This window comes from Aegilops tauschii, chromosome 4 (genome assembly GCF_002575655.3).
Source record: "Aegilops tauschii subsp. strangulata cultivar AL8/78 chromosome 4, Aet v6.0, whole genome shotgun sequence".
Taxonomy (NCBI): Eukaryota; Viridiplantae; Streptophyta; class Magnoliopsida; order Poales; family Poaceae; genus Aegilops; species Aegilops tauschii.
Genome location: NC_053038.3, coordinates 218,204,860 through 218,276,948, shown reverse-complemented (window position 1 = coordinate 218,276,948; position 72,089 = coordinate 218,204,860). Strand labels below are relative to the sequence as shown.

General features: G+C 47.4%; 1 long non-coding RNA gene across 10 annotated transcripts; it reads right to left on the bottom strand.

Annotated features, from left to right (window-relative positions):
- Positions 1 to 35,315: 35,315 nt before the first annotated feature.
- LOC109762817 (uncharacterized) lies at positions 35,316 to 52,039 on the bottom strand. Of its 10 annotated transcripts, none has more exons than XR_012181854.1 (5): positions 50,969 to 52,039; positions 49,991 to 50,172; positions 49,498 to 49,837; positions 36,532 to 48,693; positions 35,316 to 35,563 (listed from the first exon to the last, which is right to left on the bottom strand). It is a non-coding gene; the product is annotated as an uncharacterized lncRNA (long non-coding RNA). The 10 variants fall into 10 exon arrangements; XR_012181853.1 differs by having other exon boundaries at positions 36,532 to 48,176; positions 48,488 to 48,693; positions 49,498 to 49,564; positions 49,762 to 52,038; XR_002232780.4 differs by having other exon boundaries at positions 49,498 to 49,564; positions 49,762 to 49,837; positions 49,991 to 52,038.
- Between the last annotated feature and the right edge of the window lie 20,050 nt (positions 52,040 to 72,089).

Below are 72,089 nucleotides of genomic sequence, written 5' to 3'. Positions count from 1 at the left end.
GCGACGTAGCCGCCCCGCGCCGCCTCTCGCCGGAGCCGCCGCCCACCTCGCCGTTGACCGCCGCCGGCTGGACCCCATTTAACCGATAAAAACTGCCCCGACCGGTAAAACCCTAGTTCGGTTTTTATTTCGGTTCTTTTCGGTTAGTTAGGTCGGTTTTCTTTTTAGTTAGATTTATTTAATGGACGTTCATTAGTTAGGGTTCGGTAGTGAACGACTTCGTTCGATTAGCGTTCGGTAGCGAACGTTCTATATTTAGATTTTTATTTTTCTGTTATTTTACGTCACGGACCTATCTGCGATTAAAGTTTTTACAGATTAGCCCTTAGTCTTCAAACCTTCGCTACTTTTTACTCGCTTGTCCAAATCCAACGAAACCAACGCTCACTTCTTCGCTATGACCCCCTCTATCTAGTAAGACAACTTAAACATATTTTTGAAAATTTAAAATTTGTTTTCAAACAGATTTGTATTTGAATGTTCTTTTGATCGTAACTTGAGTTTTGTAGCTCCGTTTGAGTTGATTCTTTTTGCAAATCGAAGCTCTTGACCTAAACTTTCTGATAAGGCCAAATTCATATAATTTTGGTACTATTAGAAATTGTTTTATGTTGCAAGAGTTATTTGCTTGGTTTTGATGTTTTTCGAATTGTCTTCTTCGTTCTTTCCGATCTTTTGAGCGATTGCTTATGTGTGGTTACTATTGCTTGCTTATGATAGATTGACCGGAGTGTGACGAGTAGAACTATCAAGAGTTTTGAGTGCGAATCATCTTCATCAACAGTACAGGCAAGTTCACACTTTGATCATTCCCCTTTCATACCCAGTTTTTATGCATTAGTTTCACCCTCAAACATTGCATGGTTAGGAATTGATAACATGTGGGTATTGGGAAGTAGTTGATGAGGTAGGAACCTATTGCCCTGCATTCAAAGCTTGGGAGTTACTCTTATGTTATGCTTATATTGCCATGCTATGCTCGTAGACGTGGATTGGGTTTGAGTGTATTCACGACAAATGTGAGTATTGTTAATTAATGGTTAACTTAAGGTGGCAACTTTAATACACATTTGGGTGGATTGAGGCACCTGGGGAATCCAGTGTTGCCTGTATTTTTGGAAATCCCGGGGTACCGTGTGATTCTCCTATGGACTGCCACCCAGGCTCAAAGGGATCATAAGATTATTCATGCTAGAAACTTCCGTGTGCAGCCACATGCCATTATGGGCTCTGGCATAGTTGAGTAAGTTGTGGGAAACCTTTCTATGATGGGCTAGCAGATGTAGGGGATTGTAGGTGTACAGGCCTATCTATCGGTTAAGGGGACCTCTTCGGAAAGATTGTGTCTCGGTCATCCATTTCTCAAACATTATGTAGTGCGAGAAATCCAACGGAGGAGATCGAGTCTTGAGGGGAAAAGTGCACAAACCTCTGCAGAGTGTACAAACTAATCATGGTTAGTCGTGTCCCCGGTTATGGACATCTTGAGTATCTTGTTCTTGGATTATCATGTTGATCTCATCACTCTATAAAAATTTGTTGGGTTGTTAAAGATTACTTTTAATTGGGATTGAGATGGGGTTTACCATTCTCACTGTTTTTCAACAAACTTTGTAGTTAAATAAAATATATTCCTTTGCAGTAGGGAAAAATTGGCTTTCCGCAAAACATATTAACCATACAGCCTCCACCAGCCATATATGCATGTAGTGATAGCCATTATTCAGCATTGCTCTACAGTGTGAATTTGCCAGTACATTCAATGTACTGACCCTTTGTGGCTGCAACGTCTCATGTTGCGGGATTTCTTACGATGAGTAAGTGATACGTTAGGGTTACGATTTCTACACTCAACTTTGCCGTTGGTGTTGATGGGAATCCACAACCTTGTTGTTACTTCCGCTATATGGATTGAGGTAATAGTATTTTACGTTACTTTATACATGTGATTTACCTCTGTTATAAATCCTCGAGTACTGTGTGTGTCAGCATACCGATCCGGGGATGACACTTAAGCACAGAGACTTGACCGTCTGAGGTCGGGTCGCTACAAATTTACCTGGGCTCTGACCATTCATGATATTTAGCTCCTTCGCTAGTCCACCTAAGGAGGCATGGGTCGATGGAGAGGTTGCGGCCTGGTTTCGCTCCATTGGGCCTGCTCCCCAGATTAGGCAGGTCTCGACATTTATGGAGCTGGTCAAGGATCTTTTTCCAAACTTCCAGCCGAGACCGTTACTTGCCTCCTTGCATTCCACTTCACTTACCAACTCTGCTCCATCCTCTGCTGCTGCCTCGACAAGCTCGCCTTCACAGTCCTCGTCGCCGGTGAGGGCATTGGTCTCTCCCTCGCCACATTCTTCCTCGATGGCCAACATCCCCATCGACCCGCTTCCGTTTGTGCCGCATGGGTTGCATATACAAAAAAATCCAAGGAAGGACGGGGGTTTCCAGAGCAATCCTTCCTCATCACCCAAGAAGACACGAAGATTGGGAGATTGCCTCCATCCATCCGCATCCCAATGAGGTATTTTTTTCCCAATGTACGAGAGGTTTTGGAGGAGTTTCTGCAAGGAGTTTAACAAGTAGGGTTTAGAGAAATCCAGCCGTGTCCTTTTAGAGAGGCATACGTCTAGTTCATGGATGTTCGTGATTGAGATAGACTCATTAGGCAGAGCCCACATCCTTTTGGAGATGTTTTTATTTCATTTACCAAACACAATGAGGGCAGAAACTGGCGCAGGGTGCATTTCAACAGGACTTGCTGGTTATTGTTTGTTGGTGTCCCATTCAATTTCTGCAATACTGAAGACATTGCTGCGGCTATCTCCAAATGGGACAGAATTATAAGCTAGGAGAGAGAAGATGCATTGAAAGGGAAAATCCTGGTTAAGGCTAGAGTGACAAAGCTTATTGACATTCCGAAAAGCATTAGGTGGTATAAAGGGAAAAGCTTTGAAGAAGAATCATGGACTAGCTCAGTTGAGGTACTTTTAGAAGAGATGTTGGGTGGTGTACCTGCTGATGAGGACCCTATTCCACCTGATGGTGTGGACCCACACCCTGTTCCTCAACATGCTAATGATTTCCCAGGATTTCAGCATCTTCCAGTGCAAAATATCCATGCTCAAAATGAAGACTAGGATGATTGGGAGGAGCAGGATGAGCAAGAGCAGCACTGGGCATTCCCTCAACCCAATCCAATTCAACCTGAACAACAACAAGCTAAAATTCCTTTACTGCAAGATGATGGGCCTCCTAACAGCAGCATAACTACAACTGTATCTCTGTCAGACGCAATTTTCTCACAAACTCACTCTGCTAGTGAAGGGATGAATCAGGGGGTGCAAATTCAACCAATGGGCATGGGCCTACTTAACATTGCTATGGCCTATCATTCAGAGGAAGGGGAGGAAGCTCCAGCTGCCAGTGAATAATGTAGAAAATTTGTTGCAACAGAATGGGGCTGGTCAGTTACCAGATGCAGGGGCGGAAGCTGGTTCAGAGCAAAATCAACAAGTCACAGATTTGACACTATTACCAAAGGAAGGGGGAGGCACTTCTGCTGGGGGCACTACAACTCAAGTGATGTGCAATGAAGCAGATGATGGCCCTGAAACTACTGCCAATAACATGGATACAGTGCCAACTAATGACACAGAAGCTCTTGCATTGACTGCTACTAAAGAGACACATGCAGCACAACCTCAGACTATTTCTCCAACAAATAAAGGAAAACAAGATGTTCCAATCCCTCAGGTGGGAACATCTTTTGTCTTCAACAAGAAAGGTACAAATTTTATCCCTTATGTCCCATGCTGGCAAGCTGACTCTCCTCAACTCCACAGTTACCTCGCTTCTTATTTATGCAATGTGCACGTTACAATTCCCCCCCCCCCCCAAAGCTCATTGAACTTCTGGACAAGATTAGGCGCAGATACTTATGGATCAAGAAGACTGAGCAAGGAGATAAGTGTAACTCTTTGGCTGCCTGGGACATGGTTTGCAAACCTAGAAATAAGGGAGGACTTGGAGTTCTCAATCTTCGAATACAGAATGAAGCATTGCTTTTGAAATTCCTGCATAAATTCTACAACAAGATGGATATCCCTTGGGTCCAACTCTCATGGGATTCGTACTACGCCCAAAAAATTCCACATGCTTGTGAACCGGTTGGCTCATTCTGGTGGAAGGACGTACTCAAGCTCACTCCTAAGTTTAGAGGGATTTCCCAAGTCAATATTGTGTGTGGAACCACGGCTCTGTTTTGGAAAGATTTGTGGGCGGGGCAAGTCATTCAAGACTCCCATCCTCATGCTTTCTCCCACTCATTGGACGAACATGTTTCTGTCAAAGACTTCTTGGGGATCACGTCGTTGGGGGAAACGTTTCACCTACCCTTGACCCCTCAAGCGCTTGTGGAGGTCAGAGACATGCAAACAATTGTGTCTGAACTACAGCCCTCCACGACGGCCTCGGACATTTGGCACTACACGTGGGGCAAGACCATCTATAAATCAACTGATTACTATAGATTTTTCTTCAAAGACGTCCAGGTTCACCAAGTGTTCTGCTGGGTCTGGAAATCAAAATGCACGATGAAGTTGAAGGTTTTTGCCTGGCTACTCTTCCATGACAGGCTCAATACGAGGAACATGCTGAAAAGAAGGCACTATAACATAGGAGATGACCACAATTGCCTCTTATGTGGAATGAATATCGAGGAAACGGTGGAACACATGAACTTCAATTGTTCTTTCAGCAAGCTATGCTGGGATAAGGTTGGGATTAATTGGGAACCTTTCCAGGGTCGCTTGCAAGCTGTTGAGGCTCAAAAAAAGGTCATCCCACTCCCATGTTCTTGGAGAAATTCATTGTGGCAGCCTAGAGCATTTGGAAGGAGAGAAATAACAAACACTTTAGAGCAATAACACCATCCTTCAACTCCTGGCTGGACAGATTCAAGAAAGACTTCGGGCTTCTTCAACATAGAGTCAAAGAGGAGCATAGGCCCTTTGTGCTGAACTTTGTACACTCCCTATAGTTGTTGCTCTCTGTCTCATTTTGTTCACTTGTCACAAAGTTGACAAGTTGCACTTTGACTCTCCCCCCATGTAAATACCCATTGTACAGTGTGCCCATTATTTTAATATATTAACACAGTAGGAGCCTTTCCTACTGTTCATGGTCAAAAAAAGAAAGGTACAGATGGACCCCACAATATGCCAGGTTCCCCTAATATGTTTGATTTTCATACCATTACTGAATATCATGCTTTGGAAGTCATTGATGGTTCTCATTTAATTTCTGAAGAGGGATTGGACTTATGGATACAACACTTTGCACCGCCAACTCAGGGAGATACAAACACTTTTAAAATTGACATTCCAGTAAGTTGGTTCAACTTCATAATTCATCTTCTATTGACCCCTGATAAGTTTGGTTGGACAATGCATTTACTGAAATCTGATTTGTGGAAATTGTTAATTGCAAATCGTGAATGTCTAGAAACTATACTATTTCATATACCTGATGGATGCTCTACCTCTCAGGCCCCCACTTGTAAGGAGATAATGTTGGGTGTAGGTAAAGAGAATGAAGGAATTAGCCCTGCTGCGCACTCATCAAGTGGGGCTGGCAGCCCCTTAAACCAAAGGTCCCCCAACAAAGTAATTCTGCTGCCACTAGGAGAAGCAACCTCCAAGAAAAGAAGGGAGAAAGAGCCTCTGGTACAAACTGAGGTAAGAAGGAGTGACATAATTAAGAAAGATAATAATGGTTATAGAAGGAAATCATGTGATACTAAATCTTGCCTGCCCTGTAATGCTATACCACCAGTTATTCGAAATAAACTGGTAAAAAATCTGACTAAATCTTTTTATAAGGTGGTTGAGGATGGACTTCAAGAGAAACTATCCAAGAGGCCCAAGAACAAGGGACAAGAGGATGTAGCCAAGGTCTCCAAGGCCACAGGATCTGCAAATCAACCCAACATAGCTTAATGATTAGCTTGCTCCATAGCTACAGTCACTGCAGCAGAATATTACATTGCTCTAGTTTGGAGGCTGCTTGTCTTTTGTATGATGGGATTGTTAATTTCAGACTATGTAAGATGATGCATTATGGCCCTGAGAGGCACCTTTTGTATGATGCTACCTTGCTCATTATGTATGACTCCTGGATCTGGTATCTCTGTGAGATTGATGACACTTATCTAGCCGAGAAAGTTTTACTTTCATCCTGTATGATGCTGTTGGAATGGTTAGATTTGCTGCTCTCTTACTGGTGGATATTTCTCCTTGTGATTATGAAAAATGTAGATTATATTTCTTCACAAAAATCACAGCTTGGGAGACATACCAAGGGATGGTCCTTGGTACTTCAAATAAGAAAAACAAGAGGTTACAACGAATAACAACAGATATTGGAATATACTAAACTAGAATATCAGAGGTATAAATGCTCCAGATAAGTGGCTGGCTATTAGGCAAAAAGTGGAAGAAAGTGCTGCTGGGATTATGTGTATTCAGGAAACAAATAGGAGAGACTTTTGATCTTGCATATATTCAAAAAAATTGTCCTCGGGGATTTAATAAATTTGAATATCTACCATCCATTTGGGCAGCTGGAGGCATGGAATGGTGCTCTATTCAGAGGTGAAAAGATTTTTCAGAACAAATTTTCACTCTCTTTACAGTTCACTTGCAACACTACCTCCAAGAACTGGATTCTCACAAACATCTATGGGCCTTGAAACCATGAAGACAAGGTTGAATTTATAGACTAGTTTAGTAATATACAAATGCCAAATGATGTGGACTGGATAATCATGGGAGATTTTAACTTCATCAGATCACCTGAGGACAGGAATAGACCTGGAGGAGATGTCAATGAGATTCTTTTGTTAAATGAAGCTATAAGTAATCTTGGGCTGATTGAACTTCCACTAAAAGTTAGACAATTTAGTTGGAGCAATATGCAGGAAAACCCGGTACTTGAGAAGTTAGACTGGTTTTTTACTTCTGCAGCTTGGCTGACAAGTTACCCAGACACCACTGCTCTTCCTTTAGCAAAGCCAATTTCTGACCATCTTCCATGTATGATCAAAATTGGCACAAATATTCCCAAATCCAGGGTGTTTAGATTTGAAAATTATTGGCTAAAACAAAGCTCATTCAAGCAAGTGGTCCTGGCAGCTTGGAGTATACCTATGGGATACACTAATACTGCAAAAAGATCAATACCAAATTTAAAAATCTAAGAAGAGCAGTGGGCTAAAAGCTTGTCTTGTCTGAAAAAGCAGATTGAGGATCTAAATGCTTGCATATTATTTTGGATTTTGATTGAGGAGTATAAGGATCAATTAGTGTTTGAAGGTAATTGTAGATCTTTGCTCAAGGAGTTTTTGCTGACAACTCTCAACAATCAGAAGATTTATTGTAAGCAAAGAGGTAAAATTAAAGGTGTTAAATTTGGGGATGAAAACACTAAATTCTTCCACACCAAGGCTTCCATTAATCACATACATAATAAAATTGCAATGTTACTGAATGAGGATCACAGATCATGAAGGTAAAGTTGCCATTCTTTGGGAAGCATTCAAAAAAAGACTGGGACAATCAAATGTACATACAATGCACTTTGATTTAAATGACCTGTATGAGCATACAGTAGATCCTCAAGTGTTTCAAGACTTGGAAAAACCATTTACATAGGAGGAAATTCATGATGTGGTAAAAAAATCTTCCAACAGATAAATCTCCATGTCATGATGGTTTTAATAATGAGTTCATCAAAGCTTGCTGGGATATTATTAAAGAGGATGTCACTGAACTCATCATGGCTTTCCATCCTCGTAATGTAAACCTGGAAAGTATCAACACATCATTCAATACTCTGATACCAAAAAACTAAGTGCCACTATCACCAAATGACTTTAGGCAAATTTCTCTGCTCAATGGAGTGCTTAAGATAATTACAAAGCTGCAGGCAAATAGACTGCAAAGATTTATTCTAAAGATGGTGCACATCAACCAATATGGCTTTCTCAAAAACAGAGTGATACAAGACTGCCTAGGATGGGCATATGAGTATATTCATCAATGTCACAAGTCAAAGGAAGAGATGCTAATAATTAAACTGGATTGTGAAAAGGATTTTAACACAATTGAACATCAAGCAATCATTGATATTTTTAGAGCGAAGGGCTTTGGAGAAAAATGGATTTCATGGAACTATTTTCCTATGCTTCTTCAGCTGTGATTTTAAATGGAGTGCCTGGGAAAAATTTCTACATCAGAAGAGGAGTGAGATAGGGAGATCCTTATTCTCCTTTAATATTTGTACTGGCTGCTGATTTACTACAATCTATTATCAACGAAGCCATGAGACTCAATCTTATAACTTCTCCACTGCAAGTAAACTCATGCCCTGATTTCCTAGTAGTACAGTATGTAGATGACACTCTGGTTATAATGCAAGAATATGCTAGGAAAATAGATATGCCTCAAAGCACTCTTAAACACTTTTGCATCAGCAACTGGAGTCAAGGTCAATTATGGAAAATCAATCATGGTTCTTGTTAATATTGCTGAAGACAGAATTGAGCTTTTTACAAACACACTAAAATGTGCTAGAGGACAGTTCCCTTTTACTTATCCACGAATCCCATTGGGAATATACAAACCAACTGTGGAACAGTGTCTTCCTCTTGTCAACAGGATTGCAAAGAGATTGGCTTGTATATCTACTTTCATGACTCAAGCAAGAAGGTTGTTGCTGGTTAAATCAGTACTCACATCACTCTTAGTATTCTTCATGTGCCGTTTAGACATTCCCATTAACATTAAGAAACAGATTATAAAGTAATTAAGGCATTGCCTTTGGAGAAGCCCTGACATGGAAGATAGAAGACCAGCATTAGTGTCTTGGCACACAGTATGTAGATCTAAAAGTCCAGGGGGATTGGGAGTCATGGACATTTACACACAGAACAAAACTCTTCTTATGAAAAACCTACACAAGTTCTTCAACATACATGATATACCTTGGGTCAATTTAATTTGGGATACTTACTACAATGATGGGCAACTTCCGGGATAAAAAATGATAGGCTCTTTTTGGTGGAAATCTAATCTGGCTCTCATTGATCAGTTCAAAGCAATTACCAGATGCAATGTGGGAGATGGTAAAAGTGCATTCTTCTGGGATGATCTGTGGCATCAAGCAATCCTCAAACATAAATTCCATCACCTGCATTCCTTTCCCAGGAATCCACAAATAAATGTACAGCATGTGGTTAGCACTGAATATCTTCAAGACCTGTTCTATTTACCACTGACAACAGAAGCATATGAAGAATTTTTGGAAATGGAGGATATATGCATCTCTCTGAGATAATCTGAATACTTTGACTCACTGCACACATGGAGTTACGACTCACTGCACACATGGAGTTACATCTGGGGAAATGAATTCTACTGCTCCATAAAAAGCATACAATGTTCTGATTGGACACAAGCAAACCCCACCACACTTTAATTGGATTTGGAAGAGCTCATGTCAGCCCAAACATAAGGTTTTCTTCTGGATGCTGTTACATGACAGAGTTAACACAAGGAACTTGCCTAGGAGAAAGAGTTTTGAGCTAGAAGCATATAATTGTGCAGGAAGGGATTGTCAACAGGAAGAAACACTGCATCATCTTTTCTGGGGATGCCCATTAGCCAGGCAAGGGATTTTATCTGCCCAACAAGAACACCCAACTTATCAGTGCTAGAAGCGTTTCAAGATCTGAAAGATAAGCTCAATTACCCTTTCTATATGGAGATCATTATCCTAGGATCATGGGCCATTTAGATAACTAGAAATAAAAATTTCTTTGAAAATATAGCACCTTCATTTCAAGGCTGGAAATTCATCTTTCTGGAGGAACTAAAACTACTCAGATATAGGATGAAGCAGAAGCATGAGAGGCAGTTCTCTATTTGGTTTGATGCCATGCTGTAATCTATTTTATTTTGTTGTTTTCTTTTTGATTTTAGATTTTCCCTTAGTTTTTTTCTTAGTTTTCTCTTTTTTCTTTGTCCTTCTGTTTTTGTTTTTTTTGTTCTAGGGCTTACCCCTAGCCTTTAAGACTACTACTGTTAGTTTGCTTTATTTATTAATAAAAGTTGCAATGGGGTTTTTACCCTACTGTTTATAGTCAAAAAATATATATCTATTGGATGAGGCACAAGTTGGAAACTTTTGAAAAGTTCAAAGAGTTTCAGAAAGAGGTTGTGAATCAGCTCAGCAAGGCTATTAAGCTTCTACGATCTGATCGTGGAGGTGCGTACATGAGCCAGGAGTTTGATAATCATCTGAAAAAGCCGAGGTATAGTACCTCAGCTCATACCTCCGGGTACACCATAGAGAAATGGTGTGTCCGAATGGAGGAATCGTACCTTGTTAGACATGGTTCGATCTATGATGAGAAAATCGGATTTACCTGGTCATTCTGGGCATACACTCTAGAAACTGCAGCTTTTACACTCAACAAAGTACCATCTAAATCCGTAGACAAGATGACACATGAGATGTTGACTGGGAAGAGTCCCAAGTTGTCTTTTCTAAACATTTGGGCTTGGGAACCATTTGTCAAGCGACTTATGTCGGACAAGCTTACACTCATGTCGGATAAGTGCATATTCGTGGGATATCCGAGGGAAACCTTGGGATATAGCTTCTACAACCGCGAAGAGAACAAAGTGTTTGTTGCTTGGAACGGGGTCTTCGTTGAGAAACAGTTTCTCGGGTGGGAAGCCTGTGGGAGGCAGGTGCAGCTCGAAGAAATTCGAAAGTCATTTGGGGATAACTCGGCTGATGATGTGATCATACCGTAATCTGTCAGGGAACCCGTAGTGTAAGCGGCACCCGAACCATGGAGGTCGGAAAGATTGCATAGTGTGTGCAATGTTTTGTTGCTAGAGAGCGACAAGCCAGCCACGTATGCGGAAGCGATGGTGAGTCTAGATTCCGAGGCATGGCTAGAGGCCATGAGACCCGAGTTAAAGTCCATGGATGTGAATCAAGTCCGAGACTTGGTTGATCCGCCGCCTGGCGTCATAGCCATTGGTTGCAAATGGGTCTTTAATAATAAAACCGATGTGGATGGAAATGTTCAGATCCACAAAGCTCGGCTTGTCGCTAAAGGTTATGGACAAGTTCAAAGAATTGACTACGACGAGACTTACTCACCGGTAGCGATGCTAAAGACGGTGAGGATCGTACTAGCTATAGCTGCATATTTTGATTACGAGATACATCTGATGGATGTCAAAATGGCTTTACTTCACGTAAATTTAACCGAGGACATGTATATGATATAGCCCGAGGGTTTTGTCGACCCGAGTAGGCTAGTAAGGTATGCAAGCTCAAGAGATCCATTTATGGGTTGAAGCAAGCATCTCGGAGCTGGAATATTCATTTTGATGAGATCGTTACTAGTCTTGGTTTCATCAAAAGTGAAGAGGATGCTTGTTTATACAAGCAGTTGAGTGGGAGCTTGATAGTGTTTTTGATCTTGTATGTGGATGACATACTACTAATCAGAAATGATGTTTCGATGCTGAACTCGGTCGAGGATTCATTGAATGTCAAGTTTTCAATGAAGGACCTCGGTGAAGCGTTTACATATTGGGCATTAAGGTCTAAAGAGATAGAGCGAGGAGGTTGCTCGGCTTGAGCCAAAGCACGTACATAGATAAAGTGTTGAAGCGGTCCAACATAAGTGAGGCCAAGAAAGGGCTCTTGCCTATCTCGCATGGTATAGGACTAAGCGAGACTCATAGTCCTTCGACATCTGATGAGCGAAGCCGGATGAGTCGGATTACGTATGCCTCAGCAATAGGATCCATCATGTATGCCATGATATGTACACAGCCTAATGTTTCTTTTGCAATAAGCCTAACAAGTAGATACCAGGCAAACCCAGGTGAGAATCACTGGGCGGCGGTAAAGACTATTCTGAAGTACCTGAAAAGGACTAAAGAGACGTTCCTAGTTTATGGAGGTTAGGAGGAGCTCTGCATAAAGGGTTACTCTGATGCTAGTTTACAAACCGATAGAGATGATTGTCGATCACATTCTGTATTCGTGTACATCATGAACGAAGGAGCAGTGAGCTAGACGAGTTCCAAGCAAGATACGGTGGCCGATTCTACCACAGAAGCCGAATACATTGCAGCTTGTGAAGCTCCAAAGGAAGGTGTTTGGATGCAGAACTTTCTGGATGATCTTGGTATTTTCCCAGCCTCGTTAAAACTGTGGGTTGTGATAATTATGGTGCCATCGTGCAAGCCAGGGAGCCGAGGAATCACCACAAGACCAGACACATAGATCGGAAATATCACCTAATACGAAATATTGTAGAGAATGGTGATATAGAATTATGCAAAATTCACACGGATGCAAATGTTGCAGATCCACTGACTAAGCCGCTTCCACAAGCCAAGCATGAGGGGCACGTTAGAGCTATGGGCATACGATGTCTATTTGATTGACTCTAGTGCAAGTGGGAGACTGTTGCAGACATGCCCTAGGGGCAATTATGTATGATGATATTTCCTATGTGTTTATGAATAACGATAGTCCTTGGTCATTATCAATGATGTGTAATACTAAGTACGTGACCTTTTTGTGGGACTATGCACTGTATGATGACTGTCCTAAAAGGTCCCTATTCGAAAGGGCTATGTGGACACGGAGCCGACTAGACTAGCATATGACACGGTGGATGGCAGCCATGGAGCATTGGATGCTTACCGGATAATATGGACTCAAAAGGATCTGGTCGGATTCGACGTAGTCAGATCCGAGTCGAGATAAGGTCCGAGTCGAATAGACGCGGCGATATGTCATCTGTGAGTCTCTAGAACAACATACGCTCTATGTCATAAGATCTGAGCTAGCACATGTACTCGGGATGGTGATAGACCTGCTTTGGGCCGACCAAATGCTACTCCATGACTGGGTAGTTTTTTTGCGGGGTACTCCATGACTGGGTAGTTACAAAGGTAAATTTCGGGCTTGTCCAGACCCATGTTGCGAGACATGGTCGAGCAAGATGGGATTTTCCCCTCCGACCAGGAGAGATATATTCTGGGCCCCTCGTGTGATCCGACCAAGATAAGCATGGCCATGCGACATGGATTATGAGATAATACGGTTTGTGGTCGGCATCACTAGAACAAGAAAGAGGTTGGGCAAGGACAAGGATGGCAGACTCGCCTTGAGCCTGACAACATATATCTTGTGGCAAAGGGAATAGATGTGTGACACGTTGTACTAGTTCGCCTAACCAGCTTCATCGGACACTTGGAGTCGGCACGCTTTGCTAGAGGCCGCTACCGACTAGACGAGCCGAATGTGATGTGACTCGCGACCAAGTGAACGAGAAAGGGGTCGCGCGCTTAAAGGAAGGAACATGTGAGGCTGGACAAGACTCCACGAGTCGGATGTAATCCTACTCGGACTCGGATCCAGGCCAAACAGACTTTGGGCTTTAGGGTCCATGCGAGGCCCAAGTGTTGAGCCCGCGATGGATGCCTATATAGAGTGGAGGTGCGGCACACTCATTCGGTTGATCGCTTGGGCGTTGTCACTAGGTGTTGCATGTGTTGTGAATAGCCACCTCCACTCATCGACGATAGTGCAATCAGAACTAGCAGTCCGGCGCATGGTGTTCCTCCTGCACGCCCGGACACCGTTAGAGGCGGTGCGCTTGCACTGCTGCAGCGAGCGTGTATGCGGGATCTGACGACCGGGTGTTCGAGGGAGATTGGACAAGGAGGAGACAAATACGGAGAAGCGCTTCCCCAACTCTTCTTCCACTGCATGGCACTACGCGTCTAGTGGTAACAATCTGTGATCCATCTCCCGTAGCATGATGTTGGTTGTTCTACGTGTAGGAAAATTTTAATTTGCAGTCGACGCACCCTACCGTAGATCCCAACAAGAAGGAGGTTGGGGTGGATCTTCTTGTTGTATGTCGGTGCAACAGACCCTGGGTCCGTTGCCCAGACTATGCACAGGCCCAAGAACGAGATTACAACACCAAGGTCAGACCAAAGCACAAGGGATCAGTTCTTTGAAGGACCAAAATGCAGATCAAGAAGACCAATACTAGCCAGAGAGACAAGATACCACTAAGGGAAGAACCTCCCTTGCCGGGCAGGCGAGCCTGGCAAGAACGGAGATGCCCCAGAAGCAAGTCTCCAGATCGTCCCGGCAGGCCTACCGGGGATCGCGGAGGCAAACCACTCCACCACACCACCTCATAGCGACGCACGTCGTCGATCAGTGCGGTGTCAAGCTCCTAAGTGACTATGTGGTTGCTCCCTGCCACATGGCAGCCACTTCCTACAAAAATACCTCCAAGCAACACTCGTCCTAAGACGTGTCAAGCAAGCAGGTGCGAAGCTGGCAAAATAGCCCGGCAGGGCCTACCGGGCAAGTTGTGATGTGACCCTATGCGGCGCATTTAATGCGCTCTGTCGGCCTCAGAGTTAGGAATAATAGCACTTATCGGCGTTCTGGGAACCGGCGTACCCAGACTTGCCTGCCCGCGGCCAGTCGCGTGGCTCCATCTGCGGCCTGGTATGGCTCATCTTCAGCACCAGCAACATAAGACCCTCACGAGGGGCCAAGCCTCATGAGGCGGACGACGTCAAGACCTCTAGAAGGAGCGGCCTCCTCACGCTGGCTCCGGAGGAGCGGAGATTTCCATGCAAGCCCTCACCTCGTGAGGTTCGGATGATGCAAGCCATGATGACCGAGGCCAGGCGGGTGCCAGCAAGTTTACTCTTTGGTGCTAAGGAGGCAAGCACAGGCACGGAGTCCCGAGGAATCAACAAAAGGTTTCCATTTCCATGCTACAAGACCAAGGCCGCCAGGACGGCAGGACGGAGGTCATTGTCGGTGTCAAAACCGGTGGATCTCGGGTAGGGGGTCCCGAACTGTGCGTCTGAAGATCGAAGGTAACAGGAGACGGGGGACACGATGTTAACCCAGGTTTGGGCCCTCTTTATGGAGGTCATACCCTACTTCCTGCTTGATTGAATTTGATGAGTATAGGGGTTACAAGAGTTGATCTACCTCGAGATTGTAATGGCTAAACCCTAGATGTCTAGCCTGTATGATTTGTGATTGCCTCTACGGACTAAACCCTCCGGTTTATATAGACATCAGAGGGGCCTAGGGTTGTACAGAGTCAGTTTACAGAGAAAGGAAACTACACATCGGATCGCCAAACTTGCCGTCTATGCAAAGGAGAGTCCCATCTGGACACGGGGAAAGGCCTTCTATCTTCTATCTTCACGGCCCATTAGTCCGGCCCATGTCACATAGCCTGACCATCCGAGGACCCCTTAATCCAGGAATGCCTTAGTAGCCCCTGAACTAGCCTTCAATGACGATGTAGTATCCGGCTTTATGTCTTCGGCTTTGCAAGGCGGGTTCTCCATTATACTTTGGATTGACGATAGTTTGGCTCCTCATTAAATATCATATTCTATTGATTCTTTGCTGCCATCGCCTCGGCTTCCACATGTCAAGCGAATGCGAACGGTCTAGGTATTTTTTACAAATAACCCCTTGACCATGCAGGGAAGGAGTATATTTAAGGAGATTAGATCTCAGATGCCATTCCACACCATGCGGAAATCCTTAAAACTTGCTCTTCCTCACGTCCCCAGGGCCCTCAAAAAGGCGAATGGGAAAGCTGCTCGGTGTCCACACCCATCTAAATAAACTTCAGTCGTAGGGATATCTTCCTCCCGCGGATCTAGTCTCCGTTCGAGCTCGATTAACTTCCCTCAATGGCGAAGCCCTGACGGAGAATTTCCCCAATCCTTCTAAAGAGGAGCGGGTGTGCTTTGTTTCCTTTCTTTTGAGGGGCGTAGGATTCCCTATCCACCCTTTCCTCAGAGGTCTCCTGGAGTATTACGGCCTCCAACTGCACAATCTGACGCCAGGCTCCATCCTGCATATCGCGGGCTTCATTGCTCTTTGCGAGCTGTTCCTAGGCTGGGAGGCTCATTTCAAGCTATGGCAAAAAAAACTCTGCCTCGTCCCCTGCTACCAAAAGGGATCTATATTCGAGGTGGGCGGCGCCGAAGTATGGTGCATAGCCGGGAGAGGATACCTGTCCGGCACTTCGAAGAAGGCATCTGAAGAGTGGCCCTCGGAATGGTTTTATATTGCAGACGTCGTTCTTCCGGACCCAATCCGGCGTGGTCTTCCCTAATTCTCCAGTGCTCCTTTAAACAAGCGCACCAGCTGGCGTCCCCGAAGCCTTGAGGAAGAAGATAGTGTGGAGGTTACGAGGTTAGCAAGCAAGATCAGAGTACTTGCCCACTCCGGGCTGTCTATAATCGAGGTAATGGCGATTTCAATAACGCGATGCGTTCAGCCGCTCCAATCTAGAGGTTTTTCTTTGTGGAATTACAATGGGGATGACGATGCATCCCGTTGCCTACGCAAGGGTCCAGACAATTTTGCCGCCCTGGCCACCATTTTAGCTGACGTTTACAAAGGGGAGAAGGAAGACTTCACTCGCTTGAAATGTCCGGAAGGTTTTTCCATGTATAATCCCATCGACTGGGTGAGTTTTTCTATTATTGGCCTCACTCAATCTTTTTCCTGAGTTATGCTAGTCGAATTTAATCCGGCTACCTTTAACAGGAGTGGAGAAAGGTCGTCGAGAGGGTATACAGCCCCGCTCCGCAGCCAGAGGACCATGTTCGAGACCTGGATCCCGGATATGAAGAAGATCTGGATATATTTATAGAACTTAAGGAGGGGGTCTTTTATCAGGCGAGCTACGACGGCACGGAAGTGGCCATTATAGCCGATTACCTTGGTCTTCTCCCCTCCTCCCAGGTAAGTACCCAGGAGACGTCCCCTCCAAAAGAGTTTTCCCATCGTGCCTCACCCACCGCACTGTCTCATGCTCCGAAGGGGCGGCGCTCGTCTCGCCGAGCTGTATCAGAGGCATCCTCTAAGAAGGCGACGCCTGCGCGGGGCGAGTCTTTGAAAAGAAGGGCAAATGGTGATACTACCAGGCCCCCACCTTCACCAAAGAGGTATAGTTTTTAACATGTACTCGGCGGATAAACCGAATTGTGACGTTTTCCGCTGGGCCATTTTTTAGGAAGAGCATATGCCGGACTGTATCTGAGGGCCTCGCCGACCATGCATCGACCAATCCGGCCCTGGACCCTGCCACAAGGACTAGGGTTGATACGGGCACAATGCCGGATTGTCATCTCCAAGAGGATTCGGATAATGTATCCGTCACCAATTCTGAAGTGGAGAGCGCAATGAATCATCGGCGGCGGAAAGAGGCCATGCGCGACCCAAGTTACACCGAAGAGGCGTTCAACGCCCTCAGCTCTGTGGATGCATATATCCGGGCTGCTCGGGATGGACTTGCCGGAGCCACCCACCAGCTTTCAAAGGATATGCGGGTAAGAAACTTTGAGTAGATTCAATAATCATATGCCAGTAGCCCCCGAGACTTGAAGCAGTTGGCCCAACTGATTTAAGGCTCGTTATATCATCAAGTACTCACAGCGAAAAATAACACGCTGTCCAACGAGCTTGAAGAATGTCGGATCAAGCTAACTGTTGTCACCGCCGAACTGGAAAATTTGAAGAAATCCAAGAAGGCACCTGATGGTAAGCACAATAGTGTCCAGAAAATATAATTCTGCACCAACAATGATTTTTGAATATGCATTGTTTTGTTTACAACTGCATGATCGACAGATCGGTTGGAGGAGATGTTGAAGGCGGCTCAGGCGGACAAACAATATGCCGAAGGGCAAGAAGCCGCTGGTCAATGTGTATTAACACAGACCATTAATGAGAAGAACAAGCTACAGGATGCAAACATCAAGCAAGCCGAAGAGCTAAAGGACGTACGAGCCCAACTATCGGATGCCTTGAAGGAGAACAGAAAGCTGAAAGGCGGCATATTCAGTATGTCCTTTAACCTAACTTTCATACGGTCCCCTGATGGAAAGTTTTACGAGATTGTTCCTGTAGGTGTGTTAACTGGGCGGCCCGAGGGGTAAGTGTCCGGATTTCAAGACGACTTGCTGCAAGAGCTATCCAAAGTGCGCAAGCGAGCTCGGAAAGCAATGAGGAACATGGCTAAGGCTTTATGGCCATCCGATTCCCCTCCAGGAATGATGGAGGAGCTCGTGAATTTATTCAAGGGAGCTCGTCTTCGTTTTGAACTATGGAAGGCATTAGCATGTCGAGAAGGTGCACGAGAAGCCTAGGCCATGGTGAAAATGCGGTATACCGGACTTGATCCGAATCATATGGCCCGGGTCGGACCTCGGGGACCAGACGGACAAGAAATTCCGGTTAGCTTGGTGTACGACCAAGTGAAGACAGCCACCAAATTTTCACAACAGGACCGTAAACTAGACAGCCTGATAGATGGAATAGATAAAGAGTAGGCGTGTGATTCATGTAACAATATACTTTATCATCAAACTTATCTCCGGCCGAATTGTAAATGATTTTCATGGCAGACCTTCCACTTCGACCTCCGAAACCCAGAGGGTTGGAGTGTTTCCAAATACCATACATGTGGGAAACACCAAGTATGTTCAGAAACTAGGCAGTCCGGTCATAGTTGCTTGAACAGACAAGTTGTATTCGGGGAGTTATGTTATATTAGTTTTTAACGTAAGAAACATCTTCCAGGGAGAATAGTTCCGTTAAGGGTTCCTTTCCCTGGGTCAGCATGCGAATTTCTGCACACCTAAGCTTTGAATAATAAGCATATGAAACTTGGTCCATTGGGGGTTTATAATGGCACGAAGGCACTTCGGCGTTTGTCTGCCGACCAATTATTCTCTGAAGAATGCTAGCTTTCGGCTTCACCTGTCTGAGGTACATGCCCGGATAATCCGGTTGTAGCAATCACAGAGGTGCTCCCTTTATGCCCTAGCCGAACAATCGGGAACGTAGGGCATAAGCACAGGAGCCAGCCAACCCAGCTTGGCAAAAACTTAAGTCATAGAGGTGCATATAATGGCAAAGAAAGACATATATGAGCAAATGGCACATATATATGGTGAGCTCTAGGCTTAGTAGAATAATAAGCTTCTTTTTGGAGAAGCCCCCAGTCGTGGTGGGTGTGTACATTTAAAGATGTGTGCCCCTCAAGTGTTCGGCTGACCCGAACATATTCTGGGGATTGTATAAAAACGAAAAAAGAAAAGAAAAAAATTGAAACGGAGAAAAAGGAACGAAATAAAAAGGAGGATGTCCGGACTTATGCATAGAATCGTCGGAGCCGGGCAGCGTTCCAAGGATTCGGCTCAAGGAGATTATTCGATGCATTGCGAAGGCGGTAGGCTCCTCCAGTGAGAACTTCATATATAATGAAGGGACCTTCCCACTTAGGTTTGAGCTTCTCTTTTTCTCCTCTGGGAGGCGTAAAACAAGCTCGCCGACATTATACATCTTTGCCCGCACTTCTCTGCTTTGGTATCTCCGAGCCTGTTGTTGGTAGAACGCGGAACGGGCTTTTACGACATCGTGCTCCTCCTCCAGGCCGTCTAGATCGTCCTGCCGATCGAGCTCGGCTTCTCTCTCTTCGTACATGCGCACTCGAGGTGAGCCATGAATAATGTCACAGGGCAGGACAGCCTCTGCGCCATACACCATGAAGAAGGGTGTGCATCCGGTCGTGCGATTGGGCGTGGTTTGCAGCCCCCAGAGTACGGAGTCGAGCTCCTCGATCCAGTGTTTATTCGACTCCTTTAGGGATCTCACTAGTCTGGGTTTAATGCCACTCATTATCAGGCCAATGGCCTGTTCAACCTGGCCGTTTGTTTGAGGGTGATATACGGAGGCGTAATCGAGCTTAATGCCCAGATTAGCACACCAAGTTTTCACCTCGCCGACTGTAAAGTTAGAGCCGTTGTCAGTAATAATGCTGTGTGGGACACCATAACTGTGTACGACACCGGATATAAAGTCTATCACTGGTCCGGCTTCAGCCATTTTAACTGGTTTGGCCTCTATCCACTTAGTGAATTTATCGACCATAACCAGCAAGTATTTCTTCTTATGGCTTCCCCCTTTAAGGGGTCCGACCATGTCCAGCCCCCAGACCGCGAAGGGTCGAGTAATGGGGATTGTTCGTAGGGCAGTGGGCGGCATATGGCTTTGATTGGCAAAAAGCTGGCATCCAACACAGCGCTGTACGAGGTCTTGTTCATCTGCTCGGGCCATGGGCCAAAAGAAACCTGTACAGAAGGCCTTACTTACAAGGGCTCGAGCTGCAGCATGATGGCCACCAAGACCAGCATGTATTTCGGCCAAGAGCTCCCGTCCCTCCTCTTCAGAGATACATCTTTGAAGGACTCCGGTAGTACTTTTCTTGTAGAGTTCTCCTTCATGAACTTTGTAGCCTTTGGAACGTCGAACTATGTGACGGGCCTCGTTCTGGTCATCAGGGAGCTCCTGCCTATTAAGGTAGGATAAGAAGGGTTTGGTCCATGGGGCGATTACCGCCATGATTACATGGGCAGAAGGCGTTGGTTCGGTGCCCGAGCCCCCGATGATATTCGAATCGTGATCGGCGTCCGAGGGTGTGATCGGCACCGGACTGGTATTTCCGCTCTCGTCCTGCGATACCATGCATGGCTTGAAAGGTCTTTCCACGAAGGTGTTAGGCAGTACAGGGTCACGTTTAGCGCCCATTTGAGCAAGGATGTCTGCTGTTTGATTACTGTCTCGGGCCACATGATGAAACTTGAGCCCGTCAACCCGATGTGATATTTTGAGTACGGCATTGCGGTAAGCCGCCCTCTTTGGATCTTTTGCGTGGAACTCTCGTTTATTTTGGATATTGCGAGGTTCGAATCCCCGCGCACCTCGAGGCATTGTATGCCCATAGAAACAGCCATCCGGAGACCATGCAGCAGTGCCTCAGATTCGGCTACGTTATGGGAGTCCGTATACATGATTTGCAATACATAACGGACTGTGTCCCCTGTAGGGGATGTTAGGATGACACCGGCCCCCAATCCGGCTAACATTTTGGAGCCGTCGAAATACATCACCCAGTTGGCGTATGTGCCGTACTCTTTAGGGAGTTCGGCTTCTGTCCACTCGGCGACAAATTCGGCCAACACCTGAGATTTAATAGCTTGGCGTGGCTTGTACATTATTTCAAATGGTAAGAGCTCGATAGACCATTTTGCAATGCGGCCAGTGGCGTCTCGATTGTTTATGATGTCATTGAGTGGTACCTCGGAGGCCATCGTGATCGAGCACTCTTGAAAGTAGTGCCGCAGCTTCCGAGATGCCATGAAAACCGCATATGCTATCTTTTGATAGTGCGGGTGTCGGGATTTGCATGGTGTGAGAACCGCTGATACATAGTATACTGGTTTTTGGAGCGGGAATTTATGTCCCTCTTCCTCTCATTTGATGACGAGTACAGCGCTCACCACCTGGTGAGTTGCAGATATGTACAGTAGCATAGGTTCGCCGATGTTAGGTGCGGCAAGGATTGGGTTGTTTGCTAACAGAGTTTTTATTTCTTCCAACCCGGCTGTTGCCGTGTCCGTCCACTCAAGGCTGCAGGCAATAGAGCGGCAGCGCCTTCTCTCCCAATCTGGAGATAAAGCGGCTCAAGGCTGCCAAGCACCCAACTAGTTTTTGGACCTGCTTTAGGTCTATTGGTGTTGCCAACTATGACAAGGCTCGGATTTTTGCCGGATTTGCTTCGATTCCTCTATTAGAAACAATGAACCTGAGCAGCTTTCCGGCCGGAACGACGAAGACGCATTTTTCCAGATTGAGCCATATGTCATATGTTCCGAGGTTGTCGAATGTAAGGCGTAAGTCGTCCACCAATGATTCCACATGTTTAGTTTTGATGACTAGATCATCTACATATGCCTCCACCGTCTTGCCAATTTGTTTTTCCAGGCATGTTTGAATCATGCGTTGGTAAGTGGCACAGGTGTTTTTTAGTCCGAAAGGCATAGTGTTGAAGCAGAAAGGCCCATACGGAGTAATGAATGCCGTTGGCGGCCTGATCGGATTCCTTCATCTTAATCTGATGGTATCTGGAGTATGCATCGAGGAAACACAGTGAATCGTGTCCTGCAGTTGCATCAATGATTTGATCAATGCGGGGCAGTGGGAAGGGGTCCTTAGGGTAGGTATTGTTGAGGTCTTTGAAATCGACACAAAGGCGCCAGGATTTGTCCTTCTTTGGCACCATGACCAGGTTTGCTAGCCAATACGGGTGTTTGATCTCTCTGATGAAGCCGGCTTCAAGTACTTTGGTTAGCTCCTCTCCCATAGCTTATCACTTCGGTTCGGAAAATCACTGCAGCGTTTGCTTGACTGGCTTGAACCCCTTTATTATGTTGAGGTTGTGTTCGGCCAGTCTGCGTGGGATTCCTGGCATATCCGAAGGATTCCAAGCAAAGATGTCCCAATTCTCGTGTAGGAATGCTCTTAGAGCGGCGTCGACCGTCGGATCTAGCTGTGCTCCAATGGTTGCTGTTTTATTAGGATCCGTCGGGTGAACTTGAAATTTGACTATTTCGTCTGCTGGCTTGAAAGAAGTGGACTTAGGCCTCTTATCGAGAATTACATCATCTCTGTCCACTGTGGAGCGTAGAGTGGTGAGCTCCTCGGCCGCGAGGGCCTCGGATAGTGCCTCGAGGGCCAGGGATGTGGTTTTCTTTTCGGCGTGGAGTGCTATGTTCGGATCACTGGTGATAGTGATAACTCCGTTGGGCTCGGGCATTTTGAAAGTGTGTGAATGCGTCTCGCCCCAACAGGGCGTGATATCCGTTGTTGAAAGGTGCCACGTGGAAGATTAATTCTTCGGACCTGTAGTTCTCCGGTGTGCCGAATACCACATCGAGTTCAATTTTCCCTGAACATCGCACTTCTCGACTGGGGATAATGCCTCGAAAGGTTGTACTGCTCTGCTCGATGCGGCTCTTGTCTATTTGCATTTTTTCGAGTGTGTCCTTGTAGATGAGGTTCAGTCTGCCGCCACCATCCATGAGCACTTTAGTGAGCCGAAAGCCGTCCACAATTGGGTTTAGGACCAAAGCGGCTGGTGCTCGGACTGATCGGGCCCTTGGTTCGTCATTAGCGTTGAATGTTATCGCCGTATGGTTCCAAGGATTTATTGCGGCTACTTGGTTGACTTCGGCAAGGTCACGGAGTGCCCTTTTACGCCGATTGTTTGAAGAAAAGGTCTCGAAGACCATAAAGACATTGAGATCGTCGTCCTTCGGAGAGTATTTCTCTGAGGTCGTATTGGTGAGGATAGCCTCACCGCTCCTGCCACTTGCCGGAGACCCAACATGCCCGAAGGCTGTGTGTTGGTTCAGAATTTGGCGTCGTGTGTATCTGACAGAGCTTGTCGAGCCATTCCTCTAGGACAGTTATGTGTCCCGTTAAGGGCTTAATTTTCTTGTCCGTAGGGTGATGATCAGGTGCCCCGTGAGGGTGCATCCTTTTTGCCCGTCTGGTGGGTGGCTTAAAGGCCGGCGGTTCCCACCGAGCTGTCTGGGCTTTCCAGGCGCTTTTCGTTGCGCAATACTTCTGTACTATGTGTGCCAAATCTGCAAAGTGCAGTATGCGGCGTCGGTTGAGGGCATTGAGGATCCCCTCATTCGTACAGTTGCGGCAAAATACAGAAACCGCATCGCCATCGCAGCAATCTTTAATCTTGTTTTTAACAAGGAGGAATCTCGCCCAAAAGTGATGGACTGTTTCCTGAGGTTCCTGCCGCACATACATTAGGTCGCATATGTCCGGGGGGCCAGAATTGCTTGGGGGGTATTGCTTGTGGTGGATGGGTGGGCTTAAATCCGAACCCTAACCCGCTGTGGGATCCGGAAATTGAAGAATTTCCGAGGTCACTGGCCCAGGATCCGGAGTGTCCTGGGGGTTTTTAGGTCAACGCCTGGTTGTATGTTCGGTGGACAGAGGGTCTATTCCTGAAGATGGGTATCCGGCTCGCAGGGCTCGGAGATCCGAACATAGCTTGTTCTCAGCATAGGGGGAGTATATTTGGCTTGTTCCTCCACAATCGCTACCAGATGGATGATCGGTGGGGACCTGATTTCCCTCTGGTCGGGTTTAAGCCAGATCCGATCATAGTCTGTTGCGACCCCCAGGCCGGCGATGCGATCTAGCAGTTCGTTCAAAGACACGATATCTGCCGGATCCATCTTATCAGAGTGTTCGAGGCCAATGCGGAGATGATTTTTTGTAGTTTGGGGGACCGACTTTGGCTAAATGGCCGAGCGGGCGCCCATGGTAAAACTGCCGAGCTGGAGGATCTGCCCAGGAGCTAGGGCCCTTCCAGAGGTGATTTTGTCATTGACGACAAGGCGAGCCATCAATCCTTCTATCGACGACACAGAGGAACTCTTAATGAAAGCACCAATATCGGTGTCAAAACCGGCGTATCTCGGGTAGGGGGTCCCGAATTATGCATTTGAAGATCGAAGGTAACAGGAGACGGGGGACACGATGTTTAGGTTCGGGCCCTCTTAATGGAGGTAATACCCTACTTCCTGCTTGATTGACTTTGACGAGTATAGAGGTTACAAGAGTTGATCTACCTCGAGATCGTAATGGCTAAACCATAGATGTCTAGCCTGTATGATTTGTGATTGCCTCTACGGACTAAACCCTCCGGTTTATATAGACACCAGAGGGGGCTAGGGTTGTACAGAGTCGGTTTACAGAGAAAGGAAACTACACATATGATCGCCAAATTTGCCGTCTACGCAAAGGAGAGTCCTATCCGGACACGGGGGAAGACCTTCTATCTTGTATCTTCACGGCCCATCAGTCCGGCCCATGTCACATAGCCCGACCATCCGAGGACCCCTTAATCCAGGACTCCCTCAGTCATCGCCGAGCCCACCACGGCGTCACAACCTGAAGCATTGCAGGCGAAGACCACCTTTTGTCAGGATAAGATGTACCAGTTGTCTCCCCTCAAATTTGGCCGTTGTGGGATCCCTTCCCGCCTTCATTTGGGAAGAGGACCAGGGCCACTATAAATTGAGCCTATCCACCAACATAGAGGAGGCCCCCTGGGGATTGGATCCATTCCATCCTCACACCCACCAGCTCACCCAAGAACATGCCTCGTGAGGTTGTTCTTCCACTGTACTAGTTCATCCTCAGCCCACCTCGAGGCTAATCCACCACAAAGCAGGAGTAGGGCTTTACACCGCAAGGTGGCCCAAACCTGGGTAAACTGTTGTGTCTCGTTTCCTTCCAGTTCATCGAGCTAGGCTGTTGGATCGATGAGTTGGCAGACTGGGGAGGTTGAGTTCTTCGCACACACACCCCAGAGTTCGAATATATCCAGGGTCTGCGGAGCCCGGAATTCGACATTTAGCGCGCCAGGTAGGGGTGCGTCGGAGCCTCTCTTCCTCCGGTCGGTCCGCCCCCATTTCGCCATCCCCATGGCAGATGCTTGTCGAGTTCGTGCTGAGCGCCGGGCCGCCCGCGTCGCCCAGACGGTGCCGGCAGGCGACGGCGCTCCCTGTCATTCTCCGTCGCTCGCGGCCAACGCCGCCACCGGCCCCATGGCCCACGAGCAGCAGGCTTCATCGATGCAGCCTTCTGTGCGGCGTGATGGGCGCACCGCCACCCTGTCACTGACTCCGGCGGCCGCTTCGTCTTCTCATGCTTGTCGCGGGTCGGCGAACGCACAGGCTGCGTTGCTCATGGCACACGAGCTCCTGCGCTATCTCCCGACCGACGACCTCTACGAGGACTGGCTGGACCGCATCGCAGAGCTCGTCAGAGCCGCAGGGGAGGCCCTTGCACCGTCCCGCTCGCTGTAACCTCCACCGCCTCTTGTGGGCGACATAGCTCACGGTGCGCCTCCTCCACCCTCCAGGCAAGACGTCGTCCCCGAGCCAAGGCGCGGGGCTCCATGGGGCGACCCACCACGCAGGGTGCCGGCACGCGACGAGGAGGGCTGCAAGGTGGTGCAGCGGCCCCAAGGAGAGGCACGCGCGCTCCCAGCACCGCCACGCCAAGACCGCGCGACGCCCGAGGTGGTTGTGCACGAGCGCCAAGATCAGGCTCCACCTCCACGGTGGGCTCCCGTGACCATGGCAGGATGCCGTGCGTTCGCCCCGGAGCTGCGCCGCGTCGTCTGGCCAAGGAAGTTCAAGCCCGACCTGCCTCCGCGCTACGACGGCACCCGCGAACCTGCCGAGTTCCTGCAGCTCTATCAGTTGAGCATCAAGGCGGCCAACGGCGATGAGAAGGTCATGGCGAACTAGTTCCCCATGGACCTCAAGGATGGCGTGCGCTCGTGGCTCCTGAACCTCCCCGCGAGATCGATCTCCTCCTGGGCGGCGACCTGGGCGCATCAAGCAGCAGCCAGGAGAGACCTTGCAAAAATACATCAGCACTTCAACAGCGTTCTCCTCAAGATTCCCAAGGTATCGGACAAGGCCGTCATTTCGGCTTTCACTGATGGCGTCCGGGACGTCAAGATGAAGGAAGAGCTCACCATACAAGAGGACCTATGCACGGCTCTGGAGATGTTCAACATGGCTACCAAGTGCGCAAGAGCTGAGGAAGGTCACCTCTCCCTCCTAGAGCTTCCGTAGGCTGACCCAGAAGACAAGAAAACCAAGGCCAAGGACGTGAAGCGCAAGGGGCCAGCTGTGCTTGTAGCCGAACCTGAGATGAAGCGCGACTGCGACCACCCGGAGTCATCCAAGGGTAGCGCCCATTCTTCGTCTTCCACAACGTGCACGACCACAACACCAATGACTGCCAGGAGCTCTGGGCCATCCATGACGGGCGCTTCGGTTGTCACCCCGAGCGCAACGATCGAGGCTACGGTCGTGGAGGAGGCCGAGGTGGAGGACGCTGGGACAACCGCGACCCCCGCCAGGACTGGCGCGATCAGCCTCATGAGGACCGCTGGAGGGATCAGCCTCGTGAGGACTGTCCTCAAGGCAACGCTAGCCTTCCTTCGCTGCCGCCGCCACCAAGACGGAATGATGACCACCACCAAGATGATGGGGCTGGGGGCTTCCAAGAGCTTTGTGCCATCGCTTGCATCCTCGGCGGCGCTCAGGCCCCAGCCTTCCATTGCATCTTCAAGCAGTTTGCTCGCGAGGTGAACGGGGCCCTCCCCAAGCTCGAGGCAACACGTCCGCTCAGGTAGTCCAAGTACACCATCACCTTCGACTCTTCTGACCTGCTTAAGTGCGCGACCACTGCTGGCGCCCTCCTAATGCTCTGGTCGCCTACCATCAGCAACGTCCTCGTCACCAAGACACTCATCGATGGTGGCGCGGGGCTCAATGTTCTCTTCGTCGAGACGTTCGACAGGCTCCAGGTGTCGTACGAGCAGCTTCAGCCTACCAAGCCTTTCTCAGGAGTGACCGACAGCTGCACCACCCCGATAGGGCAGATCCGCCTCCCTGTCACTTTCGGCAAGCGCGACAACTACCGCACTGAGCTCATTGACTTCGACGTCGCCCACATTCGCCTCCCATAAAATTCCATCCTTGGGTATCCGGCTCTGGCCAAGTTCATGGCTGCGGCTCACCATGGCTACAACATCATCAAGATGCCGCGAAACTGCGGTATCATCACGGTCGCTTGTGACAAGAAGGACGCAGTGTGCTCCCTTGAGCGCGCCTACCAGGCTGCGGCAATCGAGAACCCGGATGATGAGGGTGTTGTCTATCCTCCTGAGGCCGTCCCCAAGAAGAAGGAGCTGCTCCACCTAGGACCTCAGGAGGATGGGGCGGCCGATGGCCCTGCCTCGGGACCTACGCCCACTAACGGGGCGCCTTCCCCTCTCGCATAGGAAGGCGCGCACAGCGCCCCTCTCAGGCTGGGCTCGGGGGCTCTCCTCTGGAGGGCCTCAGACCTGGCCAACGTCACGAGGGCGGTGGTCGGACACCATGTGGAGGCGTGCTTCAACGTGCGCTTCCACGAGGAGGGCACAAGGCGCGAGGCGCCAGGTTCTCAGGAGTTCATCAGCAAGGCGGTCAAGGAACTGCAGGAGGCGCAAGCTATGCGTGGTGAGCACCGTCGCCCACCCCCCGGTGCAGCTGCTGCCCCTGATGAGGGCAGCGAGCTGCGCGTCCGCATCAACATCCCAGGGCTCAACAGGGCCGCGTCTCAGGAGCTCTTGTGGCCGTCCCACGTTGTCCAGTGCGAGGGCCACCCTCACAGCTACGTTCGCATGCCTTTCGGTTTGCTGAACAGGGCTGTCGCACACCAGCGCCACATGCGGGGAGTGCTGGCGGCTCATGAGGCCAGACACTAGGATATCCTGTCGGAGATGGCGATGGATCCTCGCGAGCCCCCCGGGCCTCCAGAGCCTCGCGAGGTTCAAGACCTGGGTGACCCGTGAGGAGCGACTTCTGCAGCACGTGTCTTCACCTACTTCAACACTTCTTCGGCAACGATGCGAGGTGACATCTTTTGGGGGCGCCCCTTGGGTTGCATTATCATCAAGCCGTATGGGTCCGTCCCTGCGGCATGTATCATTCTTTGCATCTATCAGAACTGGCTTTATCTCTCCTATGAGTTGTTGTATGATTATCACATGTCTGTCTGGTGCTTCCTCGCCATGAACGTCGTACGCCCTTGCAAACCCACCCATGACCGCTTCATGATTAAGGACTGGCACGTCTGTGCTCGGGTCCGTCCCTGTAGCGTCGATAAACCCAAGTGGCTGAGCTCTAGCTCGCAGGCCAGCTCCCGTGCATGTCACCTCCCATGGTCCTTGGTGCCTTGTTCTCGCATGAGCTAATCGTGGGTGGATGAGTTAGGGCGCGCGACTCGGTGCCTCGCCGTGGTGGAAGCCGTGCGCCCGTTGTCTTTCTTCAAGACTTCTGCATGAGAAGACTGGGCACGGCGTCTGTGCTCGGGTCCATCCCTGCAGCGTCGACAAACCCAGCGGCTGAGCTCTGTCTGGCGGGCCGGTCCCATTCACGTCACCTCCTGGGGTCGTTGGTGTTTGGCCTTCTCATGCTATAACCTCAGGAGATTCACTCGGCTCAGGATGCCTAACCATCTCGCAGGACCATCACAAGTGTTCCGAATCACATTCAGGCGCAACCCGCCTTGAGGTAGGGCCTCGTGAGTCCCGCGATGGCTCACGAGTGCCCATACACACCTCCTCCAGCCCTGCCGTGCAAGCCACGTGTCAGGACGGGGCTGTCCACGCCCCGGAGTCTCCCCTCAGAGGGAGCTCCCACACACATACCAGTGGAAGCCCCATGCTCCGCGCTGGCGGATGACACGATCAAGGAGCGGCTATGCCCGTGCAAGCGCAGAAGCACCATGCTCCGCGCTGGTGAATAAACAACTGAGGGCAACCTCGCGGTTGCAGACCTCAGGAGAGCCGCCACGCTCGCTGATCAGCCTCACCGCACCGCTCTTCCCTCGGGAGAGTTGCGCGAGGGGGCTGGGCACGGGGGCTACGCTCAGGTCACGCCTGACGTACGCCACCTTGCCAGGTCCCTCGGACCTGGTCTTCACGCGCCCCTCCCGAGCGAGGGCTCGGCGAGGAAAGGTATGGAGGTTTGTTCGTACGTCAAGGGGGACCCCTGGGGCCTATCTGGTCACGTAGACCCTCACCCTTGGTCTCGTCCTGGTGATCCGGACGCCCCAACGGTGGCTGAGGTATGCGCAGGGCCGGGCCCTCCCGACGCAGAAAGCTAAAACCTACTCCCGCATCTTCTTCCCGAGGGATGTTCGTATGGCAAGGGGGTCTCCTGAGCATCGCGACTCAGGAGCCTCATTGGTCACGTAGCCCCTCACCCCTTAGTCTCATCCTGGTGATCCGAACGACCCAATAGCGGCTAAGGTATGCGCGGGGCCGGGCCCTGCCGACACAAAACACTAAAGCAAATGGGAGGGAAATCGCAGAGCCCCAGCAAATTAGTACAAAACATATTGTCTCTTAAAGCTCAAAGCATAAAGTTCTGACGCCTCCACGAGGCATGACAACTGTTGCAGGACTAAAACAAGGGGAAGTGCCGCCTTCGAGCCTCTTCCTCAGTCTTGAGCACCGCCGTCGCCCGCCTGGGGAGGCCCGCCATCGACAACGTCGCCACCGTCCTTGCCGTCACCCGTGGTCGCGGGGTCGACACACAGGAACTTCTGCAGCAGGGCCTCCCCCTGTTCTCCCACTGCCTTGGTAGCAGCATCGTGGAGCTCAGGATCCATGGGTTCGAGCAGCGCACCAAGGTCGAAGCTGGGGTCCCGAACATGGAGGTGGCTGAAGATGCGTGTCGCGGCCGAGGTAAAAAGCGTGCGGCCCTCTCCCTCCACCATGGGGCCCACTCCGACGATGCTCTCCAGCGCCGTGGCAAGCTTGCGGAGCAGCCCGGCGGGGCCTTCCCCCCGGAGTGGCCATTGGCTTCTCGTACCATGCCCCGTAGAGGTCCTGCAGTGCCTTGCGGGACCTCAGCTTGAGGGAGACAAAGGCATCACGCCCCACGGCGACTGCCTCTTCAGCCGGCGGGAGGAGATTCTCCCTGGTCTCCAGCCGAGCTTCGTCCTTGGAGACGAGCTTGGGGTGGGAAGCTTGGGCCGCCTCCACCTCCTCCTTCAGCTTCTCTAGGCGACCGCGCTCCGTGGCCCGTTCCTCGGCTCCCTGCTCCAGCTCAGCGTCACGGTCGGCGATGCAGCCTCCCGAGCCTTCAGCTTCTCCTCCTGCTCCTCGAGCTGATGGGCGCGGGCGGCTGCTCGTCACGGAGGGCCTTCAGCTCGTCCTCCGCCGCGCTGCAGCGCTTTTCGGCGGCTGCTTCACCGGCTAGCGCCACATCCCGGGTAGCTGCCGCTACGCTGGCCACCTTCCTGCCCTCCTCGACGGCAGCCTCGGCCTGGCCTCAGGCCGCCCTGACAGACGAATCTGCCTGGAGCCACCCCGAGACCAGCTCCAGGCGCCCCATCACCCTGCGCCGGCCGGCACACCTAAGATCGGCCCGGAGCCGGTCCAGCACGGAGACGTCCTCTGTAATGCCCCGGACACACCAGCCGGTGGTCGTTACTCCTGGCGGGATCTAGGCTGGCCCCATAGATCAATACTAGTCTTTTCTGCGCACTTTGTCCTCACTCATGCGCACCCGGGACCAACTTCCTGGCCGGTCACCCATCATGAAACTAATCCAAGCTGAGCAAGCTTAACTTTGGAGTTATGTCCGAATGGGCTCCCTGAAAATAAGGAATTCCTTATTGATATGAGTAGTCTATCATCCCTATTAAGCAAGGCTATCACATACACCCCCACTCAGAGGAACCGACGTCCTCGTCGGGCCACAGGAACGTTCCCTCTTGGCACATACGTCTGTGCATCCAGTCCGGTACATGCGCCATGCTATGTGCCAATATCACAAACGTCGTGAAAAACATGACCGCGCACCTGTCCACAAATATCTGTGTAACTGCGAGGGTCGGCTCTGATACCAACTTGTAATGCCCCGGACACACCCGCCGGTGGTCGTTACTCCTGGCGGCATCTAGACTGGCCCGACAGATCAATACTAGTCTTTTCTGCGCACTTTGTCCTCACTCATGCGCACCCGGGACCAACTTTCCGGTCGGTCACCCATCCTGAACTACTCCAAGTTGTGCACGCTTAACTTTGGAGTTTTGTCTGAATGGGCTCCCGAAAGAGAAGGAATTCCTTATTGATATGTGTAGTCTATCATCCCTATTAAGCCAAGCTATCACCGCCTCCTCCAGAGCGCCGGTCATGGCAGAAGAACCATGGCCCGCTGGCGTGATGGCTTGGGGAGGAGACGACATTGGCGCCTGGGCCGACGAAGCTAGGGCGCCAAGGACGGCAGGGGGCTCCGGAGCCCTCGGATCCTCAGTAGGCGCGCTGAAGACGAGCGCCTGCGGAGTCGGCTCTGACGCCCCGAGTTCGATGCGCCAGGTGTATTCCAGTCATTCGCCGTCGTTGCCATGTCATTTGCTCGCGTGTTGCACTTTGGCATGCCATCATGTGCATTTCATCTGCCTGTTTTCCAAAACTTGCATCCGTCCGGGTCTCCCAGTTCTCTCCGTTGTCTGTTCTGAGCCCAGCTACTCTCACACGCACCCGTCGCACCTCCCAGATCATGTTTCGTGAGCGGGATAAAAATATTCTTGGAATGGATTGAAAGTTGGCGTGTGGACTTGTTATAGTGTAGGTGGACCGCTTGCCAAATTTCATCGCAATCGGAGTCCATTTGATGCCCCAACGGATAACTACAGCGGCACTATAGCCGGTCTATTCGTCGGACGTTTTCGGTATCCGGAAACCCGTGTCGGGCCGCACTTCTTCTCTCTCTTCTCAGCCCAAGGCCTCCTACACAGCACACTAAACCAGCCCACTAATATGAAGAAATCTATTTTGTCATGTACATGGATACTTACCTCATGCAAAAATAGGTATTGCCTGGAAGATGATATCATAGAGGAAACAGAGCCAGAAGCCCACTTGCAAGGAACAATTCAAGAACAATGCTCTATAACAGAAAGACACTAAGAGAAATAACTAAAACTGCATATGAATCTAAAAAACAGGTATTTATGATTAACTTTTAAATTCTTTTTTCATATGTTTTATGTGCTAATTTAACCTACGATGGACAGGAAAAGTTCTATACTGCAGAAGCAACCATTAAGTCAATTGATACATCAGATGAGTGGTACTACATAGGATGCGGCAAATGTAACAAAAAACTACAAAAAGAAGGGAATCACTTCTACTGTCCAAAATGTGAGAAAGAACCTGAGAAGACATGTCCAAGGTAAATTTGATAATATCTCATGTTTTAGGTAGTAATTTATCCTCCACTAACCACATGTGTCATTTTGTTACTAGGTACAAACTTAAGCTAGAGATATGTGATCATACTGCAACAACAACTTGCACCATGTTTAAGACAGAAGCAAAAAAACTGATTAAGCAATCTGCAAGATTCTTGATAGATAGGGATGACTGTGATATCCATGAGCAGGCAGAAAAATTTCAGAAAATATATGGGCAGGGATTGATTTTACAGTTCAGACTGAATGACTATAATTTTAAGTACGGTTACCAAGATTACACTGTTCATAGAATTATTTTTATACTCTGAAGAAGATTCATCAGTACAACATGCTAATGTTGAACAGGTATTGTCTATTTGTACTATGATGCTCCATAACATTTTGTATATGTGCATGCCATATTTTACAATGAATGTTTATGGAAACTAACTCAATTTGTCATGTTTTTGTAGAACACTACGAAGGGCACTAAAAAGGCTAGGACTAGGAACACATGTCGCGTTGTACATTCTGATGAAGAATCAGAAGAGGATAGCCAGGAGAAAGATGAATGCAAATTCAAGGAATCTAGCCCCAAAAGAAAGCGTACAATAAGCATTATTGAAGACGGAGATTCCGAAAAAGATGGAACTGAGAATTATTCAAAGACTAGCATAAGGCTTACTAGTGTTGATAAGGGATCTAAGAAGAAAGGAATTCGGAATGATAACCATGTAAGTTTCTTGGTGCATTTTCATGTTCTTTCATAGTTTGTTGTACACCTCTCTAATTGGTATAAATGTTTCGCAGGAGCAAGTGAACAAATTATCACTTTCAAAAACTATAAAGCAAGAATCAGAGGATGATGAACTCACTATTGACCAGAGTAAAAGGAGTAGGAGACGGAGCACAGGTCGTGCTGCAAATCTTGACGGTGAATCAAAAGCTGAAGGTGCTCAGGAAATAAACAAATCCAAATCCATGGAATCAAGCCCCAAGAGGAAGCGTGTTGTAACACGCCAATGCGCCAGTGTTGATAACAAACCAGTAAACAATCACCATGAAGAAAAAACAGAAAAGGAAGGTAATCAGGAGCACAATGATTCAAGGCCTAGGACAAGGCTTAGTTCTGTCGATAAAAAATCACTGTGCAAAGGCATTTAGAAGTCTGGTGTATTAAGGACTCAAAAGACAAGTCGCTAATTAGTGGAGATCCATTAGTTTAGGATTTAGTACAATAGATGGGAGCATCACATTTGTGTTTTATATGAACTTCGTCATTGTTTAAGATATTTATAATAAACATAAAGGCATACCTTTGTGTTAGTAAGTTATTATTCTCTCTATTATTCAGAAGTAAATGTTTGGTGAAATTCTGAATAGTCTAAAACAATTCAATCTTAGTTATCTTAGTTTCTTGCTATATGAAGAAAGCATGACAGCTAAAAGAACAATTCGGCGGTTCATGGTTGAGTCCATATTTAATTCTGTTGTAGCATTTGATCGCCAGCATCAGGAACTGATTTCTCTCCGTAAGTGCATCCCTTTTAATTAGAAACAACAATGGAGTTTCTCCATCCTGTTCGCCAAATTTGTACCAGGTGCCAACTCTGGTAGGAATTGATCAGGGTGCTCTCCTCATATGTGCTAGCCTCCCCAAGCTAGCCGGTGGAGGAATTGATCAGCTACCTTTTTTACATGGATCAGATAGCTTTTTGGTACGACTAACCTCCCTGCAGAATCAATCAATTTGTTTGCTTTGCTAGCTTGGTTGGGCTCACACGTTTACAGAGGAGGTCCTGAGTGCAAATTCAGTGATTTCCTGAAGTCAGTTTTTAGCTTGACCTATGTTGCGTACATAGAGATTTCCCATACACTAAGCCTGGGGCATAACCAATTCTACCTGTCACCCTAGCGTACATAGAGATTTCTCATACACTAAGCCTGGGGCATAACCCATTCTACCTGTCGCCCTAACTGTGACGTACATGCTCCAGTCCGCACTGCATTCCGTATTGCCATCTAGCCCTATCATGCGTGGCCGACCATGACTCAAGTTTAGATTGGAATTAAATATTGGTTTTTCCATGAAGACATGTAGATAAGCACGAGTTCTGGATGGTTAAACACACGGATAGAAATTTGAATGAAATACATAGACTATACGTGTATGGAACGGAGACGTGCATATATAAGACATCCAGCGCTAAGACTAACTGCTCAGATCTAAACGTATGCGTGACAAAATCTACACATGAACTCTTATCCTCTTATCTCTCTTTTGGTAGAATATAGTATCAAGTCAATTCGTCGACATCGCCGCCGATCACATCCTTCATCCCGGCAAGACATCACCTCTGATCTCATCCTTCATCACGTACAGGCGATAATTAATCCTTACACGGCAAGCAGTAAGGAGCGGATAGGTTGTGTGCCAGTACTTGCAGGTATTCATTACCAACTTCCACTATTATATGCATCAACTTCGTAATCTCATCAAATATGCTTTGTTAATTGCAACTACAGAGAAAATGATGAACAAACATCAAAATTAGTTTGCCAATTACAAACCATATAGTATGTCCTCTGCTTAAAAGGTAATAACACATGTACATGATCTACAATTCTTTGTAGGAGAACAGGAATATTTCCAGGAAACTGATTGATCCAGACAACATCCTTCAAAAGAATGTGGTACCTGACATATGTACATTAAACTTATCATCAGCAACTCAGAATTTCCGGACAAGTAAAATAAGGTGCTTACAAGATGTGCTCAGTATCATGTACTGCTTACATACTTTGTCATAACCCCGATGAGGAATAAAATTCTAAGAAAGTTAAATGATTGATTTCAACTATCAATATGATACTAGCCCATCCAAGTGCACGGGTCAACTATCAAAATACTTGATACTCTTTGCATGTTGTTGTTCTTGGACAAAATGCTTACATTTTTCCCTCATATTTTTCAGGATTAACTACCTGCAATCAGCATGCGTCGAACTCGCAATGGACTCGACAAAAACAACAATAGGTATTCGTTACCACAATACAAAACAAATTATATACCCATTAATTTACATAGATTATTAAAATGGCACCAAAATCTAATGTAGCAATGAAAGACCTGACAAAGCAACCTCCAAACTTGCCAGTCTACAATCTAATGATAATCAACCAGACATCATTAGAGCAGCAATGAAGGATGCTACACGGAAAAGGAAAGAAATACTTCAGCAGAAAAGGAACCAGGTGCTTATAAGATGTCCTCACTAGCGTGTACTTAATTTTTTTTGTGATGTTCCCAGTGAGGAATAGATTTCAGTTTCTACAGTCAAGGTTAAATATCCAGTGAGAAATATCACATGGGGTAGATGCCAGATCTTTGGCTCCAGAAAGGAAATACGGTTAACTTACATATACTTAATTCTATCTGCATGTTGTTGCTCTCAAACAAAGCGTTACAATTTTTTCCCTCATTTCAGGATTCACTAGCTGCACTCAACTTGCGTCGAAGTAACGGTGGACCAAATCAAAACAGCAGAAGGTATTCATTACCCCAATACCAAAAAATAATTATATAGCCATTAATTTACTTGGATTATTCAAATGATACCAAAATATAATGCAGCAATATATTGGGTGATCAAACAATACAAATACCTGAGCAAGGAACCTCGCAGCTTGCGACACTAGAATCTAATGATAGTCAATCAGATATTATCAGAGAAGCAAGGAAGGAAGCTAGACGAAAAAGGAAAGAGATACTCCAGCTGAAAAGGGATAGCAAACGAATAAGGACAGAAAAGGACAATAATGGCTGTGAAGTATCAAATATAGCAAAGGATGTCACTCAAGTTTCAAATTTGGGAAAACCAAATTGCGTTTGTGAATTTTGCAATGCCATTATGTGGCATGGAGGGAGAAGCACAAACACACGTAACATCACAGTTCCAAAATTTGGTCTCTGCTGCAAGGAAGGGAAAATTAAATTACCACCACTGAAACAAGCTGCGTTGTATCTCCGACAGCTACTACGTTACAATGAAAGAGGAGAGTCATCCAATTTTCGCCAGAACATCAGGTTGTACAACTCCATGTTCGCGTTCACTTCAATGGGAGGAAAGGTTGACTATGAAATTAATAAGCAGACACCTGGACCATATGTTCTCCGTTGGAATGGCCAAAACTACCATCAGATTGGCACTTTACTTCCTAAAGATGACGTGACGAAACCAAAATTTGCCCAATTGTACATACATGACACAGAAAATGAAGTGCGTAACAGGATTACTGCATCAACTTCAATGGAGAGTAAGACAAAGCTAGATGAAAACATTGTGAAAGGTCTACTAGAGATGCTAGATAAGCACAATGTTTTAGTCAAATCGTTTCGTATGGCAAGGGACAGGTTCGAAAACTGAGATATTAAAGATGTAAGACTAAGATTGATCAGCAAAAGGTCGAAAGATGGACGGCAATACAACCTCCCATCTGCCTCAGAAGTCGCATCACTAATTATCGGGGAACAAGATGGAGAAAATAATGAATTTGATATAATAATTGAGACCAAAGACAGAATGTTACAGAGGATATCAGAGTTGCACCCAAGCTATATGTCAATGCAATACCCCTTGCTTTTTCCATATGGAGAAGATGGGTTCAGACCAGAAATAGAGTGTCAAAAAAAGAGAGGCGACAAAGGTAAGAGAAAGTATGTAACAATGCTGGAGTTTTATGCGTATCGCATCCAACAACGTCTTAACCAAGCAACAGTCTTGCAAATGAGTGGACGTTTGTTCCTACAGTTCTTAGTTGATCCAGCAACGTGCATTGAACAATGGAGACTAAATTGGTACAGGACAAACCAAGGTAAGCTGAGGACAGAACTGTACAGAGGACTGCATGATGCAATAGAAAATGGAGATACGCGAACTGAACAAGTTGGCCAAAGAATCATACTACCCTCAACATATAATGGTAGCCCTAGAAATAAGCAGCAAAACTACCAAGATGCCATGGCGATTTGTCGTTGGGCTGGCTATCCTGATCTCTTCATCACTTTTACATGCAATCCAAAATGGCCGGAAATACAGGATATGCTGGATCTGACTCCAGGCCAGAAACCTGAAGATCGTCCAGACATTGTTGCCAGAGTATTCATGTTAAAACTGAAGGAACTTATGAATGACATAAAGAACGAGAAGTGTTTCGGACAAACAATTGCGAGTAAGTTTACCAACCAACTACAGATTTACTATTGCCTACATGATTGTCCTAAATAATTTCTTCTCAAATTTCTTTACTTTCATGCAGTTGTCTACACGATAGAGTTCCAAAAAAGAGGCCTCCCTCATGCACATATACTGGTGTTTCTACATCCAGATGATAAAGATCCCAGCCCTTCCCAGATCGACAAAATCATATCAGCCGAAATTCCTGACAAGAATAGTGATCCCGATGGGTATGAAGCAGTGCAAAATTACATGATACATGGTCCCTGTGGTCAAGCGTGTTACGAAAGAAACTTAATATTATTAGGAGGCCAAAGGCAACATATATACAAGTACATGAGGATGCCAAAAGGCTAGAATGCAAAAGACCAAAAGTCATCACTAATATAACTCTAACACCCCCCTCAAACTCATGGTGGATCCACAACACTGAGTTTGGAGAGGTGAAATCTATGGTGTGCTCTAGTCCGTGCCTTCGTGAAGAAGTCAGCTAGCTGTAACTCGGAAGGTACATACTGAAGAGCAATAACATGATCCTGCATAGCAGCGCGCACGTAGGAAGCATCAACACCAATATGCTTGGTAAGCTCATGCTTCATGGGGTCCCGTGCAATGTCGATAGCACCTGTACTGTCGAACAAGAGAGTGGTAGGTGTAGTAACAGAAACACCAAAATCCTCCAGTAGCCATCGTAACCAAGTCACCTCTGCCGTCAGAAGAGCCATAGCTCTCAACTCGGCCTCAGCACTCGAACGGGAAACTGCAGTCTGTTTCTTCGTCTTCCAGGAAATGAGAGAACCACCAAGAAAAGCACAGTAAGCAGAAAGTGAACAGCGATCCGAAGGATCACTAGCCCACGTAGCATCTGAATAGGCCTGAAGCTGTAATGAGCTAGAACGGGGGAAAAAGAGACGATGAGAGATCGTGCCACGAAGATATCGTAGAACATGAAGGTGACTATAGTGAACTGAAGTGGGAGCGGAAACAAACTGGCTCAAAATATGGACAGGATATGAGATATCCGGACGAGTGACGGCAAGATAGACAAGACTTCCAACAAGATGACGGTAACGCGTCGGATCAGACAGGAGCTCGCCATCAGAAGCGCGAAGGTTAACATTGAGCTCCATAGGAGTGCGCTCATCACTAAGAGCCGCACGAGCAAGAATATCCTGAATATACTTTTCTTGGGAAATAGAAAAGCCATCAGAGGTGGAGGAAACCACAATCCCAAGAAAGTAACATAGAGGACCAAGATCAGACATAAGAAACTGTTCATTGAGACGGGCCTTAACAAAGGCAATGTACTCAGAATCATCGCCGGTGATGATCATGTCATCAACATATAGAAGAAGAAGAGTGCGACCACGAGCAGAAAGGTGGACAAACAGCGCTGGATCATGAGCGTTGGGCGAAAAACCAGCTGCAGTGACCACAGAGGCAAAACGCTCAAACCAAGCACGGGGGGCTTGCTTAAGGCCATATAGAGAGCGACGAAGACGGCAAACCATGCCATCAGGAACTGAATACCCGGTGGTAGCTGCATATAAACTTCCTCACGCAACTCACCATTAAGAAAAGCATTCTTAACATCAAGCTGAGACACAGACCAATGGCGAACAGAGGCCACGGCAAGAAGTGTGCGAACAGTAGTCATATGGGCCACAGGAGCAAAAGTCTCATCGTAATCACGACCATGCTCCTGCTGAAAGCCACGAGCCACAAGACGAGCTTTATAACGCTCAAGAGAACCATCAGAGCGAGTCTTAATCCTATAGACCCACTTACAAGTGATGGGACGAACACAGGGAGGAAGAGAAACCAGGTCCCACGTGCCATTGCGCTCAAGGGCAGCAATCTCCTCTGCCATCGCAAACTGCCATTCAGGATGAACAATAGCATCTCGATAAGAAGTCGGCTCAAGAACGGTGGAAATACCATAGTGAGAAGGAGAATAATGGTCAGGGGGCGGACAAGGCCGAGAACGAAGACCATAAGTCGGGTGAGAGGAGGAAGATGACACATTAGAAGTAGAGGGCACATCTGTAGACTTATCCACAACACGTGAATGGCGAGTATAATGAAAAGGAAATGAGGGAAGAGGTTGAATCACTGAAGGTGGAGACGGGGAATGTATCAGTGATGAAGGTGGAGAAGGGGAATGTATCGGCGATGAAGGTGGAGAAGGGGAAGGTATCGGTGATGAAGGTGGAGAAGGGGAAGGTATCGACGATGAAGGTGGAGAGTCATGCGATGAGGGAGGAGAAGAAAACGTAGGAGAGGACATGGTCGGATCTGCAACAGCAGGACGAGGAGTAGGAATACTGGGCACAAAGGGTGGTGTATCTAGAAATGTAAGAAAAGAGATGTCCTCCGTAGAAAAAGCGGAGCGGGATGGACGTGGGTAGAAGGGACGAGATTCATCAAAGGTCACATCCCGGGAAATACGCATCCGGCGACCGACAGGATCCCAACACCGATAGCCCTTATGCTCATCACTGTATCCAAGAAAGACACACTCAACAGACTGAGCGGTCAGCTTGGTGCGTTCACGAGGGACAAGCAAAACATAGTAAACGCAACCAAATGAACGGAGCGCCGAATAATCAGGAGAACGACCAAAAAGATGCTCGAGAGGAATACCACCCTGTAGAGCAGCAGAAGGTTGAATGTTGATGAGATAGGTGGAAGTGGTAACAGCCTCGGCCCAGAAGTGAGCCGGAAGAGATTCAGCAATCATCATTGCACGCGCCATCTCAAGAAGGTGACGATGCTTGCGCTCAGCCACACCATTCTGAGCATGAGCACCAGGGCAAGAGAACTGAGTAAGAGTACCCTGCTCAGCAAGAAATCCTCGCAGTGCATGGGAGATATACTCACCAGCTGAATCTGCGCGAAAAACACGAATAGGAGTGGAAAACTGGGTATGAACCATGGAGGCAAATTTTTTATATATAGGTAAGACCTCACTACAACTCCGCCTATGTCTTCTAGGCATAGCCGGTCCCAAGCCCGGGTAAAGGAGGAGGGTTGTGATAGGCTTGACGAGCCAACGTAAAAACTTGCTAGTCCCATAGGTATGAAACCCATTTGAGCAAGAGTAGTACTAGGATGGGTGACCTCCTGGGAAATCCTCGTGAAAGGGTTTCATATCTAAGGGTTGTGATAGGCTTAGCGAGCCAACGTAAAAACTAGCCAGTCTTTTGGGTATGAAACCCATTTGGGCGAGAGTAATACTAGGATGGGTGACCTCCTGGGAAGTCCTCGTGAAAGGGTTTCATATCTAGCCTACCCCAACTTGTTTGGGATAAAAGGCTTTGTAAGTAAGTAAGTAAGTAGGTAAGACCTCACTACGAGAAGACATGAAATAGATCCAAGTGTATCGAGAAAAATCATCTATAAAGATAATATAGTAGCGATGACCCCCTTTCAAAGCGAAGGGAGCCGGACCCCAAACATCAGAGTGAATGAGATCAAAAGGACGCTCGGACACCGACTCACTGTGAGGGTAGGGTAGCTGAATATGCTTACCAAGCCGACAACCCAGACAATCCAACGAAGCGTTACCAGAGACAGACCCCAGAACACCGCGATGAACCAAAGATGAGAGACGAGAACCGCATAAATGGCCAAGACGATGATGCCACTGCTGAAAAGAGCTGGTAGATGCAGCTACAGGGGGTGCGAGACTGGCGGTGGTCGCAACGGGGGGAAGACGAAGCCAGTCAAGCTCCCAGAGACCATCAGAGCATCGAGGGCCAGCACTAAGCAGAGCGCCCGTGCGATGATCCTGAATAGAACATGAATCAAAGTCGAGAATGACCCTACAACTAGAGTCAACAATCTGACCACCAGATATGAGCTGCATGGTAAGTCGAGGAACATGAGCGACAGAGGGAACATGAAATGAAGAAGTGCTAAGAGTGCCTCGACTAGCTACAGGGAGGGGAGTGCCATCAGCTGTAAGAACACGAACATGAGACTCCACAGGTTGAAAAGAGGTCAACGTGGAGGAATCATAAGTCATATGAAAAGACGCTCCAGTATCAAGAATCCATGGGGATGTACCTGAATGAGTGGAAGGTGGTTTCTCAGTGCCAGAAGAGTTAGCCACAGAACCTGTAGAAACCGTCGGTGAAGAATCCCAAGCATCAAGCATGCATTTCGGCTGTGCAATCTCATGTGCAGACAGGGACACGGCCGAAAAGGTCGAGGTAAAAACACTTGCCGATGATGAGCAATCGCCTCCACCCGTGGAAGCTGCGTGCAGAGTCGACCGGGAGTACCGAGTCGACGTAGAGCCACATGAGAAAGCCACTGAGGGTGTCGACATAGAGCGGTCACTACCAAACGCGGAAGCCGCGAGAGGAGTCGACGTAGAGCGACAATCACCAGGTGCGGAAGTCGTGGGAAGAGTCGACGTAGAGCGTCCACTGCCGTGCACGGAAGCCGCAAGAGGAGTCGACGTATAGCGACCAACACAGCATGTTGAAGACTCTGAAGGGGACAACATCGCAGACGGACATGCACCAAGCACCGAGCGATGGCGCATGTGCGAGACTGGATCAATATAGGGAACGCCTTCGAAAGTCTGTGGATGGCGACGAAGACGCATGCCCGACCGAAACATCATGCCAGTTTCTTTTTCTTCCTTTTTTTTGTGACAACAACGAAAAGATCAGGCAACAGCCGAAGAATCAGGCCTCAGGCCAACAGCCGAGTCCCAAAGGCAGCACCCCAGGCCAAAAACAAAGCAGACCAACTGCGGCGACTCGATTCAATCCAGCAGACGAACAACCGAGGCGGAGCAGTTGACCTCCGATAGCTGCTGCCTCTGCTTGATCTGGAGAGCTCTCGATCTGGAGCGGATGGATGCCCGGACACGAAACAACAGCAGCTATGAACGCATGCGCGACCACTCGAGCTCCCGCGGACAGCAGTGGAAGGCAGCAGGGGCGTGGACGAGGCCTATCTCCGATGGCGCCGCGGAAGGCAGTAGCGGCGCGGAGGAGGCCAGCGGCCGACGGCGCCGCGGAAGGCAGCAGGGGCGCGGACGAGGCCAGCGGCCGGTAGCCGCGGAGGAAGACAAATGGCTAGCGGCGAATACAAGCGGCCAGCGGCTCGATCGATCTGGACACACTCCGATAGGATCCAACACAGCGATGGATCAGCTAATTGGACGTCAAGCGCATGTAGCTGGAGATGGACGTACGCAAAAGCAAAATCACAGCCGGCAGGAAAGAGAGCAACGGCGGCCGTGCAGAAGATTGGATCGGGAGTAGCACGAGTTGCGACGTGCGAAAAAAATACCTAGAGCTCTAATACCATGTTACGAAAGCAACTTAATATTATTAGGAGGCCAAAGGCAACATATATACAAGTACATGAGGATGCCAAAAGGCTAGAATGCAAGACCAAAAGTCATCACTAATATAACTCTAACAAAGCACACCCAAAATCACCATGCATGGTCGATAAAAGTTGTGCCAAACATTTCCCCAAGAGTTTTTGCACTGAAACTACAATAGATGAAGATAACTATCCAGTATATAGATGTCAGGACCCCGATTCCAAGTCACATCGATCTAGCCGGTAACACCTCATATCACTTTGCGGCCTCACGCACGGTATTCCCATGGGTGTCGCCTTACCATGGCCCGGGACCGTTTGCGCCTTTTGGCTCACGTATATGATAGTGTCGCTAGCATCCATATGACAGAGAACCCGGGCCGACATGACTAGTCGTGAACCCAAAGTGGCACTAACTTATGGGGACAGGCATACATGAATCAACATCGAGCATGTCGGTCAGCAGCGTGCAAATCCGGGCTGTAGCACTGGGCTAACAGGACTCCGGTGAACCGGGCTGTAGCAGGCTAGGCAGGACTCCGGATGTCACCGCGTGACATTTCCCCGAAGGGACAGACACAGGAACGAAGTGAATCACATGCCGGCCAGTCAAGTGTTCCGGAGCAGTAGTGCTGGGCTAGCAGGACTCCGGTGAACCGGGCTGTAGCGAACTACTATGGCTCATGGAAGCACAAGACTACATTTCCCCATAAAAGAGGCTACCAAGGATAAACAACTAGGTTGTCGGATCCCACACATACCAAGCATTTCAATCATACACACAATATGCTCGATATGTGTAAATACAACATGGCATCACAGCATAACTCTACGACTCAAGTATTTATTCATTAGGCTCCGAGGAGCCAAGATATTATAAACATGGGTCTCATGACCCAACATTCAGAGCATACAAGTCAAAGCACATGCGGAAGCTTAACATGTCTGAGTACAGACATCTACAAATGAAAAAGGCTGAGAAGCCTGACTATCTACCAGATCCTGCCGAGGGCACAAGATCGTAGTTGAGGTATCAAGCTAAACGTCGAAGTCCACACGGAACTACTAGCGAGAATGTCGTCTCTCTGCAAAACATAAAATAGGCAAACGTGAGTACAAATGTACCCAGCAAGACTTACATCAGAACTAGCTACATATGCATCAGTATCAACAAAGGGGGTGGTGGAGTTTGACTTCAACAAGCCAGCTTTGACTCAGTGGCTATCCTAAACTATGACTGCAAGTAACTCTTTTGAGGTGGCGCACACGAGTCCACATATTCACCATATCGCTCCTGTCTCCCTACGAGAAGGCCATCCATAGCACTCACGCTTATCTTGCGAGTTTTAGAGTATCCACTTTCACTTGTCTATGAACTGTATAGGCAACCAAGTAGTCCTTTACCGCGGACGCGGCTATTCGAATAGATGATGTTAACCCTGCAGGGGTGTACTTCTTCACACACGCTCTCACCACTTATCGCCATTTACACGACATGTACTCGGCAACCTTCAAGCGGAAGCCCAGCGAGGGTGTCGGCCACGGCCTACCTAAACACTCAAGCTTCTAGTCAAGGTTTATCGCCTATTCAGGTTCCATCCGCAGGGAGTCCGGCCGAGGTTTCCACATACGGCCCCGAACGATGTGTACAGGGTTCCGAGACACCAAACGGGTGCCCGGCATGCCCGGCCACGTGCCTACCGCATCACAGCCCACCCCTCGGGTCAGCGCTGCGCACGGCCTCCAGCATACTACAAACACCAGAAACTACTTGCAACTCCTGGACTGAGGACAAGGGTGGATAAGAAGCCGAGAGGGTCCATTGGTTTCGGGCCCAATGCATGGTAGTAGCTGAATCTTAAATCACACATACAGGTCTCAGTGCTTAAGGACGGTTCCAATGAAACAACCCACCATGTACTCCTACATGGCCTCTCATCGATACCTTTACCAAATCGTGTTCACACACTTAGCTCACACCCAGTAGGACATGTTCATCACCATTCCAATTCATCCCCGATGAATCAGACCTGACTCAACTCTAAGCAGTAGCAGGCATGACAAACAAGCATGAATGAGTAGGCACATCAGGGCTCAAACAACTCCTACCCATGCTAGTGGGTTTCATCTATTTACTGTGGCAATGACAGGTCATGCAGAGGAAAAGGGGTTCAGCTACCGCAGCATGTAACAGTTGAATCGATGTTGTCCTAATGCAGTAAAAGAGAGCAGGAGCGAGATAGTGGGATTGTATCGGAATGAGCAAGGGGGTTTTGCTTGCCTGGCACTTCTGAAGATGATATAGCTCTTCATCGGTGTCATCGAACTCATCATCGGAACATACGTCTACCGAGGGGGAACAACCACCGGCAAACACAGAAAGAACACAATCAATGCAATGCACAATATGATGCATGATCATGACATGTCAATATGCTGTGATTTGAGCTAATGCAGCTAAGAACAGAAGGGTTTGTGTTGATTTGAACCAAAGGTTCAAATTCAAATTCAAACTAAGAACTTATAAAGTGCATTATCATGTTTTGATCTAAACAGCAAGGTTAAGTTGTTTAAGCATGCATGAAACCAGTACAGATGGGTAGATTGGATTTTTCTGATTATTTTTCATATATAAATCTTTTCATTTGGAGTTACAGATTAATTTCTATGATTTTTTGAAGTTTATAGCATTTTCTGGAATTTCCTGAATAAACTTAAATCCAGAAAATGCTTTACTGCGTCAGCATTGCGCAAGGCTGATGTCAGCAGGTCAACTGGGACGGTCCAGGTCAAACCTGACCAGTGGGTCCCGCACGTTAGTGTAATAGGGCAGGGACAGAGGCTGACCAGTGGGTCCAGGTCAACGTTGACGCGGCATGGTCAAAATGACATGTGGGGCCGACTATATTAACCTAAACTAAACAGGGAATAAATCTCGGGGTTAATTTAGGTGTGGGGCCCATAGTCAGTGAGAGAGGGGGTTAGTTAGCTGGGTCACTAGTGGCTAATGACAGCGCCACGTTAGCGTCACCGGAGTTACGCCGGCGGCGACCAAAAACGCGGCGGAGGCACACTAGAGGGGCTCGGGTTTCGCCTACGGTGCACCGTTCGGTGCGCCCTTTGGCCCTACGGAGAGCTGGCGCGATGGCGCGTCGGATGGTGGTGGTCTCCGGGCCTGGGGTGGCCGGAGTCAACGGCGGCGAGCTCGGTTGCGGCCGCCGGAGTTCGGGCGCGAGCGGGGACGCGGTTGCGGTGGCCGTGGCGATGTGCGTTTAGCACCTACGACGTCTACGTGGTGCGGTGAGTTCGATGGGCGCATGCCCAGGACCAAATGGTCACCGGAGCATCACCGGAGATGAGCGCGGGCGGCGGCGCGTTCGGTTGCAGGCGAGGCGACGGCTATGGCGCATGAGGGAAAAACGGAGAGGGGGAGCAGGAGCAGGGGCTCACGGTGGGTGCGACGAGCTGCTCAGCGGGCTCGGGGGAGGTCAGAAGCGAGCGGGGCGGCGGAGGCGATCTCGTCGTCAGGAGGTCGAAGACGAGCTCGATGAAGACGTTCGGGGGCCTCCGACGGGGCGTGGCTCGGTGAGGCAGTCGAGGAAGAAGTGGCGGAGCTTCTGGGCGCGTCGGCGAGGCGTGGGGGAGGCGGTGGCCGCGGTGGTGGCGAGCGGCGGCGACGAACCCGTTCGGGTAGGTGAGAGAGAGAGGTCCAGGGGAGGGGATGAGCACGGGGGAGAGCGGGAGGGGGTCGAGGGGAGCGCGTGGCTTCTCCGGGGACGTCCAGGGAGAAGCGGCAAGCAGGAGGTGGCCGGGGTGCGTGGTCGCGCGCTCCTCCTGGCGCGGTGGAGACGACGACTGGCAGCGCCAGTCAGCTGGGCCGGTGCAGATGGGTCGCCAGGTAAGTGGCCCAGGTAGGTTCTCTCTCTCTCTCTCTCTCTCTCTCTGGTTTTCCTATTTATTAATGTTTTCTATTTTCTGCAATTGGTTTTGATTTGATTTAAAACATCAAATCATTTTTTGAACTTTCTGTAAATTGTTATGTGAGCTCAGGAACTAGTCCAATGTCACAGGTAACTTACAAAGATATTTGAACTTTATTTCTTATATAACAGAAATAAATTCAACTCAAATATGTCATTGATTTAAGTCAAAGGCCCAAAATAAATATTTCTGTGATTCCAAAAATATTGGTTTGAATTTTACCTCTTACCAATATTTTCACAGAGTAACAGGAACATTTCTTTGGACTCATTTGATGGGAATTAAATGTTGATTATTTTTAAAAGGTTTCTGAGGCTTTGAAAATTCCCTCAATTCAAATTTTCAGAATTTAGACATGATGAACATGCAAGGACAAGCAAAGGATAAACTAGGGTTGTGACAATAGAAGACGAGATGATGGCAATACTGTGGACAAAAACGGAGTGAAGCTAGACAATAGATTTGTTGTGCCATACAATAGAAACATACTGGTCAAGTATCAAGCCCACATAAATGTTGAATGGTGCAATAGATCAAGGTCTATAAAGTATTTATTCAAATACATCCACAAAGAAGAAGATCGAACAACTGTATTAATAGAAACAGAAGAGCAACAAGGAGAAACAAGAGGTGGCAAATTAACAAACAGGGACGACGAAATCAAGAGATACATTGATGCTCGGTACATATCTGGATGTGAAGCCGCATAGCGCATATTTCAGTTTCCTCTTCAGTATAGAGAGCCTGCGGTTGAAAGGTTACAATTTCACCTAGAAAATGAACATGTTGTGGTATTCCCAGACTCTATGGATTTAGATAAAATCATATCTCGGCCTAACATAGAAAAGACAATGTTCACAGAATGGATGACAGCCAACCAATTGCATGAGGAAGCTCACAGTTTGACGTATGCACAGTTTCCAACCAAATGGACTTGGCATGCAAAAGAGAAAGAATGGAGGAAAAGACGTGGTGGTAAAAAAAACCATAGGCAGGATTTACTATGCACAACCAACAAGCGGTGAAAAATACTACTTGAGAATGCTTCTAAATACCGTGGAAGGATGCAGATCCTATGAAGATATCCGAACAGTTGATGGGGTTGTACATCCAACATACAAATCTGCATGTTATGCTCTTGGGCTACTTAATGACGACAAGGAGTGGAATGACTGCATCAAGGAAGCATCCCATTTGGCCTTTGCTCCTCAAATGCACCAACTTTTCTGCACAATACTTTTATTTTGCGAGGTGACTGATCCTGCAAAGTTGTGGCAAACAAACTGGGAGTTACTATCTGAGGACAAGAATACTCAATTTTCAGGCCCTATAACTCAACTCAGCGCAAATAAAGAGCCTCCTCTTGGCAGAGATCAAACATCTATTGGCTAAAGGTGGTAAGTCCCTCAAAGATTTTCCAGGAATGCCACTACCAGATAGTTCGATTCTTCAAGATATAAATAATAGATTAGTAAATGAGGAACTAAACTACGATAAAGATTCTTTAATAATAGAGCACACAGAGTTACTACAAAAGCTAAATCAAGATCAGAGGATGGCTTTTGATGTTATAACAGAATCAGTTAGCAGCAGTTGTGGAAAACTGATTTTCGTTCATGGATATGGTGGAACTGGAAAGACATTTCTGTGGAAAGCAGTCACGACAAAATTAAGATCCGAAGGAAAAATAGTTCTAGCAGTAGCTTCAAGTGATATAGCAGCACTTCTTTTACAGGGTGGAAGAATAGCTCATTCAAGATTTCACATTCCACTCAAAATCACAAACGAGTCCACATGCAACATCAAGCAAGGAACATTTCTCGCGGAACTAATAAAGAAAACTTCACTGATAATATGGGATGAAGCACCTATGACACACAAGCACTGTTCTGAGGCACTAGACAAGAGTTTGAGAGACATGCTTCGATTCACAAATGAGGTTGCCGAGCATAGACCGTTTGGAGGAATGACAGTAGTCTTGGGAGGTGACTTCAGGCAAATCCTACCAGTTATACCAAAGGGGAAAAGGGAACATATCATTTCAGCATCTATAAAGAGATCGTACCTATGGAAGAACTTTGAGGAGTACCGACTCACAGAAAATATGCGTCTGAATTCATTCGAAGGTAGTCCTGAAGAGAAAGCAAAGACAACAGAATTTGCAAACTGGATACTAAACATCGGCGATGGCACAACAACAACAATAGATGATGAAGACTGGGTTAGCATCCCAGAAGACCTTATTTTACATAAAGGAGATGACCCAAAAGCATCTATAGTTAATAATACATACCCTGAATTACACAACAAGTACACTGATAGAACATACCTAGAGGAAAGAGCGATCCTGTGCCCAAGGAACGAGACTGTTGACCAGATTAACACCTACATCATGAGTCAAATTCCTCGAGAAGAGGTAACCTATCTCAGTTCAGATACAACATGCAAGGCAATGTCTATGGTGGAAGACGAAGATATGTTGTACCCAACTGAATTTCTAAATAGTCTAACATTTTTTGGAATACCAGATCATGAACTGAGGTTGAAAATAGTATTACCAGTAATGCTTATGAGGAACATCAATCAAAGTGCAGGACTTTGCAACGGGACAAGACTAACAATAACACAGCTAGGAAAGCGTTTCATCGAAGGCCAGGTCATAACAGGTGCTAACATTGGTGACAAAGTTTACATCCCATGAATTATTATGTCACCAAGTGATTCAAAATGGCCTTTCATTCTGAAAAGGAGACAATACCCAATATCAGTGTGCTTTGCTATGACAATAAACAAAAGTCAGGGGCAATCTCTCAAAAAGGTTGGACTCTACTTAGAAAGGCAAGTGTTCACACATGGCCAACTCTATGTTGCAATGTCAAGGGTTACCAACAGAAATGGATTGCGGATACTTATATCAGATGAAGAGCGTCCATCCCACAAGGTTGCAAAAAACATTGTTTACAAGGATATATTATAGATATTTTTTTTAATAACTAGAAGTAGAAGTTAAGAACAAATACAAACACTCTTAAATGACCAAATATAATGTGTTGCAGACATAGTAGCCTTTTTTTCCGGAAAGACATAACAGCCTTATCTGTTTTAAATTGGTTTTTTAAATTGTTTTAAATGGTTATCTCTGAAATATTATATTTGTCAGCAAGGTACTTCTCTCTGCATTTACAGGTAAACAAAAATATGCGAGCAAGGGCTAACAACTGATTTGACAAGATCAATACCAGTTATATATGTAATCATTAGGGACGTGGCTCTAAAGTTACAGAGCCATTGAAGAACCAAGATCATTTTCTCAATTACTATAACTTTTTTTCTTACATAGCCTACCAATCATATCCAATTTCACAAATAATAGAAAATACTAGAACAAGTAATTTCGTAGCTGCATCTGCCAGCAATTTCATTGATGGCTCCTCTACCATCGTCTCCCAAGTACACTTTATCGTAAGATGCAAACATACGCTGCTCAAATTTATTTAATACACAGAGGAGATGGTAAGGCAAAGGGAGATACACACCTGTTCGTGCAAACGCACAGTAAATACGAAAAGATGCATACTGAATGGATAAGATAATGCCACTTTCTTTGGTAGATGGATAGGAGTTGCCGGCGCTGCTTCTGCATGAGGAAACTCCGCTCAGCAACGCGGGCGCCGGAGGAGATTGCAGCTTCGGCCGAGACGGCGTACCACACCGCAAAGGGGAACGGCCAGATGGCCGGCGCTCCAGCCGGCGGTATGATGCGATTCGCCACGGAGGACTATAAAAGGTTAATGATGCACGCACTGTCCATGAGATCCACCGGCGAATCCGCTCTCATGGTGCCGGTCAGAGGGGCACTACACACGACGGCAGCGCCGACCGCGGCCGCCGAAACCCGCCGCTCATGCTACCAAAAATCTGTGACTAATAAAAATGCGCACATCTAAATGGACATCAGCCACAGTGTAACTCACTACAGAAAATACAATTTCTATTTCAGTTGACTATATGGGATCAATTTTAGTAGTAACTAACAAAAAAAGTAACGAAAATCAGGATAATTATTTTTATCTTCCTGGCAATTCTATTCTAAATGGACATCAGAACTCCCTACAAATAAACTACTGTCTAAATACATCCAGTTCAGCGTCAAGTAATTCCGAAAAAAAGGAATATATTACACAAAATGAAACTCATAAAAAGAAAATACAGATGATAGCAAAATCTAATTGTTTAGTATACAATTTACCTAAGGAGTTTTCGAAGGAGTTCTAGAATTGATCGAGCAAAGTAGTAAGTTTAGGGATATATGATAATATTCTTAATTTTTATCTCAAGAAAAAAAAATTTGGTTTCTCAAAATAACATACTTAGCAATATTTATATCCAACAGTACATCCATTAAGGTCACAAAAAATCATAGCAAAAAAAACAGAAATCATAACAAAATCTAATTGTGTAGCATACAATTCACCAAACAAGTTTTTGAAGAAGAGCTATCGAGCAAAATACTAAGGTTAAGGAATGTCCTAATTTTAAATTCAGTCTCAAGGAACAAATTTATAAACTACATTGTAGCTTCTCAAAAGAACAAGTTTAGCAATCTTTATATCCAAGAGTACGTCGTTAAGACCATAAATAACTATGCATTGCCTTTCATGAAAGTTTACATTTTATCTCACAATAAATATGCTAGCCCGTGCAAACGCACGGGTAGACGACTAGTTAAATTAACCCTGATGCCTATGAACCTGAACCTTGATGTTAATTGAAGTATGTAATTTGTACTTGAAGTGCATGTCATGTTTATGCCCATATGTTTCATGTAGCATGTTGTTTCCTTGATTATAAAGTGCTTATTTGTTGTTTTGGGAACTTGTATTGAGTGTATGTGTTGAACCGTGGCTTCCTTTGGAGCATGCTCTACATGAAACTTGCTTGGTTTTGCATGTAATTTCATCCTGCCTTGTTGCATCCTTGGTTTGAGCATGTGTGCTTGATGTTTGAATGCATTTTGCATCAGTGCCATGGTTAACTTGTTTTGCTCATATCTTCTAGGCCGTAGCTCCGAATTAAACGAACTTTATATGTAACTTGGTTAGAAAGACGCGTAGGTCATCATGGTGCATTTTTAACTTGTTGTTTAACAACTTCAACCTAATGTGCTATTCAGATCTGGACCAATTTTGAAATTTGCATATGAGGACTTACCGGAATTGTTATATGTTGTTTTCGGCCTCATTTAAACTTGCTTTGATGTGTTGTTCTTGTATGCACCATCTCTTGTCATGAGTAGCATCATATAGCTTTATCATGCATCATACTTGGTTGAGCATCATGTCTTGTTTATGTGTTGTGTGTTAACCATATTGTTTGCTTCTTTCCGGTTGTGCTTCTTCTCGATAGTTCCTGTTTCGTTGCGATCGTGAGGATTGGTTCGACTACGTGGGTTCGTCTTCTTCATGGACTCGATCTTCTTCCTAACGGGATTTCAGGCAAGATGGCCGTCACCTTAGATCTCACTAATATCTTTACTATGCTAGTTGTCTCGATGCTATCCCTATGTCGCGCTACCTACCACTTGTTTATCAAGCCTCCCAAATTGCCATGATAGCCTCTAACCTTTTCCACCATCCTAGCAAACCGTTGTTTGGCTATGTTACCGCTTTGCTCAGCCCCTCTTAGAGCGTTGCTAGTTGTAGGTGCAGGTGCAGTTGCAGGTTATTCCATGTTGGGACATGGATATCATGGGATATCACAATATCTCTTATTTAATTAATGCATCTATATACTTGTTAAAGGGTGGAAGGCTCAGCCTTTTGCCTGGTGTTTTGTTCCACTCTTGCCGCCTTAGTTTCCGTCATACCGGTGTTATGTTCCTTGATTTTGCGTCCCTAACACGATGAGTGTTTATGGGCCCCTCTTGACAGTTCGCTTTGAATAAAACTCTTCCAGCAAGGCCCAACATTGGTTTTACCATTTTCCTAATAACAACTAAAACTTGCATAGGGACTTTCCGGACCCCGGGGATACTTAATCAACCCTCGGGCCAGTGCTCCACATGAGTGCTGGTCCAAACTAGAGCACCTTGCAGCGCCCCCTTGACAACTTGGGTCTCTTCCAACCGTAAGCTTCGCTCATCTGGTCGTGGCCTGAGACGAGATACGCGCGGCTACTATCAGGGTGTCGGCACGCCGGGCAGTCTTGCTAGACTTGTTTTACCATTGTCGAAATGTCTTGTGCACCGGGATTCCGAGTCTGATTGGAGGGTCCCGCGATGGAGGATTGTCTCGCGCGGATCGTGAGCTTGTTATGGGCTAAGTTGGGACACCCGTGCAGGGTTTAAACTTTCAAGAGCGGTGCCCGTGGTTATGTGGCAGATGGAAATTTTTAATATCCGGTTGTAGTGGACTTGAACTAAATACACCAACAGCGTGCGTAACCGTGACCGTCTCTTTTCGAGTGGGTTCGAGAAGAGAACACGGTGGGGTTATGTTTTAACGTAAGTAGTTCAGGATCACTTATTGATCATTACTAGTTTGTGACCGTTTGCGTAGTTTCTCTTCTTACTCTTGTACTCGTAAGTTAGCCACCATACAATGCTTAGTCGCTTGCTGCAACCTCACCACCTATCCATTCCATACCCATTAAGCTTTGCTAGTCTTGATACCCATGGTAATGGGACTGCTGAGTCCTCGTGGCTCACAAATTACTACAACCACAGTTGCAGGTACAGGTAATGCGATGATCTGACGTGAGAGTGAGGCTTGCTTGTTTTGGAGTTCTTCTTCTTCGTCGATCTTGGGATAGGTTCCTGGTCGGCAGCCTGGGCTAGCAGGGTGGATGTGGTTTGAGTTTCTGTTTGTGTTTCATCCGTAGTCGGATGTTGTTTTCATGTATGATGTTTGTTGTATTCTTGTGGCATTTGTATGCCCTTTGTATGTATCCAGAACTATTATGTAATGGTACGATTTAATGATATCCACCTTGCAAAAGCGTTTCAATATGCGGCTCTATCCTTGGTGTGACCTTCGAGTTACTCTCGAATAGGATCGCATATTGGGCGTGACAAGTTGGTATCAGAGCCTCGACCGACCATAGGAGCCCCCTTGTTTGATCGTATAGTTTGGTTGTTGTCGAGTCTAGAAGAAAACTTTTTCGGAGTCTAGTTATATCGGAGAGTAGGAATTATTTTTACTCATCAGCCCCTTCGTCGCTCTGGTGAGAAATCTTGACATAGGTGTTTTGACTTACTCCTCTTCCCCTTCAATTTTTATAGGAACACGCAGTTAGTTTTCGTTCATTGCGATGTCATCTCTTGTCATCCGGCGCTTTTATCTTCGAGTTGATTCGACCCTCTTTGTCTTTGCAAGATCAATCCTCAGTTCTTTCTCAACGACGTTGTTTCCCCGTCGGAAGATAGACAATGTCATCTGAAGTTGTCTTTCTTTTTCCCACCCGCCCACCCTTTTTCTGCTCGGAGTTCATAATCAAGTATCCATCCTACTCATGCGAAGCCTTTGCATTCTTTCCTCAATTTTTTCATCGGTGCTTTTCTCTTCAAGTTATTCATCGGTTCCCCATTCCAAGTTGCCTTTGTTTTTCCCACCCTCCCACCTGTTTTCTTCCCGGAGTCTGAGCCTCTATTCGAGCATCAATTTCATTCATGCGGAGCCTCTTCAGTCTTTCCTCAATTGTCTCAACCAGTGAATTCTCATCGAGTTAATCATTGTTCGTCTCGTTTTCCTTTCCGGTGGATTCAATTCAAGTTTTTTCGGGTTGATCATATTCTTTTCCTTGGCTCAAGTGTTTCCCCTTGCTCGTTCGCCTCTCGCTAGTTTATTCTTCCGGAGTGCTCAAGACATCTCAAAAGATTCATATTTGGGTTCAAATTAATTCGAGGTTGTCACCTCATTTGAGTCTTTCAATCATTCCGGTGTGTCATTTCTCATTCAAACAATCCTTTCCAACGGTGTTTTCTTTTCAGTGGGCCCTAACCCACAAGTCCTTTCCCAGGATTTTACCTGACTCTTCTATTTTATTTCCGGAGTTATTTTCTATTCTTTTCAAAGTATGACATAAGTGTGGATTCCATCAGTCATATGCCTTCTCCAAGATTGCTTCCAATTCTTCTCATCGTTGGTTCAACCTTTCCTCTTTTCATTGTTCCGTAGCATCTCTCTAATTCTTCACAGTATTTCACGTTGTCATAATCAGCCTTGAAGACCGAAGAAGAGTTTTCCTCTAAATCTTGTCCGTTCTCTCGAAGATTCATGGTTCTAGCTTCATGTCATCCTCTTAATGGTTTTCGATTATGAGAATTATTTCATACTCATCCGCAGCATTTCATGAGTTCTTTCATTTTCGATTCTCCGGAGGCCGCCACTTCAGAAGAATTCTTCATTCACGACATTCTTTTCGCGTTCTCAAATTCTTCCGGGGTTTAGATATTCCCTCAAGTATCTTTGTTTGTGTTATAGCTCTTTCCGGCGATTCATTCTCTTTTCATCATCCATTTGAATTCTCACGGTGGTTCGTTTAAGATTTTCACTTCCGTTCTTATCATATCAATTCTTTCTTTCTTTCCAATCCTACCAGTGGTTCATGAAGACTGTCTCAACTTTTGCGCTATATCTCCCCTTAATCTTTTCCAATGCGAATAAGTAGTATGCAAATCCATTGCTTCTCATCAACTTAATTGATGAAGGATAAGCATAACATAATTCTTATTGTTCTTTCATCAAGTCGAGTAATCCCTTCTTTTCAGAGTTGTTCATCATATCACATTCTCGATTCGAAGTGTTTTCATCTTTTCTTTTCCGGAGTTCAAAGTTTCCTCGGCCATCTCGTCGGCAACTCCATCTAAATCATTGCAAGTCTTTAATCTTATTCTTTTCATCCTTCAATTCTATCTCATCATACTTTGGTTACCGGAGTTCTTCACGGTGGTTCGTTTAGGATCTAACTCATTCTCGTCAAGGAGTTAATTCATTCTTCAAGTGTTCATCAAGATTCTTGTTGCAGGAGCTCAAGTATCTTTTCTTCTTGCGTCTCAAGGTGCAATTAATTCTTCGTATTGTTTTGAAGTGGAGTTTTGCATTTCTTCATCCTTCTCAGCCATTCAATCATTTCCATTTGTGGCCGGTCATCACCTCATAATTTTGAGATGTTTTCCATAAGCCCATAACAAGCTTATTCTTTTCGTTGTTAAATTCCCAACAACTTCGTTCAACCCTTCTTCATAAGGATGTTTTTCAAACTCAATTGTGGTAAAGTTGTTATTTTCTTCTCCGTTCTTTTCATTCCACTCTTTCAATTCTTACAGAGGCATTGTGTTGTCCCTCTCGTCAAGTATCGGTCAATCTTGTCAAGTTCATGTTCTATTCCATTCCATGTTCAACCGGGATGCTATCCCAGTTCCTTCGTTATTATTCCTTTTCTATCTTGTTCTAACCGGAGTGGTTTTAGAGTCTATCTTATTCCTTGAGCTTTTGATTCTTGTCATAATCGTCGTTCCTCTTTTCTACCCGAATGCTCTCGGTCTTGTTCACCTTCTCTTTTGCGCTCTTATTTCACCTCATCCTCTTTCTTCTGTTTCGCTCCTAAGATCTCGGGACGAGATCTTCTGTTAGTGGAGGAGAGTTGTGACGCCCCGAGTTCGATGCGCCAGGTGTATTCCAGTCATTCGCCGTCGTTGCCATGTCATTTGCTTGCGTGTTGCACTTTGCCATGTCATCATGTGCATTTCATCTGCATGTTTCCCAAAACTTGCATCCGTCCGGGTCTCCCAGTTCTCTCCGTTGTCCGTTCTGAGCCCAGCTACTCTCACACGCACCCGTCGCACCTCCCAGATCTTGTTTCTTGAGCGGGAGAAAAATATTCTCAAAATGGGTGGAAAGTTGGTGTGCGGACTTATTATAGCGTAGGTAGACCGCTTGCCAAATTTCATCGCAATCAGAGTACGTTTGATGCCCCAACGGATAACTACAGCGGCACTATAGCCGGTCTATTCGTTGGACGTTTTCGGTATCCGGAAACCCGTGTCGGGCCGCACTTCTTCTCTCTCTTCTCATCCCAAGGCCTCCTACACAGCCCAATAAACCAGCCCACTAATCCTCCTAACCCCCCCTCTCCGACCGGAGCCGTCGGATCATGATCGGAGGGCTCTGAAAGCCCCCAAAACCCAAAACCCTAGCCCCTCCTGCTATATATGGACATCCCCTCTCCATTTTGGGCATCCCCTAGCCTCCACCAACCTCTAGCCTGCCCCCTCCTCAAAAACCGCGCCACCAGCCAGATCAGCCACCCCCTCCTCATTTTCTAGCGAGCCCCAGCCTCCTCACGCCACTTGTCGCCGCCGCCTCCACTCCCTAGGGCCAATCCAGCCGCGCCACCTCACCCCCTCAACGCCCGCCTCAGCCAACCACCACCCTCCATGTTGTCCCTGTCCCGCGGCTCCCCTCCCCGCAGTCGCTGCCCACGGAGCCCGCTGCAGGCCTGCCCCGGGCTAGATCCGGGCCGCGCGCGGTGCCAGCTTGCCCTAGCGCCCGCGCGAGCGCCGCCCCGCGCTCCGCCCGTGCGCCTTCGCGCTGCCAAGCCTCCCGACTGCGACCCCGCCGGATCCTAGGTCGTCGCCCCTCGCCGTCTCCTCCTTCCCCCTCTCTCACCTTCCCTCTCTCACCCGCGGCCATGCCCGCCGCCGTTCTTGCAGGAAACCGCGCCGCCGGAGCTCCTTGTCATCGAGAACCGCGTCCCCGACAGCCGCCGCTCGCCGGATCTGGCGTCCCGGCCCCGGATCCGCCTCCTCCGCCAGTCCTCGACCCTTCTGCATCGCGTCGTTGCCGCCGGAGAGCGCCGTTGTGCCGTGCCCTACTCAGGATCGAGCAAGATCCCTCGTGCACTCCGTCCTGGGCCTCCTCCGGCCGTCCAGGCCTCGTGGGCATGGCCCCACCCAACCGCCGGCCTGCCTCCACTGCAACCTAGGCGGAGCCCATGTGGCGAGCACCGCTAAATCCCGCATGTGCATCGCCTAGCTATCGTGCGCCCATTCTGGAAACTGCGTTATTTTGACTAAGTCCCTGATTTCTAAACATTATATGAGCATGTTGTATGGGCCCTAACAATGTGCATGTTTATCCTATGGTGATGTTCTTGATATGCATATGATCTGCTCTGTGTGCTCTTCATGTTGGTATAATTTTGCATTCATGTTAGTGTCCATATTGATGCCTTAATCATCGTTGCAAAAGTGCTAAGTAATATCCACTGCTGAAAACTGTTGTAACTTGCTGATTTGTCTTTTTCATAGCATTTTGTGTGATTATCTTTTGAGCATCATGTCAACATGTTTTAGGAGCATATTCATGCCATCTTTACAGTGGTGCAATCCATGTATTTTTATATGCCCTGTGGTGACTAGCACAAGCAAGCGAAGTCTGAACCTGCTATATTATGTTGCCATGTTAACTTGATGCTATAAGTGAATCCATGAATAATCTGCAGATGCTTAGTAAGGATGTTTTGTAGATCTTGTCATGCTCTATCCATCCATGCCCTTGTTTGGAATTATGGCCTGCTGTAGCTTGTGTTAACAATGCTCTAAAGTTGCTAAATAATGTTTCTGTCAGCCAGTTATCAGTAAGTTCAGTTTGGCCATGTGAATAGCTAGTGTTCTCACTACAAAAAAAAGACACATCCGTGACATTTTGGGCCGAACGAATTTTTTTCCTGTCATACATATGACACTTCTATGACGATAATTGTGACAAAACCCGGTATCATCATAGATGTGGTGGGCTCCTACTTCTATGATAAAAAATCATGACAGAAAATGGGCTTTTCGTCCTGGGCGGGCCGGAGACGCGGCTGCATGACATTCTTTGGGCCGTCCATGACGGAAAAAACCGTGGTAGAAGCGAGGGCGAGGAAAATTTTGGGAAGTTCCCGGTTACGGTGGGAGGTCAGGGGCCGAGCGATGCGCGTTTCTCTCGTACACATACGCGCGTGTGTGCGAGGCGTTGGCTCTAACTGAACCCGACCGAGGCATTGGGCTCTAACTGAACCCGAGCGATTGCACTGCAGGCTACGCGTTACTGAACCCGAGCGATCGATCGATGGCTGTTAACTGAACCCGATCGAGCGATTCCTTCGCTACTGCTGCTAACTGAAGCCGATCGATGCTGCCTCTGGGATGAACAGTGAGCGTTGCGCGCGGGGGGGGGGGGGGGGTTGGATGAACAATGAGCGGTGGCGTTGCCTCTGGATGAACAGGACCCCGTGGTGTGGTGGAGGCTGGATGAACAGTAGACGGTGGAGGGGTGCCCGTGGAGGGGTGGTTGAACAGGACCCCGTGGTGTGGAGGGCTGGATGAACAGTAGACGGTGGAGGGGTGCCCGTGGAGGGGTGGTTGAACAGGACCCCGTGGTGTGGAGGGCTGGATGAACAATAGGCGGTGGAGGGGGTGCCCGTGGAGGGGTGGTTGAACAGTAGCCGGTGGAGTAGCGCGCGGTGGAGGCTGGATGAACAGGAGCCCTAGGAGGCTGGAGGAGGTCGACGGTAGCCCGTGGAGGCTGGAGGAGGTCGACGGTGGAGATGAACAGTATCCCGTGGAGTCCCGTTTTGCAGTACGCCACACCCCTCCCGATGAACAGGACCCCCGTTTCAACCGTAGGAGGTCTGTTTTGTCCGTTTTGCGGTACGCCACACCCCTCCCGATCAACAGGACCCCCATTTCGACCGTAGGAGGTCCGTTTCGTCCGTTTTGCGGTACACCACACCCCTCCCGATCAACAGGACCCCCGTTTCGACCGTAGGAGGTCCGTTTCCTCCGTTTTGTGGTACGCCACACCGCTCCCGATCAACAGGACCCCGTTCCGAATGTAGGAGGTCCGTTTCCTCTGTTGTACGGTACGCCAGGCCTCGTTTCCATCGCCTGTTCCGTCCAAGCCCTCCCGATGAACACGACCACGCATTATGTTCCGACCCAGCCGGTTGGCTCCCACGCGTTCCGTTGCCTCCCGATGAACACGACGCATTCCGTTGCCTCCCCATGAACACGACGCATTCCGTTGCCTCCCCATGAACACGACGACGACGCTGTTTCTCCGTTCCGACCCAGCCATGTCAACGAGCCCTCGCCGTAAGTATGCGCGAGTAGGCGTTCGAGACCCCGCCCGTATGTACACATACGTGGCCGTATTTTCTTTCTTGCACCCTGGCCGCTGTACGTACGTGTACATGCTACGTGCGCGCCTCTACTACGACACGTGCGCACCTCTACATCCACCAGTATATATGTACGTACACGTTCGCGACCAGAATGACAACGCTACGTATGCTTCGACTAGGTGGGTCCCGACTGTCAGGCACTTCCTTGCATGCGAAGATGTAGCTGGTGGGTCCCAGCAGTCAGGGGGCGAATCGTTTTGTTTTTTTGCCCGGACGCACTTCCTTGTGTGCGAAGGTGTAGCTGGTGGGTCCCAGCAGTCAGGGGGAAATGTTTTTTTTGCGAAATACGGTGGCCCGTCCGGTGGGTCCCCGCTGTTAGGTGGAGGAATAATTATTTTGCGCGTAATAAGGAGACACTTCCTTGCTGCGGCCGTGGACCCAGCTGTCAGCGTCTCCACGCACAGTACTCTTCCGATGGAAGTCGGTCGTTGACCACATTGACCACGCCGCGCCGAGAGCACCACGACGGTGGACGACGACGAGGCCTAGGAAGGGGACGACATGGAGGCAGGGAAGACTCGACAGTTGTTTCCCACGCGGAGGGGAGTACGACTGTACGAGGGTTTACTGGTTCGTCTGCCGTCGCCGGAGAATAACAGCAGGTGTGGGTGAGTAGAGGGATGGCTAGGCCAGCGATGGGAGTACGGTGGGGCGGTGAGGCCTGCGCGGCAGCACAGCCGGCCGCAGGGAGGAGGGAGCAGGCAGTCCCGCCGGCGCTTGTTTGAGCGGCTGGAGCAGGAAGAGCAGAGATTGAAGAAGCACGACGGCCGTTGGATGGACATCCAACAGTCAGTGCTTGTGCGTCAACCTTTTTTTAGGAAAGCCTCAAATATGTGGAAAACAACATACATCCCATCTGCCATTATTTCTAATAATTTACAGCCCATTTGCTAATTCTTAAGGTTTTTTTGGAGCCCATATTCTTTTTGTTAGCATTATAGCCCATATTGTGGCCACGGTTAAAAAATTATACAAAATTTTGCATATTTCGGTGCGGTCCGAACTGTTTTTAATCCCGAAATTTCGACTCACATTCAAACTGATTTTATAAATAAATGTATATCAATATAAAATCCAACAAATTCTCCACGCATAAAAATTAATGTAATTTAAAATCTTGAAATGAAAAAAAAGATATTTGAAACTAATTGCCAGTTTGATGTGTTTTAAAAATGTACAGCCCATTTCTCATTACTGATGGACCATTTTCTCGGACAGCCGAATGAAAGCTCTCCTCGTCTTGAAAGATTTGTAGCCCAACAGGCCTGACAAAGCGACTTACTTGGCAAATCACAAAAAAACTGGGCTGTGGCCGTGGACCCAGCTGTCAGCCTCTCCACGTACAGTACTCTTCCGATGGAAGTCGTTCCTTGACCACGTTGACCACGCCGCGCGGAGAGCACCACGGCGGTGGACGACGGCGAGGCCTAGGAAGGGGATGACGCGGAGCCGGGGAAGACGCGGCAGTGGAAGCCCGCGCGGAGAGGAGTACGAGGGTTCACTGGTTCGGCTGCGGCGTGAGGCTGCCGTCACCGCAGGGCCTGGCCAGCGGTGGGAATAGTAGGGGGCGGTGAGGCCTCTACGGCAGCACAGCCGGCCACGGGAGGCAGGAGCATGCGGCACGACCGGCGCTGCTTTGGGCGGCTGGAGCAAGAAGACCAGAGGTTGAAGAAGCACTACGGCCGTTGGATGGACATCGTACGGTCACTGGAGCTAGAATCGTTCATATTGACTAAGTTGACAAAGCCCTTCGTCCCCTTCAACTTAGTAGGCCCACAAGTCAGCCTCCCACCAAGCTGGGTCCCAGCTAGCTGGGGGAGTATTCATTTTTTTGTGCGTAATAAGGAGGCACTTCCGGTGGGTCCGAGCTGACAGCGGGGGGAACGTTTTTTTCGCGAAATACGGTGGCCCGTCCGGTGGGTCCCAGCAGTCAGGGGGAAACAATTTTTTCGCAAAATACTGGTGGTCCGTCTGGTGGGTCCCCGCTGTCAGGTGGAGGAATAATTATTTTGCGCGTAATAAGGAGGCACTTCCTTGCGGCCGCCGTGGACCCAGCTATCAGCCTCTCCACGTACAGTACTCTTTCGATGGAAGTCGGTCGTTGACCATGTTGACCACGCCGCGCCGAGAGCACCAGGGCGGTGGACGACGGCGAGGCCTAGGAAGGGGATGACACGGAGCCGGGGAAGACGCAGTAGTGGAAGCCCGCGCGGAGAGGAGTACGAGGGTTCACTGGTTCGGCTGCGGTGTGAGGCTACCGTCGCCGCAGAATAACAGGGGGTGTGGGTGAGTGGAGGGATGGCCTGGCCAGCGGTGGGAGTAGTATGGGGGCGGTGAGGCCTCCGCGGCAGCACAGCCGGCCACGGGAGGCAGGAGTAGGCGGCACGACCGACACTGCTTTGGGCGGCTGGACCAAGAAGACCAGAGGTTGAAGAAGCACTACGGCCGTTGGATGGACATCGTACGGTCACTGAAGCTAGAATCGTTTATATTGACTAAGTTGACAAAGCCCTTGGTACGCTGCAACTTAGTAGGCCCACAGGTCAGCCTCAGAAACGGTGCACCCCAGATGTCAGGGGGAGGAATCATTTTTTGGGCGGCCGAAGCTAAGAATATCCGAGATTGAAGAAGAAGCACGACATCCGTTGGATAGACATCCAACGGCCACTGCTGCTAGAACCGTGTGTTGACTATAATAAGTTGACAAAGCCTTGCATACGCGTCAACTTATTTTTTTAGGGGACGCGTCACTTAGTAGGTCCACAAGTGTGTGGCAAAGAACTTATAGCCCATTTGCGTCTTGTAAGAATGTACATCCCATTTTTGAATTCTAATGGAATTTACAACAGCCCATTTACAGTTTGTTAAAAGTACAGCCCATTTTCTAGCTAGGACAACGATTAATAATTTCAACAAACCGTTGAAGACAGAATTCAATAAAATTTCCCACATTTTGATGGGATCCGAAATTTCTAGTCAGATTAAATATAAATTTGTATTACGTAAAAATCCAACGAAACATTGCGCGCGCAACAATGAAAATTTAAGATTTTCAAAATCCATAAATAATATTTTATAAACTAATTTCGTGTTTGGTGCATTTTTTCATAGTTACTGCCCAGTTTTTATAATTACATGCCATTTATTATTTTTTAAAGCTCATTTTCCTGTTAAGCCTAATGCATCCCTCCTAGGAAAGATTTGCAGCCCAGTGGGGCGGAGAATAACAAGTTGACCTTGCCTGGGTATTCCTCAAAAAGACGTATAGCTGGGCTAGCCATTTTCATCTTGAAAAAATTAGTATCTGGGCTGGATATCTGGCCTGGGCTAGACGGGCCACAGCCCGCCCAGTTAATACCCTGCTCTCCTCTGAACAACAACGAAATCATCGCCAAGAAAAACTCTGCAGTGCTCGCGCCTCAAAAACAAAAATACTGCTCGAGCTGCTTGGTCCCAGCTGTCGGCCGCACCTTGTGCAATTCTCTCGTTTATATTGACTACATAGGTTGACAATGGTGTGGGACCGTGATGTCAGGAAACCAGGAAAAAGCAAAAAAAATATAGTTGTACATAATAAGGAGGCACTTGCGTACGTACGGCTATGGCCCTGGTGGGTCCCTAGTGTCATCCAGTCAAAATAAAGTCATCTCCTGAATCCTCATGTTCGTTGACGATGTTAACAATGCTCGACGCCACGGCGAGCGCAACAACTCGAAGGACAACGGAGAGGGCCTCGCGGGCCCTACGGATGGTCTGATACAGCGCCCGCTGCTCATTCAGGAAGCTAGGATCATCGGACACCTATGAGCACCTTCGAGAAACTGAGACGGCATGAAACGGTAAGGCCGCGCTTGGGAGCTCTGGTTTATTTCAAACCTGTATTAACATACAAGTGTAATTTACTCGTCGTCGGAAACAACGCGTAAAATACAGATGTAATGAAACCGAGGGCCCGAGGTCTGTAAGTAAAACCGGCGGGTTACGCGTGTAATTTGAGAGACCAGTGTATATTTTACGAGCACTGCTATATGGACGACATTACCAGACGATACATGCACGACGTGCGTATCATGCCATCCATGGGCAAGGATGAAACAGCAGCTAACGGCTAGATTAGCAATCGTTCGAGTGTCGTTCAGCGTTTTTATCGTGTGTGAAGTACTTCCGATATTTTACTAGTCGAAATTGACCAACCAAGCGCCTTCGCCCGAGACCATCTGCTTTAATTTACAAGCGTCAGTTTTACAAGTGGTTTTGGTTGGAAAACAGCGATCCAATCACGGCCTAATATCATGAGTTGGTCGGAAGATCATATGGTTTCATGTCTAACCTACCCGACTTGTCGTATAGGCTATGAATGAAACATCAGATGATGAACTTCTTAAAGCACGGAAACAACAGAAGAGGATGATCTTCTTAACAAGCAAATCACTGGCATTAGATCAACATGCAAAACAATACGAAGCATTATTCTCAGGAGCCACGGTGAATAGCTCGTGATGCCGCATGCCACAACATTCCAAGCTCAACTTTGCAATCAAACACAAGGCCTGGCATTACATAGACAATATTCAGAACAAACTCTTAACACAAGAATATCTCAGCAGAGTAACTATTTACTTCTAAACTGAACACAGGAATAGGAAAAAACACTCGACGCTGCTCACAGCAAGGGCGTCCCACTCAAAAATATCAAATGCATGTCTTCTGGCTAACATCAATGAGCAAATTTTGACAAGGTTTTCCAATTCCAATATATTAAACTAACGTCTTCTTGCTAACATCAATGATTAAACTTTGACAAGCTTTTCCCATTCAAAATATGTAATGCCTATGATCGTGGAGTCCTGTCGTAGCTTCTTGTACTTGTTTGGGCACTTTTTGCCCAGGGCACTCCACGTGTTGTTAAATTGCCAATGGTCTCTACAGACTAGTCATGTCACCGGTGTCTAATAGTACTCTGTAAAGCTTCTCGGTCATTCCTTCTGTAATGTAGCGCAAACAGTGACTGCTTCTTTATGCAAAGTGGAACGACCAACTGGACCCAGTAATGCAGTAGTTTGCCTTGGACACATTGGCTCCTTTTGTGCAGTTCAACTAAAATCGAAGTCGGAATAAAACCGAGCTTTAATTTTGATATCACTGTAAGCAACAATAGGTATAAGGGAAACAATTACTGAGAAATAACGGTTGATGACTTGTACTCCCAGAAGAAAAGCATCTACTGATCTACTTTATCTTAATGGGAAACAAAGCAGGAGAGTAGCAATTCTCCATCAGTGTGATTCATTCATATTGACTGAGACATTATCTTAACAATGCCTTGTTTCAACATGTATAAAGAACGACAAAGCAGAAAAGTACCATTCCTAAAACAATGCAACTGATTCATTTTAACAGAGACATTATCTTAACAATACCTTGGTTAAACATGTAGAAAGAACTACAAAGCAGGATAGTACCATTCCTAACAAGTGTTGCAGTTTTGAACTAAGATTCAATAGTTAATTAATTCTGAGAGTGGCATTGCTTAATTTTACCAGCGGCATTAGATTAACGAAAAGCATAAACAGTTCCAGGGGAGAGTGGGCGCAACAACAGTATGTGCTTCCATCTACTTATAAAGGGGGTGATGCAGAGTTTGTTGTAACAAAGCAACAAGCATCATGTCTGGGTTGGTCCCATTTTTGTTCACTACTTAATGGGAAAAGACAGCAACACAATAGCTTCAATTCAACATTTATTTAAAATAGTACCAATACAAGTAGCATAACATCTCAAATCACACTGCACAATCATGTGGATGAAGGCCTGTACTGACCTTTCATGAGACCGACAAAGGTAAAATACGAATCTCAATCTCCGTTTGTGCAGGTCCACCAAAATTAAGCAAAGTCACCGGTGTGACATTCAAGTTGAACTGCACAAAACACTCTTAAAACATAAGTGTTTCGAGTAGCGAAGCAAAATGTCGCAATAGAAACAAGTTGAATTGATAGCCCTGTTTTAACAGAGGCAAAAAAGGAAACAATTACTTGCCGATAAAGGAGGATGAAACAAACGGTGACAGAAAGAAGCATCTAACTTATCTTGGATGGAAAACAAAGTAGGACAGTAGCATTTCTAAAACGGTTGCATTGATTCATATTAACAGAGACATTCTCTTGAAACAACATTCGTTAAAAAATGTAATTTACTTTTAACAGTGGCATTGCTTCAATTTTCCGGCGGAATTCTTAGATTAACAACAGCAAAATAGCTGTATGGGACATGCCAGCACCATGTGCGTCCACACGTATAAATGGGTGATGCAGAGTATGTAGCCAAGCAGCATATATGCGCTGGTCCCATATTTGTTCTCTTTGAACCTTCTTCCTATGTGAGGGCAGCAAATCTAGTCCCGCACAAACTACCCGACCCCCCAGTTTCTTTCCCTTTTCAATAAAGAGATCGGTTCCTTACAGATGTGTGTACTGGGTTACCCCCTTTTTCCCTTTTCGACCTACAAAGCGGCTGGATAGCCAGTCTATACTACTTTCCGCCCCTCCTTTCCTCATTGAACCACGTCCTAGATTCTTGCTCCAGCCCACTGCACCCTTTATTCCTCTTGGAACCAAGACCTAGATTCGACTACAGATCGAAAAAGATCCACATGCAGCTAGAGCAACGACGGTTTCAAAGAAACTTATACCTTAGGGTCGTCGGGATGTGGCAAGGCATGCGGCGGGAGGCCGGATCTGCCCACACTACGTACGGCAGCGAGGAAGAAGGGGTCGGTGGCCGTCCCGCATAGGTGCTGGGTGAAAGAGAACAGCGCAGCCGGTAGTGGTTTGCCTCCCTCGCTGAAGGCGATAGAGTGATCGCTGCACCTCCTCCCCTTCCCGGTGCGACGGGATACAGACGCCTCCTTCACCAGCTGTGAGGGGGGAGAGAGAGACAAGAGGCCAACACAGTCTTGTTTAGATCTGGTGAAGAGAGGGTGAGAGACTGTGAATATAGCAAACCCTAGCAAATGAACGCTGAGCCTCCAGCGTGTAACATATATGTAGTGCGGCGAGCGTGTGGAGAGTGCAAACCCTAGCGAACAAGCGCTGAGGCTCCCGCTTATATATATACTACTGTAGTACGGACTGAGCTCCGGTGCCTTCACTTCACCTGCTTTTGGCTGTATGACAGGTGAGCCAGCCACATTTTGGGCCCACCTGTCATAAATCCAAAGGCAGGTGCACTAAGTCAATGAAGCTGCGTCCATATAGTACTCTCGTGTATACGACTAATATATAGTGGAGTGTTTTCTTATTCTCTCCATAACAATCGTTTTAAATTGTGTAAGTACGAAATGAAACTCTTTATTTAATGTATAGTGAAGAAAACTAGTACTACTTCCGATGAACTAACGATCCACGCCCACGCGTCCTGGTCGCACTTCCTGTCCTTCACGTGTGGTACACTACCCTCCCTTAAGTGAACAACCACACATGCGCCAAATTATCGGAAACGTGTGAGAGTGTGTACAAATAAAGAATTTTAATTTCAATTATCGGAAAGGTTTGAGAGTATTACAAAGTTTGACTTCATTCAAATCTAATATGCGGAGTAAATAAAAATGGAGGGCTACTACGTCCATCCGGGTTTTTAGTCCACACCATTTTTTAAATCAAAGTTAATAGCTGGACAAATAAAATTACAGGGGAGCTGGAGACAAAGTTGTGAGAAGGCTTAGAAATCAATACAAAACTTATGCTCTTAGTACCAACGTCGATCCTTCTTCGAGGAAACATTTGGTTCATAGCCAATTGTGTGATAAAATTGCACCAACGTGAAAGACGACTGCGTCTCCAATTGAACCAAGGTGAACTGACGAAGGATATCATCTTTGTGCGTAACAAGCAAAGAGCACTGATGGAAGACAAGTTGTTTTTCATTGAAAATCGATCAGCTTCACCAGCCGACGCAACCATGAGCATCGATAGGTCATCATGGTGATGCATCATCCATTTGGCATCAAGTTTGGGTGAGGCACCTATGAAGTTTGACAAATCCTCACTGTGGTCTGTTTCTTCTCGGTAATCAAGCTCGAGGAAGGGAGAACCACGTGGCAGAGGACAGTGAGGCGAAACAACAATGGCCATCCAATTTTGTGCAGTTCCACTAAAATGGAGGAAGACATGCCCGGGTATGGAGACACGCATCGCTGTTTCCAAAAATATAAAAAAGGGTTAGCAACGACATCTCAATTGTCAATAAGAATTAATGAAAAGTACACCAACAAACAGAAGCATCATAATTATCTTGATGGGAACTAAACCAGGATACCCGAGAAAAAAAGCATTTCTTCATTTAACCAGTGATAGTACTACCACCATATGGACAATGACCGCACAACCACCATGTACTTTTTGTCGAAACAACATGTATACCTCCACCAAGGCATAAATTAGGACAACTTTTCGAGTGGCATTTCCTCTATAATAGTACTAGTAGGTGATGTTGGACCGGCCGACGAACCCTAGCTACTATGCATGGGGAGCTAGGGAGTAGTCGCATAGAAGAAAACCCGCACGCAGCGACCTGGGGAGCTGGACCAGTACAAGAAGTTATACCTCAGGTGGGCGAGATGTCGTTTAGGCGGGCGGGCGGGATCTGCCCACACGACGGCAGCGAACAAGGGCGCGGAGGATCTTCGTCCGCGCCAGCGCCGGCTCCGAGAGGACGGTGCGCATTGGCTTCCTCCGTCGCCGACCGGGACAATGTCAACGCTGCACCTCCTCACCTCCCGCAGCGGACAGGATTCGGCCGGATCTATGACCACCGGTGAGGAGAGAGATAGAGTGGACACTGTCATCTTGTTTTGATATGGAGAGGGTGAGAGAGCGAGACGCGAGAAACTCTATCAAACAAGAGGCTATAATGGAGTAAAAAAATCTCTCCATAGCAGTGGTTTTAAATAGAATACGCGCGTTCCCGGAAAAAAGAAACAGAAACTGGCGGACAATTTTTCTAACGTACCAAGAAAGAAAACTCGATCAAAAACATGCCCCCGCTTCCAGGTCGCGAGAGTCGTCGCGCACACACACATAGACATAGACATGCATATCCGTGTTTACGTAAAATTCCATTTCCATCTCCATCTCCAATCATATTTGTCCAACTGGCACATTATTTACGTTGTTAATTATATACGCAGCAATATTAACATACAACATCTCTTGTTTGCGCACGTCCAGACCGCTGCCACGGCCGGTCCTGACCAACCCGAACCCTCTTCATCACCCGCGCGTGCTTCCCGCCCGAAACGGTCAGTGCCACATTCATGCCCGGCCAGAGCAGACGCGACCTCTCACTGGCGCCGACATTGAAGCGGTGCGCCGGCCGAGAGAGTGTCGCCCGCGCCGCTTCCGGGTGCACGCGGCTGCTCCGCGTTCAAAGGTCGCAATAGCCGGCTACAACATGCATGTAAAAAGTTCTTGGGAGTCCGTGATACAGCTAGATGTCCTCCCCCAACTCGTCAATCTCTTCCAGTAGTGCTAGTACTCCATGGCGCGATCCATCGACAAGCAGGCGGGAAAGTTATCGTATACTCGGTTTGCGGTGAGTGGCATGCCGAGCGACCGTGTGGGGTCGAGACATGGAGGAGGGTGAGACACGAACACGACAGACGTGATTTAAACGTTGGTTTTGCTCGATGGCGTGATCCAACGAAATGAAACATTGGTTTCTCTCCGTTTCCATCTTTTCTCCGGAAAAAACGGAAACTTTCCACTCCATTTTCATTCCTATTCCAAGGTTGCCCCGTTACAACATTCCATCAAATACAAAGGAAAACTAACACGCATGCTGATGCATCTCAATGATTCACAGATCATAGCCAATACTTACTTCACAACTAAAGAAAAAAGTTGTGAGAGCGTGTACGAAAGAAAAACTACTGATGGGGTCACTACGACTTAAACCCTAAACCCTAAACATGATTTAATTTCCTGGCCAGGTAGAACCTGTCGAAGGAAAGACGGCTGGCACCCTCGGATCATACGATGCTTTTGTGCAGTTCCACTAAAATCGACCTGAGCATCCCTAATGGCAAAGATATTGAAGAAGTGTGATTAGAATAATAGTACTGGCACTAGTTCATGAGACATAAACTCATCACAAGTAGAAGCCGGTAGAAGTAGAGAAAGATCGACATGGAGATGGAGCTACGGCAGTGGAGCAAGCTGGCTCCAAAAGGAAGATGGACTACCTGGGACGTCGGGCTGTAGCTAGAAGGGCGGTTGGGACGCGGCATCGGCCCATACCGCGGTGACCCCCGATTGGGACGCACCGACTGTGGGTTTTCTCCCTCGCCGATGTCGACCGCGTCTACGCAGAACATTGTTCCCTTCCCCCAGCTGCGGGATCAGGCCCGTCGTTCTATGCTTGTGAAGAGAGCAACCTAAGCAAGCAGGCTTGTAGCTTAGGCTCCTGCTAGTGTATATATAGTGGTTCTCTTTTTCTCTCCATATCAACCATTTTATATTGCGTACATGTCATTCAAGAGTGAAATGATGGTTGCTTCTTCCGACTAACTTACTGTGTGATTTGACTGCTCCTTAGTGGCCCCTACACGTACTCCCCCTACGTGTATGCAACAGTCACACGTACACATGGACGCAAAAACTTGCGCGACGCCCTAATGCATGCATGTCCGAGCACACGACGGAACACACACAGTCACGCTCAAGTGCTCAACCTACATGTGCATGCACACACATACTCAGTCAGGGTGAGCTAGTGACCGTATAAACACCGGAAAATATATATATTGAGCGCAATGAGCGTATTATGAAGTCCACTAACCGTATTTTTACAAATATACAGTGACAGACAGTGTATTTATCTTGTTTGAAATTAAGACAATATTAACCAAAGAGGAGGCAGTATGGACTAGCATTACTTTGCTGTGTCCCGTCAACTTGCCGAACGAGGAGAAGGTTGCAGGACGGGAGAAGCTCGCGCGCGGTGGCTCGCAGGACAAGGAGAAACTTTTGACTAATGCAAGCTCTCCCTCGCTCAGGCGGTGGACGTGCAACAGTTAATTCGGTGTCAGATTGCCAGAAGCATACACTATGCTACTAGTGCTATTATTGTTCGACTTCCCGAATAGGCGAACAGCCAAGCGCAAAGTAAACAGGTCAGCAAACCTCGCGGCGCATCTTCGTGGGAACCGTGCGGCGCATCTTCGTGCGAACCGTGCTTGCTGCACTTTGAATGTGGCCGAGAGCTGGCTTGATGAAACACCTCGCTTCCTACTTATTTTTTTGCGGGGTACCTCGCTTCCTAGTGACCAGTGTCTTGGCTGATCGTCCTAAGAATTCTTATATATGAATAAAGCTCTCTCATTTACCCGCAAAAAAGATTAAGCCATATTAACAGGAAAGGAGGGAGTATGGA